General features: G+C 38.8%; 3 protein-coding genes across 3 annotated transcripts; 2 read left to right on the plus strand and 1 right to left on the minus strand.

The window, feature by feature from the left end:
- Positions 1 to 6,657: 6,657 nt before the first annotated feature.
- Positions 6,658 to 18,872, minus strand: LOC149848198 (small ribosomal subunit protein uS10c-like). Its single transcript, XM_089982708.1, has 3 exons — positions 18,577 to 18,872; positions 18,443 to 18,499; positions 6,658 to 7,104 (listed from the first exon to the last, which is right to left on the minus strand). The coding sequence occupies exons 1-3, from the start codon at positions 18,832 to 18,834 to the stop codon at positions 6,793 to 6,795; spliced, it is 627 nt and encodes a 208-aa protein (XP_089838834.1). The 5' UTR covers positions 18,835 to 18,872; the 3' UTR covers positions 6,658 to 6,792.
- A 1,145-nt stretch (positions 18,873 to 20,017) lies between these two features.
- Positions 20,018 to 47,748, plus strand: LOC149848199 (transcriptional adapter ADA2-like). The gene is made up of 13 exons (XM_089982808.1): positions 20,018 to 20,193; positions 22,385 to 22,440; positions 23,383 to 23,555; positions 24,267 to 24,332; positions 24,478 to 24,603; positions 30,150 to 30,225; positions 31,233 to 31,293; positions 31,394 to 31,446; positions 31,547 to 31,687; positions 32,914 to 33,133; positions 37,177 to 37,387; positions 45,288 to 45,626; positions 47,352 to 47,748. Exons 1-13 carry the CDS (start codon positions 20,141 to 20,143, stop codon positions 47,556 to 47,558), a joined length of 1,782 nt encoding a protein of 593 aa, XP_089838934.1. The 5' UTR covers positions 20,018 to 20,140; the 3' UTR covers positions 47,559 to 47,748.
- A 2,804-nt stretch (positions 47,749 to 50,552) lies between these two features.
- On the plus strand, positions 50,553 to 53,279 carry LOC149848200 (pectinesterase QRT1-like). Its single transcript, XM_090003606.1, has 5 exons — positions 50,553 to 50,701; positions 51,124 to 51,313; positions 51,413 to 51,619; positions 52,148 to 52,383; positions 53,132 to 53,279. Exons 1-5 carry the CDS (start codon positions 50,553 to 50,555, stop codon positions 53,277 to 53,279), a joined length of 930 nt encoding a protein of 309 aa, XP_089859732.1.
- Positions 53,280 to 72,089: the final 18,810 nt, after the last annotated feature.

Genomic DNA, 72,089 nt, shown 5'->3' on the forward strand with positions numbered 1-72,089 from the left:
CCGAGTATGGTGACTCGGGGCTAGAAGAGTGAATGCCTAGGTGTTGGTGATGAATGAGTCTGGGTGGTGCTCTTCGCTATGGTATTCAATCATCAACTGATCTTCAGACTGAGGGGCACAAGGTCTTATTCCTTTAATAGCAAAGTTTTATTGTAGCGTGCGTATGGAGTCACAATACACTCCATGACATGCAAGGTTAATACAAGTTTGTATCTTTTTCAGAAGTGATAGTTAGTATAGGACAACTATGCACAAAGTGACATAGATTAGATAGAATACGCATTTAGAGATGCACTTGATCAACTTTCACTAGGCAGCTACGCACGAGGTAGTGCACATAGTCAATGAAATGATTTAGCAAATGAAAAAGTGTTAGTGCGTGGCCTTTGGCAGTTACGTTGGTCAGACTGGGTAGTCTGGCATGTCACGAGTTTGTAAAAAATTCTATACCCGTGACAAATTGGTATCAGAGCAGAAAGATTTATAGAGACCTTATTGTTCATTGAATGCAACACTGAAGAGGACAATGATGGTTTATCCTGGTTACACAAATTTGTGCAGCTGAAGTATTGTTGACCAAATATAGAAGCATGATGTTGACAGAGTGATATGGGTTATCTTGTCGATTGTAAGCAAAAGTGTAAGGTTGTTATTCAGTTGGTTAAGGAAATGTGAATAAGTCAAAAATTCCTACCAGTTGTGCGTTAGGCTCGCAGGTGAAGCGTGACGTTCGCCTTGTGTATGCAGAGAATGCACGTTGGATTCGGTTGAATAGATTTGCACTTTTGGGTATAAGAGACTCAATTAAACTTCTATATTCTCTTCAAAGATTGTGGGTTAGCGGAGTGCTCATCCTGAACAGAATGCTCATTATTTTGGTCTTTTGAGTTGACAGTTCCTCTATAGATTGTTTGTGCAAAAAAAGTTATTATTCGTGGCTCATTGGTTTTGTTTCTATGGGAACGTTTGATGGCTTCGGATGAGAGTTGCAACACGATGACTCTGGATGAGAGTTGTAACGTGCAGGCTCTGGATGAGAGTTGCAGCGTTGGGTCGTGTTGCCTCTTGTGTGGGACGAGTGCCAAAAAAAACTCCTTGAAGGACCGCTTTGGAGTGATATGCAAGTAGGCATCCTCCACTTGAGGACTAGTTTAAACTATTGAAAAACTGTACGTTGGTGCCTTAAGGGAGTTGATATCTTTGCGACACACGTTGGTAGTCGTCTTTCTCTGTGAGAACCATGAAGGGTTTAGAATTGCCCTTGCTAGAGTCGAAAGGTAGCCCAACCATGAGCATGAAGAAGACAAGTTTGTTGTACGAGCGAGGATGAGCCGCTTGTGTATGAGAATGCACTGGGGTCTCGCCAACGAAGAATGCTCGATGTTGATGGAGGTCTAAGTGATTGAAGGCGCATTAAGGAATGTGACTTTGCCTGTTAAAGGTTGCGGCAATGGTTGATGAAAACCAGAACAAGTTGACTAGGATGAAAAAAAAAAGTATAGCAAAAATAAGTACAAAGGAAAAATGACATATCAGTTAAGACCGTGTTCTTACCTATACTGACATTGTCGAAGACGACAATGATTTGGGTGAGAGAGAATGTCCCAGACCGAGCATTCAAAATAGGACATGTGTAGTGCGAAGCTCTATTGAGTGCAAAATGCATCGAGTGTAGGAACCCACGATATATGTTGGCTTGATCGGTGACGTACGGTGATAGCACAACACACAATAGGCAACAATATCATCGTTAGTGCATCGCTGTGTAGCAGGACAAACATTGAACGTTGTTTGGTTAAGCAATGCAAGCGGATCAGAGGATGTTGCATTTAGAGATTTGGTTAAGGAGCTCTTGGCTTGCAGTAGTTTCTCACGTGTAGTGCTTAGACACACGGAAGTACATGTGGGTTAGGGTTAATTCTCTCAAGAATCACTTTAGGTGATTCCAATCGAGTATAGTGACGCGAGGCCAAGCGAGTGAATGCCTAAGCGACGGTGAATTGAGTATGGGTGGTACTCTTCGCTGCTATCCCTAATCATGAGCTAGCACATTTTCTAAAAAGATTTACTTTTTAAGTGTGTTTTAATATATATATATATATATATATATATATATATATATATGAGAACTGAACATATTAGGTCTTGTTTTCCGGTTTTGCTTCATTAGGCCCCATAGTTTGAAGTATTTTATGATATATCTGAATCATTAGATGTGTTTAGCATGTTCGATTTAGTGGGATTCAACTCTTGAATCATGTTTTTTTGATGAAAAAATATATTTTTATAAGCCAAAAAATTTGATGCCGTTATAGCCATTTATTTTGGATCACTGGAAAAACCAGGTCAGATTCCAGTGATCCAAAAAAGCAGGTTCCCACTAAACAAAACCTATAGATCACATCTATGGTGTTAGATTTGAGAAAACATAAGGAAAACTATGATTTTTTAATGTGCATAACAACAAAATGAGGCAAAACCAGCGTTTTACACTATATATATATATATATATATATATATATATATATATATATATATATATATATATATATATATAAAGCCAAGCTTGGCTCGGGCTTCCCTTATTTGTATTTGGTTCGGATACTTAAACAAGCAGGCTCGTGGCTCAGCCTGCTAAGCCTAATTTGCGAGTCGAGACTAGCTTTTCACGAACCGAATAACAAGCTACTTGTCTCATTTTCCAGCCTTAGTACCAACACTGTAAACCCTTACAAAAGCACCGTAATATATCATCTTTCATATAAGATAAGCAATGAGGCATGTTGCCAAAATGTTATCCATTTGGGAGTAAAATAGTTGTGCAGATAAGTATGGTAACACAGAAATTCAGCACTGTAACTAGCCAATTACTTGCCCCCAATGGCTCGGCATACTTGGCTACGTAAGTCTGCTTGAGAGGTGCATGTTAAGATTCTATATACAGGGACAGGGTGCACATTTATTTGCCGTGGTATCCCATGTAGTAAGCGGGGTCCTGTGCCAAGCTGAAGGCCCAGATTCGAATCCACATTGGGCTTAAGAGATATCTGGTAGGGTCTGCCTAACCCGGGCTTGCCTTTCAAAAAAAACATGGACCATATATATGAATGTGGCCAGATAGTGATTCTTGTTTTTTGCCTTTTGTAAGCAGAAAAATGTTAGAAAAAAAAAAAAGCAAGCAAGCAGGCCCGAAAGGAAAACTGGCAAGTTATTCATTCATTCCAAACAATAGAAAATTTTTAAAAAGAAAAAAAAATGTATCTTATTTTTTATAAAAAAAATTGAGAGCGTATCGGGTCAGACTCAGCTCTGAACGGTTCCTGTACCGGTTCATCTGCCATTCATGGATGAACAACAGAACGACAGCCTCTTAAACACGTACAGTCGTGGGATTATTTTCAGCCATTCATTTTGTATGCTCTGGATGTCCTTCATCTAGTGCACCAATGGTTATAAAATGAGATCCATCTAAGATAACAGGAGCACATTAACAGTATTTCAGAGGTCATGCATAATTCATCTTGTAGATGAACGGTACCAGAGAGAGCTCTGACCTGATATGCTCTCGAAAAAATTTCTTCAACTGAATTTTTTCTTATAAAAAAATTTTAGTTCTTGAGGGCAGCCCTCATCCTAATCAAAACACTCCAACATTTTCCGACCCGATTTTCTCATGTCATACAAAACGATCGAGAAAAATTTTCATGAAAAAAGTTTTCACATGAAAACTTTGATCTTCCTTTTGTTTCGCCTCAAACGAAGCACGTTTCTACTAAAGTGGATCTCTTGCCCATGGGGTGAAACGAAGCAATGGGTTCGCATGTTTTTCGTATAAACTTTACGGTTGCATGTGAAACTGCGTTTCACCTTCTTTCCCCCAAAAAGCATTTTCCTACGAGGAGGCATGTTTTGAGTGAAACCTACTTCCCACAAAGGGGCATGTGTAACAAATCGGGGAACTCTCCCTCTCTCTCAAATTTTCAAATTTGCACTGAACTGCCCATACCCGCTTCAACTTCAATAAGAGTTTTTGTGAGTACTAATATATATATATATATATATATATATATATATATATATATATATATATATATATATATATATATATATATATATATATATATATATATATATATATAAAGTGCATCACTTCACTTAGCGGCAAAATTGAAACAGTAAGTGAACATTGTAATGAAAGATTTCTTAATCACCTCTACTTTTTGTTAATCTCAAATACAAGAAAATATGAAACGATGGAGATCCATGTGTGTGTGCACGTATATGCACAAACATATGCATGTATTTTTAAATAACTTGTAAGATTCAAGGGAAAAGTTTGTTGCATTATGATATGAATAATGTGCAGAGTAGTCAAGAAAGAAAATTTGATTAGAGAAAATGTATTTTTGTAAAAAATGTACCCGCGTTTGTTGTATTATACTCTAGGGTCCTGGACATTGGAAAGTAGATCCAGCCACAGTAAAAGTTCAACCCCCCCTTTTTCCTCATATTTTAGGTACAATCCAAAGCCTAAATGGTGTATTGAGGAAAGTGCAAAGCTAGCACTATTTTTAGAGGTTTGGGTTTGGTCCAAACAGAGGATATACCCAACTCCCCTATAACAAAGGGAAATTTTTTCTTGTAATGAAAACCAATGGCAGATAAACTTTCCTCATCTTGGAAGTTGAACTATGCCGTGATTAAACCTCACATTTTTTACATTAGGAAGCCCCGCATGTGAAGATGCATATAAGATAGAGCTGCCAATAGAATATGGATCCAACTTGTAGCTCACTTCTCTCCATAATGCACCATTGAACCCTTGAGACGTGGTTATTATTATTCTTCAGTATCAAAATTGGAAGCTGATAAGGACTAGCTCTAAAAGCACTGAAAGTTTACTCAGTTTAAAAAAAGCATTCAAACTGTCCCTCACTTTGAGCATAACAGCAAACCATATTCAACCATGAAAAGGTCCAGTTTGAGCGCACACAAACACAAACACAAACACAACTTCATATGCTAAGAGAAACCGTTTCAATGAGAAGACCACAATATAAATGACCAGTGTTGTTTGCATTGCACCCTAGCAGCTTATCTTGCACTTAAATATTTATGATCATAACAAGGGTCTATAACCACGACCAAATTGTTATGAAATGATTAAGACGACAGGCACAAATGGTGATGTTCGTATTGCAGGTTGTGTATCAGAATTAAGCATTTAAAACTACCTCCTTATCAAGGCCCTAAAATGCTGCTCTTTTTCTGCACTGTTCGAGACCTTGTGCTCATCTCTCTCTCTGAAAGAACATTTATTTATCCCAAGACAAACTATTCAACGACGTTAAGCCCTCAATGAATGAGAAGAATGCATGATTTATAGAATGTGTCAGATGAGGATTGTAAATGGGCAATATGGCCTCGGTGCCATGTTTGTTCCATTCCTTATCAAGGACAGAAGTCTTTAGCATGTAGCACTTTCAGTTTTATATCCTTGACATTTTTGCCTTGCATAAATTCCCTTTCACATTGGGCTTGTGTATGTAAATTTCACAGAACACATTTGGGCGATATGTACTGTAGGCAGTCAACAACAGGGGGTCATGTGAATCCTGATCCAACTGCACCCTTGGGTTGAGCACACCTGGCTAGCAGGGAGTGTGAAAATCCTCAAGATGGAGGACACCGGATCAAACCCCATTGCTTCCAGGATGTACCCCACCATTTTCTCCATCAGTCATCGTTAAGCATGGGGGTTGGTGGCCCATGTCCCTAGGAAGGTTCCTCGTCATAAAAAAGAAAAAAAAATCCTGATCCAACTAGCATGTAGATCAACTGGATCCTAATCCAGCTCCAAGCCTGACTTATGCATAGAGACGATGAAAATCAGCTCAATTTAATCGCATGTTTTCAAAGGTAGTTTATACATAGAACTGAGTGGAAAATTAAGAGGGCACTTGTGTGCATCCATGGTTTTTAGCAATACTGCTGTTGAGCATGTAAGGTGCCTGGCCTTAGAGAAGAAGCGGAATGCCTCCACTGCATTGTATGCTGAATACCGCCAGAATGACAGGAAGAAACAATGATGCCTTAACATTTGGTGATGGCCATTAAAGAACTGAACTGATGTAGGGGAACTGTGATTCCTTAGTAGTAGACAGTATCTCATAATGAAAACCCAATTCAAAAAGTTAATGGGTCCATTGACTTTGCTCAAATAAGGAGCAACTGAAATTGAAATGATAGAAATGAAATACAGAAAGAAACAGCAGCGATATATCTTGCACTGACAGGCACATGCTTTGTTTCCTTTTCAAGTTCTTATGTAGAAAGATGCAAACCGATATCAGTGAAAGAGAAAAACAAAATGATGCAGGGCAATAGCCAGAAGTTTAAGGACCTTCACAAGCGAAGAATCCAGCAAATTTTTTCCCGAAGAGAAGTAAAGGTCTGAACTAGTCAAGCAGATATTGCACTGAAAGTCACAGTGTGAACGACATCTAATGATAAACCACATTATAAAAGTACTAATGTGTGTGTAAGAAACATATTATATATAATTATTATACATTATATAACTTGTAAAGCATAGATTAGTCAGGACCTGGCCAAATCACCAAGTTGACCTGTACAGGTCACAAGTCACCAGTCATTGGGCTTTAAAACACTGGAACAAGAAGGGGAGTAACAGGGTCTGACATGTCGCAAAATCAACCATGTCAAAATTGTACTACATAAAATTGAACAGAACCTATAACGGCATTGTTCACTGCAGTACAGAAAAGTCCATCAAATCTTAACCTCTACATCCACCCCAGCGGGGAGGTCCAGTTGCATCAAAGAATCAATGGTTTGGGCAGTTGGATAAAGGATGTCAATGAGACGCTGATGCGTCCGGATCTCAAAATGAAAACGTGCATCCTTGTTTACATGAGGAGATTTAAGCACACAGTGAATTCGCTTCTTGGTAGGCAGAGGCACAGGACCCACGGTCTTTGCATTAGTAGTCCTAGCAGCATCCATTATCTGTTTGCAGGAGTCCTCAATCAAGGGCACCCAATAAGATCTCAGCTTGATTCTTATCTTCTGCTTTGGCGCCATCTAACCACAAAATTGAAGCCCTTAAAAGTTAGCACAACAGATATGCTCATCAGAAGCCAACTGTAACTAGACTGGAACAGTAACTACAACTTATTGACAAATTCTGATTGTTGCATGACCATCTGCTGTCATCATATGCACCTGTAGAGTGATTTAGGTGTTTCCAAGCTGCATTTATGGTTGCAACCCACTAAAGTCGGTTTAATTGGATGGATAGAGAGATAGAAATCCCCCTCAAAGCAACTAATAGCTACCACAAAAACTAAGCCAAAAATGTGCCTTAACACGATATTTTCCTATGAACTTAAAGACACAAATAGAAACAAGGAGAAACTAACATACAGAGGAAGGCCAAAGACTTCATGAAAAATTCTACAATAAGAAACTTAAAGGAGAACTGGAAGAAATAAAATACATGAACAAACGGCTCTATGATGCGGCAGATAAAAAGTAGATACCCGTAACTTACATCAACCAATTTAACCAACCAATCTTGGAGTAAATGCTGTACCTCTATATTTAGCTTCCCTAGAAGAAAGAGAAATATGCACCATGCTTTCTTTTTCCTTAAGGCCAGAAGATAACTTTTTGCCTCTTACAATACCAAAAAATAAGTTTCCAAGAATATTCAAAAGCAAATAATTTGAATTTCTGAATCAGGGTCCTGACCAAGTAATATGAACCATAGTTACAGATATAGCAGATAAAATGAAAACATCAGCTATATAAATCTTTTCTTTTGAAAAAAATAATTTAAAAGTAAAGTATCATGATATTTTCAAAAATAATTTTTAGCGATATTAATTGCAATAATATCATGAAAATATTGTGACATTTTCAGTTACTTCTACTTTTTTTATTTCTTTTTTTATATCTTAAATATGTTTTTCTTCTTTATTTTATATTTTTATTTATTTCTTTTATTATATTTTATACATGTCTAATTTATAATTTAAACATATTATTTTCTTACTTATTTCCTCTATTTTATATATTTTTGAAAATTTTTAAGTGCTGGGATTTTTCCAAGACTTATCAACTAAACCTATATGATCACAAGATTTGCCTTGCAGAGATAAAACCAAGAACAGTATTTGTGACTATGATACGAACTAGTGCAAGACCTCATCTGTAGTTGGACTAAAATTTATACGGAGAGCTTCGGTAGCTGCAGTGGGTAACCAGACAAAAAAGAGGCCCAGCCAAAAGATACTAGTTCGTTCGGTCATCTATAGCTCCTATATTTTAAGAAAAGAACAGACCATATATCCTAAGGACGAGTCATCCTATTATAGTGAGAACAGGTTAGTGCACGACCACTTCCCCTTTTTGAGTCTGTGGTTTGAAAGTGCAGTGTCTTATAGGGTCAGTCATCTTACTTGGATGCAAGCACAAATGTGGTTTATAACTATCATGGAGACCATTAGAAGATACAAGTGGTTGGATCTTTTTATCGGTCTCTCTATTGTGAAAACCTGGTAGAGAAGGAAGGACTAGAGTGTGTTCCTCAAGAATACAATGCCCAAGATACTCCAGTTGTATCACAGATAATTCATCCTGGGTTTATATGATCAGATCTTATCTTGCTGGGCTCGTATGGCAGGAGAGAGGTTCCTCATTATTTTTGTTGTTATATTCAGTTTAAGTGTAGATTGGTTTTTTTAATTCCAGATTTTTTTATTACTCTCACTTATTGGAGAATATCCAATCTGGAAGAACAAACCTCCAAAATTTTATGCTTCTCTTCACTGTGCTTGATTGTTGCATTTGAAGATAACAAATCCTGGGACACAATCCCCAGCCTGCTTTTCGGTAGCTTAAGATAAATGCCATATCATGTGCAAAAGGGTAACTAACAGAAATCTAGCCATCCCTCTATATACACAATGGATGTTATACATCAGCCAAAGTGACACACTCCGAGACAGTGCCATGAAAAGTAAACTTGAAAAAAGTGCTATGAACAGAGAATAGTCTTTCCCTCAAAATTAAGCACTGAACTTTCTTAAGATGTCAAACTCTGGTTAATCAAGCAGCATACACACACTCGATCAAGAAGGAATAGGGATACTCCACAGACTGGCAAGAGAAGCTCACTTTCCAATTCCCCAACACAAACACTACCACAAATGGACCATGAATTGTAAATGCTTATAAATGTCAAACAATATGTCTTACTCTTGCAGCAGGCAATCCCCTCGAAAAATTTCCTCTTCATTCTTTCGACAGAGAACAAGGAAAGATTATTTTGCTCGAAACAATGACATAGAAACATGATGAATCCCTCACCTTCCCCAAGGACAACTTGAAAATTAAAAAATGAACCTCACAAAGATAAGAATAAAAGGAAATCATGCCCTCAAAGAAGTAGTCATGCTATTCACCAGCAACAAAAACCAAGTATCTGAAGACATGATCCAGGATATTGAGTCACTGGATGTTTGACACAAGCAAAAAAAAAAGGAATCTCAGCAGCTACTGACCCAAATTAGCAAACAGTTTACTTTAGCTGAGTTAGAAATTGTAATGATAGGCCTAAACAACTTAGCCACATATATACATGAAAAATAGTGATCCACCTTACAAGGAGACATGGCAAACCATTGACTCTATTTATTATTATGTTTAATCAGTGTATCAAGATGTCAATCCGAGATCTTATTTCAGTTTGATACGTTCACATATGAGACTATCCTTTGGCTTTCGTCTCGGTAGGTGCATTATTCTACAGTTTCCCAAAAGGACATTCATTCATTTCTTTCTTCCCCTGCTGTGGAGTAGATTCTTCCTTTTCAAGGGGTGCTCCTGGCAGAAATGCTGGGCAGCTCGAAAAGGGGGTAAACTCGATCAGATACAACCACAGCTACCAATGTGAGCCCAGTCTTGACTCTTCTTTGTGGTATTCACTCTCGTTCAGAAAATTCATAAATTCACAATTGATCCAGATATCTGTGCTTTATCTGGACAAAGATCTAACACGCCACAGACAAAGGTAATGATTGATAGAACAATGATTCACACGATCATCTCAATCAAGCACCAGCAATATTTAATAATTGTACCAAGATTTTAGAGGACTAGAAAATGTAGGTTTACCAAGACGAAGATGCCTATTGAACAACGCTGCATATAGATTATGGTTCAGTTACAGTGTAAGTTTACCAAGACTGTGAATTTCCTTTCAACGGTACAGTCAATCCCAATTGCAGATTGAAAGCCAAAACTAGGCAACATTTGGAAAGCATTTATGTGTAATGTCCACCACCATGCTTTTCATGAATCAGCTGTTTGGTCAAATACAAGATCAGGATGAACCCAGAGTTCAGAGGTGGCGGACTCTTTCCTAACGCATACGTGATTATATTCAAACAACGCCATTGAAGAAGCAAAAGATACATCCCTCAAAGTTTGTTCATGAAAGAAATAAAGCCTTCTACTTCATAAATCTTAGCTCAAGTTCCACATAAATGAAAAAGAAGTATTAAAAAAACGCGTCTTCTTAATCATCCACTCGTCCATTCCAACATATTAAACAAAATGTAGCGTAATTTACGTTTGTTATTCGAAACTTCACCAATTCATATGTTGAACACAAAAAAATGAGTGCAAATTACATGGCAATGCAGATCAAAGCAAGTATATGATGTTGGACATTTTGGGTTTTACGGGTCCAACCCGCAATCTGACCCGGTTTGACACAGCCATTAGTGGGTCAAGTAACTGGCCAAGTAATGGAGATAGTGGGTGGGAGTTACGTGAATGTGGAGAGACCACATTCACGTAACTGCCTAATCTCCCATTACAAATAAGGGGTTAGGGGCTACTGGGATGATGAGTGACTTGTAGCTGTTTCCCTGCCCAAATTCTGCTCCGCATTCGGACGCTGCGGAAAGGGTCCTGCTCACCGTCGACATAAGGCCTGGGCTCATTGTGGGCGTCGACCGGCTGAGGAGAACGCCGAATCACCTACACGATCAATGGCGAATCCAGGTACGCTCCCTGTCATGTTGTTTTTACAGGGGTATCGCCAACAATGGGTTATGGGCCCACACTACCACGCATTCCCGCTGCGCGTGGCCGTGTAAGCTGAAACGGCGTTTTGGCGTCGGTGGAGTCGCCGTGGAGCGACAACCACTGATTAGCCAAAGACTGTCGCTGTGAGGCGTCAGTCATCACCGGCAAAAGTCACCGGAAAAAGGCGACATTTTTTTTCCTGTTCTGGCAAACCTTAAAAAAAAAAATGTTTTATACCTGTGGCTGTTGGGCTGCAGGCCAATTTTGCCGTCGCCGGGCTGTCTGCCGCTGATTCCAGCCGGTGCCAGCAAATAGGGCGTCGCCGTTGGGCGCCGTCAGTCGCCGGTGTGCTTTCGCCGGAAGATGTCGTCGATCGATGGCAAAAAGGGGTTTAAAACCCCATTTTTGATCTGCCCTGCTCCTTCAGCCATCGGGCTGGGTTGATCGCCGTGGGGTGATTCTCCGTGGAGGGGCAGCCACTGGCCGGCGGCATCCTTGCTGATGTCGCCGGGGCTGCCGCCGGACTGGCAGGCGCTGCCATGCATTTCAGACATCGGACGGCAACGCCGTGGATCGTCGCCGTCGGGCGACGTCTTCTGTCGGGAGGGTTGTCGCCAGACCGGCATCACCGTGGGGTGACGCGGTCGCCGGCAACCGGCGTCAGTCGCCGTTACGGCGACGTGGGTCGCCGTGGAACCGAAAAAGGCGGAAACCCTTTTCGGTTTCCCTGAAATCTCAAACAGAAACCCATCGGGTTTCTGTTTAATTTCAATGTGGGGACCGGATCGGGTCCCGTGTGAAGACCCAATATCAGGCCCGATCCAAACCAAAAATGGATCGGGCCTGCTATTTTTTTGGATCTAACCCGGACCCATAATGGGACCGGGTCTGGGTCTGATCCGAAAAAAGGTCGGGTCTCCATTTAATATCGGGTCCGGTCTGGATCCATTCTGGAATGGGTCCGATCCGGACCCATAAAGAACCGGGTCAACCCAGGGTCCATAATGGACCGGGTCGAACCCGGAGTCCGTTATAGGACCGGGTCATACCCGGGTCCATGTTGGACAGGGTCGAACCCGGTATTTGGTTTGAACCGGGGCATACCCGGGTCCATGTTGGACCGGGTCGAACCCGGTATCCGGTTTGAACCGGGCCGTATCCGGGTCCATGATGGACCGGGTCGAACCCGGTATCCATTTTGGACCGGGTCTAACCCAATATCTGTTTTGGACCGGGTCCGACCCGGGCCTGTTTCGGACCGGGTCTAACCTGAGTTTTGGTTCGGGCCGGGTCCGACCCGTATTAAGTATGGGTTGGGTCAGACCCGGATCCCATTTGAAACTGGGTTGGATCCATAAAAACAGGATCCAAACACTATTGAGACTGAATCGGATCAGGAACCTGATCCGACCGCTTCCGGAACCGGTTCAGAGCCATTTTTGACTGGTTCTTTCCATTTTTGCATCGGTTCCGGGATGCTGAGACCCTGTTTTCATAAATATAAAGAAATATAAGGATTTTGGCATACGGTTATAGGGTTTTATGAACTTTTGTTCATATTAAGTATCGGTTTATAAGGTTCAGAACCGGTTCGGACCCTTAGATGACCGGTTCGGGGCGGTTTCAGACCGGTTCAGAGTGTTTTTAGACCGGTTCCTACATATGGACCCTGGGTTTTACCCATATGAGCATGCTTTTGTTATTTTTCATGCTTTATAAAGTATTTATTTTGAATAATGCATGACTTATGCATGTTAATTCATGTATTTAGCGTTGGTTAAGTTATACATGATAATTTTAAGCATGAATTATGACTAAATTTATGATAATTAGTTTATGCATTTTTGTTGTAGTATAAACTAATATTATGTTATGAATATACATGCATTAAAATGTGTGCATGGGTGTGCTCCATAATACGAATAAATTTTTCGGTAAAAGATTTTGATTAACCGATTCATGTAATCACCAAAGTGATCTGAGTCGTGTTAATTGAGGATTCTTTGAACCGTATTAAGATTCGTAATTATGATTGTGTGTGAATTTATGAAACATCGATTCTACCCAAAGGTAGGTCGTTGTGTTCCAAATTTACACAGGGTGTGATAGTAGATATGCATTCCAGCCCAAGAAGCATGTTCGTACCCAAATGTACAGTGCTGAATTGCCTCTGGATTCATGATCTACTAGTTTCACCAACTGAAGTCAATTCCTTGGGAATTGAAGAGACGGAGCAATCATGAGTATTATCGTTTTCACCAAAGTGAAACGATAATGGCTCAACTATGCTTGTCTCAGAAAAGGTGAAAATAAATGGTCTCACTTTTACCTTTTCAACACGAGTCTCGTTTGAGCAATAATAGTAACATCTTTCTGTTTTTCGTTCCTTTTATCAGGTTCCTTCCATATCGACGGTTCTAGTAGTATCCCTATCTTAGACGGATCAAATTTTTCTGATTGGAAAGAAATTGTGTTGTTCACTTTGGGCTATATGGATTTAGATCTGGCCCTTAGAATTGACGAACCTCCCACTCTTACAGAGTAGAGTACAGCTGATCAGAAAGCTGCCTCTGAGAAGTGGGAGCGCTTGAACAGACTTAGCCTGTTGCTTTTGCAATCTCGGGTGGCTAAGAACATTCGAGGTGCAATTCCTCACTGTAGGACTGTGAAGGAATTTCTAGGAGCCATTGAGGCTCAATTCGTCACTTCTAATAAGGCAAGGGCCAATACCCTTATGTCCAAATTAGTGTCTATGAAATATGCTGGTGACAGTCACATCCGACAGCACATTTTGGAAATGAGGAATATTGCGACTCAACTGAATGACATGAAGTTCGCCATCTCTGACTCATTTTTAGTCCATTTGATCTTAACCTCGTTACCTACTGAGTATGGACCCTTTAAAATCTCCTACAACACACATAATGATGAGTGGTCTTTTAATGACCTCTTGAGTAAGTGTGTTGAGGAAGAGGAGAGGTTGAAGGGTGAGAGGGTGCCAAGTGCACATATGGCCTCTCATAAGGATAAACAGAGGTCGAGGCCAAAGAAAAGCTCCTTCAAAAAGAAGAATCAGAAGAGAGCCACTGGGGAGAGTTCAAACTCTCAGGTGAAAGCCAAATCCCAGTTTGGTGGCCCTTCTATAAAGTGTTTCTTCTGCAAAAAGAAAGGGCATAAGAAGGTGGACTGTTTGAAGTTCAAGAAGTGGTTCGAAAATAAAGGTAATAAGTCATTCGTTTCTCATGAGTGCAATTTAATTCATGTTCCATTGCATAGTTGGTGGATTGATTCTGGTGCCACGGTGCACATTGCCAACTCTTTGCAGGCATTTCTGAACAAAAGGGAACCAACGGAGCATGAAAGAAGCATCTTCTCAGGAAATAAGATGCGTTAGCATGTCAAAAGCGTTGGGACCTGCAGAATTGTGTTGGAGTCGGGATTCATGTTGGATTTGGTCGATACATTTTATGTTCCATCTTATAGTCGGAGCCTAATTTCAATTTCAAAACTTGATAAGTTTGATTTTGTATTTAAATTTGAAAAATCTGAACTTATTATTATGAAAAATTCAATGAATATAGGTTCTGCATATATGTGTGATGGTTTGTATCGATTAAAAACCAAACTCCAAATTCAGGAATCTCACTCCATTGAGAACACAATGATTGGCAATAAACGTGGTCTAAAGGATGATCAATCCTATTTGCTTTGGCATCGGAGGTTAGGACATATCTCGAAAGAGAGAGTCCAAAGACTCGTAAAAGAGGGAATCCTTGAATCCCTTGTTTTTACGAATATAGAGCCATGTGTTAACTGCATAAAGGCTAAGCAGTCTAACACATATAAGAAAGATGCCAAACGCATCAATGAAAAGTTAGAAATAGTGCATACGGATGTCTGCGGCCCTTTTTCACCGTGTTATACGGGTGAAAAGTATTTTGTCACCTTTATAGACGATTACTCACGGTATATGTATCTCTACTTATTATCTGAAAAATCAGAAGTCTTTCAGGTTTTTAAGGACTTCAAGAAAGAAGTAGAGAAACAAACCAGTGAAGTTATTAAGGTTGTCAGGTCAGATAGAGGTGGCGAATATTATGGTCGTTTCACTGAGATGGGACAAAAGGAAGGTCCATTAGCGCGGTTTCTAAAAGAGAAAGGCATTGTACCTCAGTATACCATGCCTGGTAGTGCTTATCAGAATGGTGTAGCTGAGAGGAGAAACCGTACGCTTAAAGAAATGGTTCGAGCGATGTTGAATCACTCAAACCTTCCTTTAACCTTGTGGAGTGAAGCTCTTAGGACTGCAGTGCATATTTTGAATAAGGTTCCTACGAAAGCTGTTCAAAAGACTCCTTATGAGTTATGGATAGGTAGAAAACCTTCTTTGTCATATATGCACATATGGGGATGTCCAGCAGAAGCTAAATTGTATAACCCACATATAAAAGCTTTTGATCCTAGGACAACTAGTGGTTTCTTCATTGGTTATCCAGAAAGATCGAAAGGCTTTAGGTTTTATTGTCCATCTCATACACCACAGATAGTGGAAACAGATAAAGCAAGATTTCTTGAAAATGGTTCTGTTGGGATAGATGCATCTCAAAATATTAATTTTGAGGAAATGCAGGATTCAGGTTTCTCACCTGCTAAGGATAATGACCCGACTTTCTCTATCATTGTTCCTTCGAGTAATGTAAGAGAAAGTCCAGTCAATGAACATCAATCTCAACTAGATCCGGTTGTTGATGAGGATATATTACAACAACAGGATACAGAGGTTCATTTTGACCCACCTGTAGCACCTGTATGGAGGTCCACCAGAATTAGGAAATCTGCTATCCATCCGGACTATGTGGTGTATTTACAAGAGTCAAATGATTTCATAGACATTGATGAAGACCCCTTCACATTTGCAGAAACCATTGAAAGTGAAAGATCAACACATTAGATTAATGCCATGAAAGAAGAGCTTGACTCTATGGCAAAGAACCAAGTGTGGGATCTTGTACCTCGACCTGATGGAGTTAGACCTGTTGGTTGTAAATGGGTTTACAAAACCAAAACAAACTCTAAAGGTCATGTGGAGAGGTACAAGGCTAGGCTTGTTGCAAAAGGTTTCACACAGATAGAGGGCATTGATTATAATAAGACTTTTTCTCCTGTCTCAACTAAAGATTCATTAAGAATAATCATGGCCCTCGTAGCTCATTTTGATTTAGAGTTGCATCAGATGGATGTGAAAACCGCCTTCCTAAATGGGGATCTGGATGAGGAGGTATACATGCAACAACCTCCTGGTTTCAGTATAGATGACTCAAATAACTTAGTTTGCAAATTGAATAAGTCAATTTATGGACTTAAACAGGCCTCCCGCCAGTGCTATAAAAAGTTCAATCAGGTAATAATGAACTTTGGATTCACTGAAAACATTGTTGATCAGTGTATTTACATTAAGACTAGTGGGAGTAAGTTCATAATTTTGGTTTTATATGTTGACGATATTCTTCTTGCAACTGATGATTTGAGTCTTTTACATGAAACAAAAGATTTTCTTTCCTCTCATTTCGATATGAAAGACATGGGTGAGGCTACTTATGTCCTTGGAATTGAGATCCGTCGTAATAGAACTAAAGGTGTCTTTGGCCTATCTCAGAAATCCTATATCCTTAAGGTTCTTAAAAGATATGGGATGGAGAATTGTTCTCCTAGTTCGGCACCTATAGTGAAAGGGGATAAATTGAGCTTGAAGGACTGTCTTCAGGATGATATTGCGAAGGCTCAGATGGATGCTGTCCCATATGCTTCAGCAGTTGGGAGTTTACAGTATGCGCAGACCTGCACTCGACCTGATATAGCATTTGCTGTGGGAATGCTTGGTAGATATCAGTCAAATCCAGGCATTGCGCACTGGAAGGCAGCGAAGAAGGTCATGCGCTATTTACAAGGAACGAAAGACTATATGTTGATCTACAAGAAAGCTGACCACCTAGAGGTCGTTGGATACTCTGATGCGGACTTAGGAGGATGTATTGACAGTAGAAAATCCACTACTGGATACATTTTCCTTCTAGCAGGTGGTGCTGTCTCATGGAGAAGCGGAAAGCAGTCTACCACTGCTGCTCATACCATGGAGGCAGAATTTATTGCTCTATACGAGACTTCGTCACAGGCCATTTGGATAAGAAACTTCATTATGGGTCTTGGTATAGTGGACTATATTGAGAGACCACTAAAGATCTTTTGTGATAATGAAGCAGCCGTGTCTTTTTCAAATAACAACAAGAGCTCAACATCGTGTCGACACATGGAGTTAAAATATTTTGTTGTTAAGGAAAGGACTGAGAATCATTTGGTATGTATTGATACAATTGGGACGAAGGAAATGACTGCGGATCCCCTTACTAAAGGGCTAGCACCAGGATTGTATTCCCAACATGTAAAGGGGATGGGTCTTTTTGATTCCTTCTGATGTATGACAATACATTATGTAATCACATTTGTGTTTATGTTTTGATTCTCAAAGGTTTTGAATTATTGTTGATTTTGCATAAAGAATCTCTCATATGGGTTAGAGAGAATAGCAGAATAACAATATTAAAGGACCAATAGAATAGGTGAGAGACCAACCTATTCATAAAGGTAATTTCTTTACATGCCTAAGCACTGAAAGTGAATTGTAGTGTAGTACAAGAAAATATGACATTTCATAAAAGGGTGTTCATATCCTTGACTCATACGATTTATCCTTGTGATAAAGGGTGGCATGTGAACCCACATGAAGAATTAAATCGAGATAACGGTATACACCTCGATTTAGTACACTTTTGGTGTCAATGGGTCAAATGGGAGAATGTTGGACATTTTGGGTTTTACGGGTCCAACCCGCAGTCTGACCCGGTTTGACACAGCCATTAGTGGGTCAAGTAACTGGCCAAGTAATGAAGATAGTGGGTGGGAGTTACGTGAATGTGGAGAGACCACATTCACGTAACTGCCTAATCTCCCATTACAAATAAGGGGTTAGGGGCTACTGGAATGATGAGTGACTTGTAGCTGTTTCCCTGCCCAAATTCTGCTCCGCATTCGGACGCTGCGGAAAGGGACCTGCTCACCGTCGACATAAGGCCTGGGCTCATTGTGGGCGTCGACCGGCTGAGGAGAACGCCGAATCACCTACACGATCAATGGCGAATCCAGGTACGCTCCCTATCATGTTGTTTTTACAGGGGTATCGCCAACATATGATTCATAAATTTCTAAAAAACAACTTACCCACAAAAAATGGAAAAGAGAGGAAAGAAAAGAGGACAAAGAGAAATACCCTTTCAACATCTTCACTCAGTGCTAGTGGAGATACGCCAGGACCATTAGCCCCAACCTGTCAAAAAAACTCACCGGAAACAAAGATTAACAAGAAACCAACAAAGGGATGTCTCCAAACAAAGAAAAACCCACCTCCAAAACAGCGGATTCAGGTCCCATTTCCGCTTCTGGAAGAGCTTTTAGGGCATTTTCGTCTTCAACGAGGTCGGAAGCGGCACACACCCTATGAGAATGCCGCAAGGGGGGAGAAAGAAAGCGCAAAGAGAGGGTGGTGCCCTTGAATGGGTGTTTTGAAGATATGGGGAGGATGCAGATAGATTTGGGGTTGGTTAAATCGGAGGAACTGCAGAGAGGAAGGGAGGAAACGCCACCAAGAATGGAGGATGCCATCGGCGTTCTGTGTTTCTGGTGGGCACACCCTCAGAGACGAGCTATCCATAATTCAAGCTTTTATGTTATAGAGTTTGTGTGTAAAAGAATCGGATGCGATCCGGGTCAATCTAGATCCAAAACCCATATCCCAAAATCAGGTCCGAATTTGTTTCGGATCCGAATCATGTGAGAGGAGACGGTTGAAACCGGATCCGAATTTTATGTGGTAATACTGGATCAGGTAAAAAAAAGATTAAAAACAAACTTTTTACATGTAAAGATTGCAAGCAGATTGGGTTTTGATATTGAATTTGAATTAGGTTAAAGCTAAAAAAATGGTTTGGAATTCCGTTAGAAACCGAAAATAATATAAGCGAATCTGAATCTGATCCAAATGCACATTTGTGTTGTATTTTAAGGATTTAAACTGGGAATAACAAGTTTGATTCAGCTTCGAGTGAGGTCCATAACAAGTTTAATGGACCTCACTCGAATGAAGAAGCAAGATGATTAGATCTAACTATCATAACTGCGGGTAGGACTGTTACCCGACCCATTAGAGTATATCTGAACCCACCCAAATAACAAATCACTGGGTTCGGGTTTTGTTGGGTCACGAAAATGGAATCCCAAACCTAGACCAATAAAATTTTATTTTTTTTGATAAAAATTATATACAAGATACTAGGGTTGGGTTGGGTCAAGGTACTTGGCAAAAAGTTGAGTCGGGTACTTGACAAAAATCATGACCCAAACTCAGCCCTTATATTGCTCGGATCGAGTTCAGGTCGACTTGAATAATACTTGGGTCGGCATTTTTCATGCTCATACTTGAGAATTCCGGTTAGAGTAATCGATACAAACCCGATCCGTTGACATAGTCTATGACAATTTTTGTCGATTTGACCGTTCAGATGTGATCTATATATTTAATTAAATAAGAATTAATTTTTTAAATAACTTTTTTCTCACATGTATTTAGGGTTTTCTACCCATTGACAAATCAAAAAGTGGACTCAACTTCCAATGAGGGGATTCACAGCAGAAGTCACCAAGACACGGTTAAAGTGATACGGGACGCGCCATTTCTTTTAACATTAGGGTACAAGTAGACACGATTGCGGAGCAAAGTTGGAGTATCCCTGTGAGAGCGGAATTAGGACACGAGTGTATCTAATATTTTCTGTCTCCAAACTCACCTTTGGAGGGTTTTCCACTTTTCAGGGTTTCTGTGCCCTAGCGCGCGATTGTACGTCCCCAGATCGTTCCGACCCACCGGGAGAACGCAGATCGGACGTCGTCCAGATCCCAGGTTCTTCACTCCATGGGCCGATCGCGAAGGGTCCCCAATTCCGGCGACGAAGATCCGCACCAAAGGTGAGTTTTCCGTCGCCGCTGGCCCTTCTCGATCCGTCAATTGCGTGCAATCTGTGCTTGATTCTCTGTACGATATGTTCGTTCTCCGATTCTCATGAAGATTTTCAGGTTCATATGCACGAAATTGAGTTGAAGTGCGATTGTTTTTTTGATGTTTGGATGACCCATTTGTTTAATTTCTGTGTATGTGCTTGCTTGGTTGGTAGTGGTGTGGCAGCATTTCGTGATTGAATAGTATGTGAGAATCTTGACTTGTTTTTATGGAGTTTTTCAGTTACAAAATTATATATTTACATGTTTTGAATCATTCACGTACCAATGAGTAGGCGTCGTGCTCGCTTAGTGATATTGATGAATGGAGAATGTATTGGTTTTCGGATGAGATGTATTATTATTTTTAGTGTTTGGGAAGTAGTAGAAGATCAAACGAAGAATCAAAGAGAATTCATGCAGTTATTAGGCTTAAGAGTTAAGATCATGATTGGCCGTGTGCTGGCCGGGAGGGTAAGGTATTCACCCCATAATTTATGATCTTCATCTACAGTGGCGTCAATTGTGGTGTGTGTGTGTGTGTGTGGGTGGGGGTGCATGCCTGTGTGCGTGCGTGTATATGTGCCTGTTTGGTGTGTGTGTCTGCTGGGTATGCACATGCATCCATATGTGCACGTGCATTTGCATGTGTGCGTACGTGTGCATATATACATATATATATATATATATATATATATATATATATATATATATATATATATATATATATATATATATATATATATATATATATATATAGAGAGAGAGAGAGAGAGAGAGAGAGAGAGAGAGAGAGAGAGAGAGAGAGAGAGAGAGAGAGAGAGAGAGAATCTCTCTCTATCTCTCTCTATCTCTATATATATAGAGAGAGAGTATGAACAAAATTACGTGAACTGCATATGGAAAGTACACTTACAATGCCTTTTTTTACAAATCTGACCCCACAGATGTGTTTGACATGATCCATTTGCTAAAAATCTCACTTGGATCATGTTTTTTCAAAGAAAAGTGGGATTTTTTGAGCCTTGAATATTTACTAAAATTTTGGACTATTTTCAAACCCTATGAAAACCTGCCCGTGTGTCAGAATCGGACAATCCAAGTGTCAATTCCTATAAAATCAAGTGTGTGAATCTCATTTTGAAAAAAAAAAAAACAATGACGAAACCCCCAAAAATCTCCATTCACATGTAGTTTACACCTAATATATGAATATAAATATAAATATATAAATATATAAATATGAATATAAATATATAAATATTAATATAAATATATAGTTTGTAAGTATATACGTACTTATGTATGTGTGTGTAGTTTTGCAATGTCCCTGATAATGGACCAACCTTTGGTTGGAGCATCTCATGAATTGAATGTCTGGGTTGTTTGTATGTTATTGCATGAATTTAACATGGACAACAGAAAATTATTGTGCTGCAACTATATCTAGTTTTGTATGTGATTAACCTTGTATTAGCTGGCATACTCATAGCTTTGACAAGCAGATACAATCTGGACATATGTGAATGATTCTCACATATGAAAGTTTACTAAATTGAAGTTGAGCTTAATGTAGAAGATGGAGATGGAAATATAATGTTCACTTGTTTACTTGTAAGAACTCAAAATGAGGGACAAGGACATTTACGTGATTGAATATTGTTGATGTGAAATATTTTTTAAGAGATATTGGTATGATAAAAAAACAATGGAACTATGAAATGTTATAAGACATTTATGGAAAAGATGAATGTACAAGAGGAACAACAGATGACTTGCTTGAGCCAACATATGAGTGACTATTTGGCTTATGAATCTTCTGTTCTTTTTTACTGTTTTATAGATTTTGTCCTCAATATATTCTCCAAAATGAATTTCTGGGGATCTTGAAGAAGGGAAAAAATTTCATATTCATAAGATATTATGGTATTCATACAGGAAATATTTTTTTAGCATTAGATTGGGGTTTTGCATGATAACTTCACATGGTTTGCTTGTAAAATGGTGATGCGTATATATGTGCCTCTCTTAGCATATATGCTTTCTTAATCAATTCAGGGTTTATCAACCCAATGCGCTTAGTTTAAATTGTCTTTCTTTTCCTCCAATTTAAAAAATCTTCCTTATTTACTTCAATTTTTTGATGTTCTATGGTTTGCAGATCAAAGAGAAGAAGGGTCACTTCCAGTGGAGAGAACTTAGAGAATAATAATACAGGTACACACATCTTAAGCTTTGTTCCTTCTTACTTGGAGGTGTCTGTCAGAGCATTATTTGTGCACATCCTCTATCTTCTCAATATGTAAGACTAGAGTTTTTGGACATAGCTGATGAAAAGTAGATTTTGTAGTGCTGTGTATAGTATACAAGGTACAATTTGTCTGAAAAAGGTAATGGAAACTTGTGGAAATTTTTGCTGCAGAAAAAATGGGGATTATTTGATTGTTGTAAAATTTTGGGAGATTGTGCTGACATAACTGAAAATTGAGCTGGTTTGTGGTGTTGGTCTTCCGAATGGAAAGTTCTGATCAACTAATAGTACATTTTGTATTAGCATTGACAATCCTCAGGGGTCATAGATGCTCATTGCTGAAAAGCTTAGGATTACTAAATGGGATAAATAAATGAAGTAAAACTGATTTATAAAAATTGTACAACTTTGTGTTTTGTGTGAAAGCTTATTCTTCAAATCATATTAAGGCTATTCATACGAGTTGAATGAATAGGATGAAACTGAGAACCATCACAAACACATTTACGCACATGGATCTGAACTTCACTATGCAGCTGCTGGAACACATGGCAAATTGGCAATTTTGTTGTATCTCAATAAATAAAATTGTATTTAATCAGTTATGTTTTAATTTTTAAATATAGATCCTCTCAAGTAGCCAAATTACTATATGAAATTTTAGCATTCTGGATAATTATAAATTATAGAAAGTAATTTATGACATACAACTTGTTTCAACCCTTTTGTGCATGTATAAATTTTTTTGTTTGGGGGATCCTCTGTTAAGTTTAGCACTTGTTGAGTTTGTTGACTAATTCATGCTCTATAATCTGACTCTAAAGGTTTCAAGAAATTGATTTATTTTCTTATTGATCTTGGAAATTCCTTTTCATGTTCTCCTAATATATATATTTTTTATGTAATAGGAACAGCTGACGGAAAGCGTGCATTGTATCATTGCAACTATTGCAATAAAGACATATCAGTAAAGATTTGCATTAAATGCACAAAATGTCCTGATTTTGACCTGTGTGTGGAATGCTTCTCTGTAGGAGCTGAAGTTACACCTCACAAAAGCAATCACCCTTACAGGGTTATGGTTGGTACCATATATAATGAGTTACTGATTATTTCATCATTTCATTTATCCTTTGATGTTGTTCCAGGATCTTTTCCTGGATGGAAGTGTAATTTGTCCTTTTCATACTTTCAGAAGCGTTACATTACAATCTTGTTACTTTCTACTGCACTAGCATGTGAATACTGGGTCTAGCCAAGTTTTAAGTGGACATATTAGAGCCTGATGGCTGTGACGACTCAGGTTCAATCCCTGTCCAGCCTGCTTAACATCTGAAGATGAGTTTAATCAGAGTAGGGTTAAAACCTAACCCTCCAACTTGGCTAAACTATGAGTGGAATGCGTTTGCTTAGGAGCCCAAGCCAGAAGTCCATTTCGGGCTAAAATTATGAAAACAGAATCATATATTGAAAATAAAACACTGAGGACTATCTTCATCCTACCTTGAAATCCAAACCTTGGCCTTATTAACTATTAGGCTGGGTTTTTCCCAGTATAATCAGGCTTGGCCTAAATTTGAGGCTCAACTCTGGGCTGTGCCAGGCTGCCCACAAGTTTATGCAGCCTGATTTCTTGTAATAAAGCAAGATCTTTCCTTCTCTCCAATGTATGTATGTTCTCATCATGTGTGCATGCATATGTTTTCTTGTGAGGAAGTTGCTTGTAATTGATTCAGAAGGATTTTTTGGAGATGACCTAGCATTTATGCACTGCTTTGTTTTTCCTAAAAAGGATAATTTGTCTCTCCCATTAATCTATCCGGATTGGAATGCAGATGAAGAGATATTACTACTGGAGGTACATCCCAAATATTTCACTCAATGGTTGCTTTGCAAGCTGTTTCAGAATTGGTCTCTGTTTCTTTGACCTTATTATATCTTCTTGATTGTAGTTAACGGAAGGCTGCATTGGCTTGCAAACTTAATTCTTTGGTAACTAACAGGGAATTGAAATGTATGGATTGGGGAACTGGACAGAAGTTGCTGAACATGTTGGTACAAAGACCAAGGCACAGTGTATTGATCACTACAATACAGCATACATGAATTCTCCCTGTTTTCCTCTCCCGGTAATTTACCTTTTTAATATATTTTTCTGGTGATGCAGGATACTCAACCTCTTTCCTTTCATACACTTTTTACTAGGTTAAGTTTCTTCAAGTTAGCATCCACAAGAAGAAGATGAAAGGGGAATGCAAGAAACAATGAAGAAGAAACTTCATTACTAAGAAAACTGAGAATATTACAGCATATAGGGAAGACATCCCCTTTGCACTACATGACAAAATAAAAATTAGCCACTAGCACCCTGACAGGTTACAGATATACCCCTTACGAATAGAAATATGTACACCAATAAAATGGGCACAAAAGACTAGTAATACACATGCTACAATTATATTACACTATTCAACACTTCCCCTAAAACTTGAGATGATGCCAGAGGAATCATGCCACGTTTGGAGAGGAATAACTGAAAATGTAATGAGGGTAAACTCTTTGTAAACACATCTGGTACTTGCTCCTTTGTACCAACATGTTCTAGAGCTATGACTCTATCTTCATAAGCTCTTATGGTGAAATGATAGTCAATCTCAACGTGCTTGCTTCTCTCATGGAATTCTGGATTCTTGACATTATGAATAACACTCATATTGTCACAATATAGAGATGTTTTTCCAAAAACTGTCACTCCAAGTTCTTGTAAAAGCCATTTGATCAATATGATTTCAGCGGTGGTTTGAGCCATAGCACTATATTTTGCCTCTGCAGTAGATAGATAAACTCGTTGTTTCTTACTCTTCCAAGAAATCAAAGCGCTCCCAATAAACATATAAGTCAGTAGTAGACAGGTGATCTTTGGTCGATTCTCCAAAATCTAAGTCACAGAATGATCTAACCTTTGTACAGGATGAGGAAGAGAAGAACATCTCAAAGTGCATGGTTTCTCTCATATACCGAATAATCCTAAGCACTCTGCAAGATCCACATATATGGGTAAATTCATCAACCGACTAACAACATGCACTGCATATGTGATGTCTGATCTGGTGATGGTCAAATATATCAAGCTGCCTACTAATTGCCCGTATACTATAGGATCTTCAAGCTTCTCTCCATATGAACTTCTTAACTTGATATTTGTTTACATAATAGTATAAGCCTTCTTGAAGTCATCCACCAATCTTGCTTTGCTTACAAGATTTGTCGCATACTTATGCTGAGACAAAAAAATCCCTCTTAGAATAAGCAACTTTGAGGAAATATTTCAAATATCCTAGATCTTTCATCTTAGAGACACCATCTAGCCTTCTCTTAGTATCAACTATCTTTTGCACATTATCTCTTGTAATAATCATGTCATAAACATACAAGAGCAATATACACTTCTCTTAAACGGAGGATGCCACAAACAAGACCAGATCATGATGACTTTTCTCAAAAGTTCTTTCATCTTAAAAATACCAGCTAGCCTGCTCTTAGTATCAACTATCTTTTACACATTATCTCTTGTAATAATCATGTCATAAACATACAAGAGCAATATATACTTCTCTTAAACAGAGGATGCCACAAACAAGGCCAGATCATGATGACTTTTCTAAAAAATTCTTTCATCTTAAAAACACCAGCTAGCCTGCTCTTAGTATCAACTATCTTTTGCACATTATCTCTTGTAATAATCATGTCATAAACATACAAGAGCAATATACACTTCTCTTAAACAGAGGATGCCACAAACAAGGCCAGATCATGATGACTTTTCTCAAAATCAAGTGACTTCATAGTAGTGCTAAACTTATTAAATCAAGCACGAGGTGCCTATTTAAGTTCATATAGATCATGTCTCAATTTGCACACCCTGCCTTAGGGATCTGAATATCCAGATTGAAGTTCTATTTAGACCTCCTTATAGTCTCCATTCAAGAATGCATTTTTCACATCTAATTGCCAAACCTTATAGCAGTGACAACAAGTAATGTCCTTATGGTGGTCATGTGAGCAATCAAGGTAAAGGCCTCAAAAAATCAATACCAAATTGCTGACTATATCCTTTAGCCACCAATCTGGCCTTATATCTTTCTATCAAACCATATGCATTTGTTTTGATCTTGTAAACCCACTTGCATCGAACAACATTCTTTCCTAGTAGGATCTCTACAAGGTCCCATGCATGCATCCTTTTCGGTGCATTCAACTTCTCAGTCATAGCATGTTGCCATTCCTTTTTAGAAGAAGCCTTTGCATAGGAATTGGGCTCGACATAAGAGAAGATTAGAGCTAAATAGGCCCGATGTTGAGGAGAAAAAAAAATCATAGGACACAAAACGAGTTGAGGGAACAAATACTCTGGAGCTTCTACGTACCTAAGGAGGTGAGTAATCAAGAGATGACTCTGGGCTTGTGTGTTCTGGATCAGTTGGGAGATGATCCAAATTGACCTCTAAATTCCATGCCTCCATTTCCATCCAATCTAGAAAAAAAATTCTACTGCACCTTTTTGTCTAATAACATAGGTTTGTCCATATCTACTACTCCTTTTAAGAGCTCCCTATTTCTGAACTTCTACATTCTTATCAACTATCCTTTCTTCGGGAAATGGTACCAAGAAGGATTCCTTTTCCTTAAGCTCCCCTTACCAAAATAAGGTATGTTCTCTTGAAAAACATGTCTTAACACTCCTAGAGCCTGGGCAACTGAGGGGAACCGTGGCCTCTGAAGGATGGCACTCCTAACTACATCAAATTCTGGGTGCAAAGCCATGGGGAATTCAATCAGCCTGCAAACTTCCCTATGCTGATCAAATATATCAACACATGCTTGACATCTACTACACTTTTCACATTTTGCGCACTTGTAACATGGGAGCTCCGTCCGGGACCGATGCAAGTCTGGGTCGGTCTCGGATCTCATGCTAGGGTCAAAACTGTTGGGTTGGGCCGGATTCGGGATAAACCTCAAACCGGTCCCAACTGGGTAGGTTGGACGATGGGGTTCGAGGCTAGGACCCGATCCTTGGGACCTAAAGGGCAGTCCCCGGTCACCGGATCTGGGCCCCGCTATGCCTTGTTCAGGGTCGGACCCTATCGGGTCGGGACCGGTTCACATGGTTGCACTTCCCCCGACTCGCTGATTGGCTGCAAACGACCCTCCACGAGCGGGCTCTAGGGGGGGTGGAAACCCGGCGCCGTCACCCGCAGTCGAGATAGTGCTAGAGGCTTGATCCAATGTTTGGTTTGGTTCACGCAGGTCATTTCTGGCCTGCAAGATCTTGACCGCCGGTTGGGGCCATGATTGCACGCTCGGGCCGGCGACGGGAGACCCATCAACGGCCGTTCGCCCCGGTGGGTAGACACCACAGTTTTGATTGATCACTGTTAACGGGAAAGAAGGCAGAAATGGTACCGATTGCTGGAGGATCGTGCGGCCGACATCCCTATGCAGATTCGCTTCGATGAACTCTGGTTGCACGGCTGGCAGGTTGAGGTTCGCTTGGCATGGGTCGACCGCCACGACACTCGTGAGGCCAACAATGTCCTGCGATGGCAGGGACCTCGCTCGGGTGAAGGTCGTAGAAGCCGACTCAGGGTCGTCGCCCAATTCGGTGCTCCTCTTCAGGATGGCCGCGTCGTGCGCATCCACCGATGATTCGAGGACCACGATCCGGCCCTCTATTCCATCCAGTCGCTTGGACATACCCGCCATATCCTTACTTACGTGCAACATGTTCTCTTGGATCTTCGTCATCATCATTGGACCCTCGTTGTCTGTCTCTGATCCCTCTCGTTCCTTTCCGCTCGCAGGATCGTCCCTTGCTTCCTGCGTCATGTTACCGAACAAGGAGCAGGGTCTTGGCTCTGATACCGGTTTGATGTAGCGGAGATAGGAAGTCAGACGCTCCTTGGTGCCAACGTCAAAGATCACACCGAAAGGGGAGTTCCAACGTGAAGAAATACTAGAACAATGGAAAAAGGAATAAACTCTCTCTAGCAAAACGCAGACTGCGTTAAAAGTTTATTGAAGAGAAACACGGTAAAGGGAAAACATTAGAAAAAAAAAGAGTGCAGAACCAAAAGAGAAAAAAATGAAATAATCAATCTCAGCTAACCCTACGTAACCCTAGGATCCTTGTATTTATACACTGCAGGATGGATCCGGATCCTGGGTTCGGTACCAGAATCCAAAACTTTTAGAAATAAACTCATTAACGTGCTGGCTCGTATTCCTCAGACCCTCGCCCGTCTAGAGTAGGTATGCAGAGGCGCTTCCCTTTGTTGCGGTGCTGTGCTCGGTGTCGGATCCACCTGGGTCCGCCCATATATCCCGACCTGCACCGTTCCTGGGTCGTCCGGTAGAGCCCTGGTCTTCCTCTGTTCCTGCACTGCATCATTCTTCCTTCTCCATCTCACACCATAATCCCCAACCTACAATATGTATGCTGCACGCAACTACAAACACATCAAACAACAGCCAAAAATAACAGAAAACAGGACAAATATGCTGTAAGGAGCAGTCTCACAGCAAGCAAGTTGTTTGCCAAGATGCAAGAACTCAAAGCAAACAATAGGCTATACTGCCAATGTCCAAAATCCAAGGATGGAGACTAAAAAACAGAGAATATACTTCAGCTTTCACACAGTCAGAACTCGAAACATGCATTAAGCATGTTCAGCAGAGAATTGATACACAAAACTTCAAACCCAAACAACCCACTACACTACTGATACCCAAAATGCAATGGTCGGAACTCATAAACAGTGGATTCACTTCAGATTTCATGCATATAGCATCCAAAACACACATTAAACATATTCAACAAACTAAACTCGCATCAGCAATTTCCATTCTCAAATCTGATAAACATAAAGAATGGAAAACCCTTCTACCACCAACAGTAACCACTTCAAGAAATACTAAAACTGCCTCCAAAGCACAATATGCTTGACACAAAACATATCTACCAAGCTTCTAACATAAAAACAACCAGAATCAAGCATAACAAGCCCAACGAAAACCACGGATAAGATCAGTATGAACAGATTTCTCAAAACTGAACAAAAAACATACGTTTCCCAGAAAATATTTGCAAAGTTTCCCAAAAATCCAATACTTGGCCGATGATGCTGATTTTGTACTTGTAATTTCACTAAAATCAGAGGCTATCAGATTACACCTCTGAACCACAGAAATCTGAATGGCCATACGAGCGATGCTGACATTAGCACCTCGGTTTGCATGCAGTCTGGTAACAGCAAGGATCAAGGTTCCCTTCAGCACCAAGATTTTCCTTCCAATCTCCTCCTAAAGGCTCTAATACCATCTTCAAGTTAGCATCCACAAGAAGGAGAAGATGAAAGGGGAATGCAAGAAATGATGAAGAAGAAACTTCATTACTAAGAAAACTGAGAATATTACAGCATATAGAGGACGACATCCCCTTTGCACTACAAGACAAAATAAAGATACCCACTAACACCCTGACAGATTACAGATATACCCTTTACAAATAGAAATATGTACACACCAGTAAAGGGGGGCACAAAAGGCTAGTAATACGCATGCTACAATTATATTACACTATTCAACAAAGTTGACACCTTTGTTTATTATATAGGATATGTCACATGTTGTTGGAAAGAATAGGAAGGAGCTTCTTGCTATGGCTAAAGGACATGGTGATGACAAGAAAGGTTCGGTGCAGTCACCTCAATGATCCTTGTAATTGTTAAATTTCTCATTACTGTTCTTATTTAATACACAGTTTTGATAGTTAATTAAGCACATTTTATTAAAACCATTTTTTAATTTGGACATAAATTGAGCAGCCAGATCACCCAAGGTGTGGGTAGGATAAATTGTTCCATTTATTTAAAAAATTATTGTGCGCCATGATTCTTTTGACATAATTTTCATTTGGGAACATTAAAAGGAAACTGTATGCATCTTATTTTAACTGTTTTATTTGCTAGGATGCATATTAGCAGCGTTATTAATATTATAAGTATTCTTACTAATAATATAAGAGCTTATCAAGCTTTTAACGAACCACTTTTGTGCTTCAGCTTGGCTCATTTATTGGGTGAGCATGCTTGGCCCAAACCCAAGCCTCTTCTGGAAACTTGGCTTGTTGCTGGGGCTGTCAGCGGGTCAGATCAGGGCTGGGTCAGTGTCGACCCTGATCTGGACATATAAGTATTAATGGGGTTATGGTCCAGTTTGGGATAGTACTCAGATCTGACATTAAAGAAACCATATCTGAGCAAAGGTTCATGATCTTCAGAAAGATGCAGTAATGCACATAGTTTTCTGATTGCTTTATTTTTGTCTGTGAAAACAAGATTTACTCTGTCTTACTGATATGTCTGTTCAGTTCTTTAAGATTCCCTTTGAATTTTTCAAGGTTATAATGTATCATCAAGAAATTCCTATATTTGTTGACTTGAAAATGATATTATGTTTATTGTATTGTTACTTGGAAACATTTAAGATTGTTTGATTGTTTAATCTTCCAACCGTAATAGTACCCCTAGGCCTGGAGATGAGAAGCAAAGAGCTTCTCATAACACAACAAAATGCCTAATTCTTCTAACGAAAAGCTAGAAACCTAAAAGCCTAGACATTCATGAGCTACTTTCAACTCTATGCCCTATACTTTGATTTGGCTATCTTTGCTAATTTAAGTCACACACTGTTGCAGGATTTTCATTACCTGGAGAGATCACAACCAAGGAGTCTCCGTTCTCTCCACCAAGAGTCAAGTACCTTGTGCCTACATTACTGAATCATTTTATATTTATATGCATCGGTATCAATATTGGGATTTTCTACTTGCTGACTGTTATGAAATTGCCTGTCAAGGAGTGAAGATTCTGGTAAAGAAGCTCATTCTGGGCGTTTTCCATCTAGTCTAGGTATGTGGCAATTTATACTTATTGAAGAAAATGATTTTCTGAAGATATTTGGATTGTTCAACCCCCATGCTGATGCTATTCTCTTCTGTGTCAAATGTAGATCCTGTAGAGACCAAGATAACTGGTACTAGTTATAACAACACAAATGCAACAGCTGTTGGTGCTGGTAAGAAATCGTCAAGCATGTCTCAGGTGAAGGATGCTGATGGGATCAAAATTGAAGGCCTGATGTCATCTGAAGGTATGCTGGATTGCCTTTTTTAAAATGTAAATATTGAAGTTAAAGTGGATCTGCATCTTAATCTATGTAAGAATTAAGTTTTTGTCACCAGCTTGGAGTTGCATTCATGGGTTATAAATTTTGGTTGTCTGTAAATGCTTCTCACATTTCGCATGTTAAGACAAAAATCTTATTATTCTATTACTGTCTTCCCTTTAGCTTTTCTTGTTCTACTTTATATGTTTAATTGTTTGGACATCCAACCGATAGGGTGCACTGTGCACCTTAGTCTGTCTACAAAATAGGTAGCAACTAGCAAGGTTCAGATTCTGGGTTTGGGTTATCTGGTTGAAAAGAAAAGCCCAAACCTGACCTGTATATTCTAAAGAGTGCTCCATTTTCTTACTCAAGAATACCTGCAAAATACTTGGGTGAGGTCTGGTTAGAATATCCAACAAAAACCATAGCCCAAAACCAGACCCAAATATAATTTCAGTTGTGTTTGGGTTGACCTGAATAATATTTGGGTTGCATTTTTTGTGCATATACCCAGAAAATCAGGTTCGGAATCAGTGTGAGTTTCTGATACAGTTCCAACTCGTTGTCATCCCTAATTGATACATTTGCTTACAAAGAACAACATGCCACTCTTGACTAAAGATTCAGATATATGCTATATTCTTGTGCTATTTTAGCACAGATGTTCCTTGTACAGTAGGACACTGGTGATAATGTGCTTCTGAAAATTAGTCTTAATCTTGTGACAGTTATAACCCTTGGACAAGGAAAAAAGAAAAGAAAAGAAAAGCAGAAAAGAGAAAACAAAAAATGTGATATTTCTTCATGTCCAATGGCTGATCAAGCTAATCTTTTTTTCATCTCTGTTAGCTGAATTTGCAACCAAGCATCATAATTCAGGCTTAATTGGATTTTGAGGTCTCCACTAATTTGGAAATTTTCATAGTATAGAAGTCGAGAGGAGATGTAGAACTGTTAATGTCAAGATGTTTTATGATGAAGAAATGTTTTAATAGATATGAAGACATTGCATACTGTAAAGTTTTTATTGGTGCAATGTTGTTAAGGAAGCTCTTTTGCCTCTCCACTTTTTTTTTCCGAGTGTTTTAATTTTGTTAATTTTTTTGTTTAGTATTATTTTCACCTTATGAAAATTCTATATAAGCAGTTTTTGTCCAAGATATTTTCATTGTTAAGTTTCAAAAAGTTAAATCATTATTGCTTTGCAGACCATTCAAAGAGGAGTATTGGAGGGAAAAGACCTAAAGTTATAGGAGATGATGGACCCTCTCTGATTGAATTGAGTGGCTATAACCCTAAGAGGCAAGAATTTGACCCTGAGTATGACAATGATGCTGAACAACCTCTAGCAGAGATGGAATTCAAGGTCAATGATTCTGAAGTTGATCGTGAACTGAAAGTGCGGGTTTTGCATATTTATCTATCAAGGTATGTCCATCTTGTAAAATTAAATTGTATTACCAATAATTGGAGCAATTTCTTTTACTACCTAAAGAGGCTTACACCATATTTACTTGGCAAATGCTGATTTGATGAGGTGGAAGTTCATATTATATCATGTTCCATTTGTATTCTTGTTGGCACTTCTTTGGCTAGTTAGGGCTGCATTCTGAGTGTTAATTATGAGAGTTTGTGCTTCACCTGTCAACTGTGTGGGTTTGGGTCGGATATCAGAATGAACCATAATCTGTTTATTGGAATTCAATAAAGGAAGCACCATTTGATTAATAACCATACTTCGATTCTGTTTTAGTATTTTACATATGAATCATGATTCAACTCGAAATTTGACAAAATCTGACTCTGATTACATGTATATGTGTATCCAATTAGGGAATGACTAATCAGATTCGAATTCAGTGAATGCTTTCTCCATCCTAGGCATACTGAAAATACTCTATGCAACAATTTGGTAATTGCATGTCTGCATTTTCTTTTTGTTGACTATTCCATATGATAAACATGTGATCGGATCTCAACAAAACATGATCTTGGATCTGACGTCATGTTGCTGATGTTAGAAGGGTGGCGTAAGTCATGTGTCAGCTATATGGCTTCCTTTTTCTTCTGCTGGTAAATAAGATCAATCATATTTCATTATTAGTTTTTATTTAGATAAGTACTTTTTGTAGAAAGAAAGAAAATAGGGTGAACACACTGAACAGATAAGAAGAAAACTTTATGGAAGGTCCCAAAAAAAGGGGGATTTGGGAAAAGAAAATTGATTCAAGACGGAGAAATGAAATAGGGTTTTATGGTGAGAAAATGATGCAGGAAGAAAGAAAAATACAAATAAGATCTGATGGAGAAGGAACTTAAGAAAGAGGACACAGGAAAAAGATAAGGATTGTTGGAACCTTAACGGCTGTCTTGCTCTGATGTCAAAGTTTGTTTTTAACTTGCAAGAGATTTTATAATATGTTGATGCAGGGAAAGAAAGAGAAAGAAGAGGAAAACAGAGTAAAAGGAAAGGCAAACCCTATAGTTGAGAGAAAGGTCCCAATCAACTCATTAGGTCCCAACAAATATTGTTAGGTATGTCTTGTTACCCTATGTTATTAGGATCTGTTGGCCTCTAGAGGTAATTTACTGTTCTATCCTTAATGCAAGTAATAAATTACAACAATGTTGATACCTATGTCACATGGGTGCGGGTGCGGGTGCGACACGGGTGCGGCGCAATTCCAAAAAATTTGGACATGGGGACTCAGCTATATATATATATTAAAAAATATATATTATAAATATATATATTTTAAATATATATAATTATATATATAACAATAAATTAACACATAAAGATTGTAAATTTTAAAGCAAAAATAAAAAAGCAATTCTTAACAACACAAACTTACCAAAATATAACACATAAAGAAGCTTGTGAGTGTGATAAACAACAAAAGTTATCATAAATCTGCCTCATCGTCTGAATTAGAGGGAAGAACATGATCGAGGTAGTCCATGTTGAGAGTATGTAAATTATGTTCTCCCTCCAAGTCAAAATCTTCTGGATTTACATCCCAATTCTTGGATGGTCCACAACTGCATCAAAAAATGACTATATTAGTATCTAACTTAAAACTTTGAATACAAATATTTAAATGCAAACTTTGAATACAAAGAAAAAAAGTACCTATACTGAACCTTATCCGTGCCAGGGCAGGGCAAGCCCGTGTTGAACCTTATCCGTGCCAGGGGCTTCGCCCTTGCCAAAAAGCCAAAGGCAGCAGGGGAAACGAGGAGGGGATGAGCCTCTCCTCGTTTTCGTTTTGTTCGGCAGGGGTAAGAAGGAGTGGGGGAAGGAGGGGGCTCGGCTGACAGGCCGAGCTTTGCCACGCCGGACAGAAGGGAAACGAGGGGCCGAGCCCCTCTTCTGCGAATCGAAGGCAAAGGGAGGGGCCGAGCCCCTCTTCTGCGAGCAGAGGGTGCAGGGAGGGGGGGTGGGTGGGGGGCTGCCGGAGGGGCTCGGCCCTCGTTTCCCCTGTTGTTCGGCGGGGCAAGGATCGTGTCAGCCGAGCCCCCTCCTTCCCCCACTCCTACTTCTTACCCTGCGATAAAAGGGAAACGAGGAGGGGCTGAGCCCCTCCTCTATGAATCAGAGACACAGGTAGGGGCCGAGCCCCTCTTCTGCGAGCAGAGGGTGCAGGGAGGGGGGGCGAGCCCCTCTTCTGCGAGCAGAGGGTACGGTGGGAGGGGCCTGCCTGACATAAGCGAAACGAGGAGGGGCCAAGCCCCTCCTCTGTGAATAGGAGGCACAGAGAGGGGCCGAGCCCCTCTTCTGCGAGCAGAGGGTGCAAGGAGGGAGGCTGCGAGCAGAGGGAGGGTCGATCGACATACCTGTTGAGTGTTGACGGAGGGGGAGACGGTGGCTGCCTGTGCGTACCGTCGCCGGAGTCTGGATCGCCGACGTGGGTGTAGGAGAAAGCTGCAGGGGCTGAGGGGGAGAGGCAAAATCGAGAGGGTAAGCCCCTCCCCCTGTCGATAAACCCCTTTTAGGGTTCAGTTGCAAAAGAAATTTGGATCTGGGTCGGGTCCGGACCCGACCCAACCCGTATCCAAAATGTAATTTAAAAATCGAAATGGACATTTTTGGACTCGGTCAAAGTTGACCGAGTCCAAAATGTGGACGGACTCGGCCTAGACTCATTGACCGAGTACGACTCGGCGTTGACAGAGTCCAAAGTCGCACCCGAGTCCGCACCCGTGTCGGGGCGTGTCGACTCGGGTGCGGCACCTCCTTAGCCGAGTTCGTGTGACATAGGTTGATACATATGAAATCACAACCAAACATATAGATATATAAGATATCAGTAATATGCCATCACACATTCTTATTTCTATAACCTTAACTTCTGCAGTTAGGGCATGTTTGCCTATGATAAGCTTTGATATGATAACTTTTCTAAATGAAAAATTTTCACTTGTTTGTGTGGCATGAAAAAAATGGAATAGAAAATGTGAGAAAAATGAGAGAGTGAGAGAGGGGGTCGTTCAGTCCCTCTTAGAGAGATAGAGGGGTCATTGACCACACCCAAGAGCACGAGAGAGAGAGAGAGAGAGAGAGAGAGAGAGAGAGAGAGAGAGAGAGAGAGAGAGAGAGAGAGAGAGAGAGAAGGCTCTTCTTATAGCAGCCCATGGGATATGTGTTGTGGGTGAAGGGTTGCCCTAATCAAAAAGAATTTTTGATAGGAAAAATTCTTCCAGCACCCAAGGTAGAGGATTTTTTTTTATATAAAAAATCACACTTTTAGAAAAACTTTTCTTTCAAAAATTCTCTCGTTTGGAACGGTTGAAAAAATTGTCATTTTTTTCTTTCCTACTTGCATTTTTCCTACCATATTCTTGCTTCCAAACATGCCCTTAGTAACTTGAGATGAGTAGCAGCCATGAGCTGTCAATAATCTCCTGAACTAAGTCTTGTTGATTTATCAACCTTTGTTTAGGAACTTGTATAAGTTATGACATGTTTCTGAAATGGTTATCATCTCATCCCTAGCCACTAAACATCTATATGAAGCTCCATTTCTGAATTATGCATATAGGAGTTATTTGTACAGCTAAACATTGTGTTGGATACATGGAAAAGGAAAATCTTAAGACTCTGCTCTATTAAAATAAGTTCTGTCATATATTTTTCTATAATTAGTTAGTTACTCAGTTTTTGCAAGCTTGGTGCTTCCCTGGTACTTGAAATTGCGACGTGAATTTAATACATATTAAGGTCTTTGATGAAAAGCAAATGTCTTCTAGCTTCGTCAAATTTATAAATGAAAGCTGGGCCATTCTTTGCTGTGTAGGTCTTTGAACATGTACCAGTCAGTTGACAATATTTTGTATGACAAGACAAAGTTAAATTATTATAGGATTACAAATATGGAGCAAAATGTGATGTCCATGATTTTGTTATCCTTCTATTTTCTGCAAATTGTACTTTATAACAATGTTTTTATGTGCAAGTGTTCTCCTGGCAGACTTGAGGAGAGGAAAAGGAGAAAGGATTTTATATTGGAAAGGAACCTACTTTATCCTAATCCATTGGATAAGGAGCTCTCCAATGAAGATAAGGCACTTTACCAGCGTTGCAACGTCTTCATGCGTTTTCACTCACAACAAGAGCATGATGCATTCATTCAGGGTTTGATCCTTGAACGTAAAATTCGCCAAAGAATTCAAGAACTACAGGTCTGGCTTCTCTATTGAAATTCTAAATCATCACTGGGTATGTTAATAAGAGGCATCCAGATTGGGCTTTTTACAATGGCTTGAACTGTGTTGATTTTTTTTTTATGCATCATAAATTTTCCAGACTAAGTTAAAGGCATGGTAATGCTTCAGTGTAGGACAATTTTTCTCGCTTTTAATATGCTATGCTTGTGCTTTGTGGTTATGTTTTTTTCTTCCTTTTTGCTTCCACTTCAGAAGTCAGAACGTGTGAATCAGAAAAGATGTCCTGCTCTATTTTTTTTTTCACCTAACATGTGTTCTTTTTCCCCACTTTGTGCATCGAAAGATTAGCCAATTGTGTCAAAGTTCACAGGATTGAATCTATCATGTCTCATGTGCCCCCAATATTTCCCAATATTACTGTTGGCCATCTCTGAATCATATCTGTTTCCATTTTGGCCCCATCTCTGGATCAGACTTGGTGAAAATTTATACCCTTCTGGATCCTAATCTAGTTCAGATAAGCCTATGGAGGGTACTCCAGCCATATTTTGAATGGGTCAAAATTTATCCCTTCACCCAGTAAATTGGACATAGATCCGAGTCCACTTTTTGTCCAGACCATAGTTATCAAAACGCTCTTCAAGGCGCAAATAGCATGCCTCGCCTTGAGGCCCAGGTAAATAACGCAACAAAGAAAAAAAAGAAAGAAAAGAAAAGAAAGAAAGAAATAACGAAAGAAAAAAAAAGAAAGGAAAGAAAGAAAGAAAGGAAGGAAGAAAGAAATGGAAGGAAAGAAAAGGAAGGAAGAAAGAAAGAAAAAGAAAGAAAGGAAGAGCGGAAGAAAGAAAGAAATAAAAAAAGAAAAAGAAAGAAAAAAAGAAATAAAGAAAGAAAGAAAGAAAGAAAGAAAGAAAGTGAGAGATAGAGCGACAGAAAGAAAGAAAAAAATAAAGAAAACTATTTATATTTGCAATTTTCTGTAGAAGAAGAAAAAATGTTAATTTTGTTATTTATTTGCAATTTTCTGTTTCTTATTGATTGTTACTTTATAAATAAAGTATTTCTATTATTTATTTGTACTTTTAGTTATTTTTAAAGTTAAAGAAAAAAAATCTGAGGCTTACGCCTTACGCCTCGCTTCAGTTTTTGGTGGAAGGCTGTTAAAATGTAAAATTGTACATATATGTATATATAATAATATTATATTATTATATATATATATATAAATACATTTTTTATTTCTTTCTTTTCTGTAATTTTTTTCCTTTATTTTTATTTTTTGTCTTTATGTCATCTAGTTCAGTTTAAACTAGAATGACTGTTGCTAGGCAAGTCCTGTCCAGACTTGACTAGCAATAGAGCTGTTGGGCTGACACAGTCTAACAACTCTTAATAGAGCTGTTGGACTGACACATTCCAACAACTCTAAATAGAGCTGTTGGACTGTGCCAACCAGCTCTATTGAGTCCTCTTTCAGCTGTGTATATAAAGGGGTGCAGCCCCTCTTGTATTTTATTCCAATGCTTCTTAAGCAATTGGTTTTTCATATCAATAAAGAAACATTTTTATTTTTATTTTGTTTCCAGTTATACCCTTTTTAAGGGTTATGCTTTAGTGTCATTCTTGACACTTGCCCTTGTTAATCTAAGCTTGTGTTTCGAAGATCCCCATTTCATTTCATGGTATCAGAGCCGCGGAAGTACTAAATCTTGAGGAAAAGCTGCCTCGGTTTCCGTGCTCGTTTGCAAAAGTGTTCGCCACTTGAAGAGAAGTGTTTTATCACTTCATTGGAGAAGATTTCACATCTTGTTGTATTGTTTTTTTTTTCTTTTCTTTCTTTTTCATTTTCCTTCTTGTTTCTCTTCTATCCCTATTCTTTCTCTCCTTGTAATCGATGGATGACAATGATAAAGTCACCATCATGCCTATGAAACTAAGCGATACGAACTATGTAACATGGGCTTCAATAATGAAGCACCATATATGGGGAAAAGGCTTATGGGGGATTGTGGATGGTTCCGATTCGGAACCTAAGCTATCTCTTACTAAAAAGGAGGGAGATAAAAAGGTCCCTCTATCGGAAGAAGAGAAAATCAAGGCTATTGCCTCATACGAGAAGAAATGGAAAGAATGAAGAATATCTCATGCGAAGATAATGTCATGGCTTATCAATAGCGTTGACATTAAAAAATGCTCAAGTCTTGCCAAATTTGATCATGCCGATAAGGCATGGGAATACCTTAAGAATATGTATTCCCTTAAAGATATTGCACACGTGTGCAACCTCCAAGAAAAAGTTCGAATGATGACACAAGGAGACAAAACTATTCGTGAATATTACAATGGGTTGTCCGAACTTTGGGAAGAACTTTCCCTTTTAGAACCAAAGTGGCATTGTGTCGAAGACATCGAGCTTCGTCAGAAACAACACGATGCTGAACATTTTTACCAGTTTATCACTGGATTAAGGCCGGAATTTGAAACCACTAAATCGGCCCTACTTCACCGGGGAAAAATTCCTTCTATTGTTGAAACTATTGAAGAGTTAACAATGGAAGAAAATCGTCTCCGGAAAGGTTTTTTAAAAATTGAAGATGATTCCGTTTTAACCGTGTCTAGACAAGGGAATCATGTTCGATCATATAGGCCTCCTCACTTTAACCGACAAAATGGTGACTATGATAAGAAGAAAATTATTTGTCATCACTGTCATGAACCGGGACACTACATGCCACAATGTCCCAAACTTAAGGAGCTGAGAGAAAAAAGAGCTGCAATTGCTGGATCGGAGCCTAAAGATCAGGATGCACCAGTTTCCTTGGCCCAACTAATGGAGATTCTTCAGCCTCTCATCAAAGGTGCCTCTTCCTCATCTGAAGCTTCAACCGGCGCAGCAACCTCATCTTTTTCTGATCTAGGTAAAATTTCTTGGCTTCTTGACTCTGGTGCATCTTTTCATATGATCCCAAATAATCAAAGTCTATCCAAATGTGTTAAAAATAAAGCAAGTGTGTCAAAGGTCTTTACTGCTGATGGGACTTCTCTTGAAATAGAAGGAATAGGAAATTTTGAAAAAAATTATAAAACAAAAAAAAAATTTATTCTAGAAATTAGACATGTTCCCAAATTAAATTTAAATCTTTTATCTGTATCTCAAATTTCTGATTATGGGTGTAATATTTCTTTTTCTTCTCATGGTTGTTGGGTACAGGATCGCCAGTCAGGCAAGCTGATTGGGGAAGGCCATAGAGAAGGAGGACTCTATTACATGGATTTTTTGGAAATGTCGAAGAAAGTTTTTTGTTATAATATTCAAAAAATAGAGTTGGAACTGTGGCATACGAGACTTGGTCACCCACATATAGCCAAAATCCAACATTTTCCAAATCTAGGGAAATTTTGTAACTCTGAATCTTTTGATTGTAAAGATTGTATTTTCGGCAAAATGACAAGATTACCATTTCAGAACAGAACCTTTTTCTCTTCAAGACCACTTGAATTAATACACTCGGATGTTTGGGGTCCTGCACCAGTAATTTTTAAAGGAGGATTTGTTTACTATGTTATTTTTGTCGATGATTTCTCCCGACATACGTGGATGTACTTTCTCAAACATAAGTCTGAAGTATTTTCATACTTTCAAACTTTTCATAATATGGTTAAAAACAAGTTTCAAAATGATATTACTATTTCTCGCACAGATTCAGGGGGAGAGTTTTTATCCACAGATTTTCAAAATTATCTTAAATTGCATGGCATCACACATCAAAGATCTTGTCCTTATACACCTCAACAAAATGGATTGGCAGAACGAAATCATCGCCATATTATAGAAACCACTAGGACTTTATTAATAGCAAATCAAGTCCCGAAAGACTTTTGGGCAGAAGCTGCCTTAACTGCCACCTATCTCATTAATAGGATGCCATCTTCTTCGTTACAAAATATCACTCCCATTGAAAAACTTATGAACATTTCTCCAGACTACTCTAGACTAAGAATATTTGGGTGCAAATGTTTCATATTTACTGACAAAAATGATAAACTTTCCCCTCGTGCGATTCCCTGTGCCTTTTTAGGATATGCTGAAAACCAGAAAGGTTATAGATGTTTTGACTTCAAAAATAATAAACTATATGTGTCTAAAAATGTTTCCTTTCTTGAAAAGGAGAGCTTCTTTGATTTTAGAAAATTAAAAGACGTCACTGAGTACTCCTTTTTGCTAGATCTAACATCAACATCTGATGAATATGACCTTGACTGTAACTTTGATGATGATCAAAGAATTATTGATCTTAATGTTGAAAATGAAGAAGTTCATAGAGATACTAGTATTCAATATTCCAGGCGACAAGAGTCTAATCCTCCATGTGCACTTGAGAAATATTCTAACATTCCAACTAGACAATTATCCCGAATCTCGAGGCCTCTAGGAAAGTTTGTATCATACGAGTCTTTCTCACCCACATATAGGGCGGTTATTGCATTAATTCACTCATATGAAGAACCATCCACATATTTTCAAGCAAAAAATGATATTAAATGGATAGAAGCCATGAAAGCTGAATTAGATGCACTTGAAAAGGCTTCTACATGGAATATTTAAGATCTTCCTCCAGGGAAGAAAACTATAGGATGTCGATGGGTTTATAAAATTAAAACCAAGAGTGATGGTACTCTTGAAAGATATAAAGCCCGTTTAGTAGCCAAAGGTTATGCCCAAGAATATGAGATTGATTATGAAGAAACCTTTGCTCCGGTGGCTCGTATGACTACTGTCCGAACCTTAATTGCCTTAGCTTCTATCAAAAAATGGTCTATTTTTCAAATGGATGTCAAAAATGTTTTTTTAAATGGAAAGCTAGTTGAAGAAGTATATATGGAACCTCCTCCTGGTCTAAGTATTCCTAAGGGTAAAGTCCTTCGCTTAGAAAAAGCTCTTTATGGACTTAAACAAGCACCAAAAGCTTGGTATGATAGGTTTAGTCGTGTTATGATTGATATTGGTTTTCAATTCTGTTTAACTGACACTGCTTTGTTTATTAAGAATTCTAATGCAGGGATCATTGTGCTTCTTCTCTATGTGGATGATATGATCATCACCGGAAACGATAAACAGGGAGTTGAAACAATCAAAACACTTCTTAAATCTCATTTTGAAATGACTGATTTGGGCTTGTTGAGATATTTTTTAGGCATTGAAGTTGCTTATTCTCCTAGAGGATATTTATTATCTCAGACTAAATTTGCTTTTGATATTGTTTTCAGGTCTGGTATTACTGATGATAAGAAAGTTGACACTCCAGAAGTTGTTAATGTTAAAATGGAGATTGATGATTGGGAACTTCTTGCAGACCCTACTCCTTACGGACAGCTTGTCGGGGCACTTTCCTATCTATCCATTACCAGACCAGATATAGCACATGCTGTTCATACAGCAAGTCAATTTCAACATGCTCCTACTTCTGTTCATATGGGAGCAGTCATGCGTATTATCAGATACATCAAGTCCTCTCTTTCACGAGGACTTTTCTTATCTTCCTCCTCTTCTCTTGATTTAATTGCATATACTGATGCTGATTGGGGAGGTGATCCCAATAACAGACACTCAACCACTGGCTTTTGTGTCTTTCTAGGAGAATCATTAATCTCGTGGAGGTGTAAAAAGCAGCAGAAGGTATCTCTCTCATCCACCGAAGCTGAATACAAAGCCATGGCAACCACGACCATGGAAGTAGTTTGGCTCCGACGACTGCTTGCTGACATAGGAGCTGAAGCAACAAAGGCTTCACAAATGTGTTGTGACAACAAAAGTGCGATCTACATTGCCAGTAACAGAACATTCCACGAACGCACCAAACACATCGAAATGGATTGTCACTACGTCAGAGAGGAATATCTACACGGGATAATTGATCTGCCATATGTCACTTCAGAATATCAGTTAGCAGACTTCTTTACAAAGCCTCTCGCTGCTCCCCGATTTCACTTTCTCTTAGACAAACTTTCGCTCATTGTACCGTAAGTTTGAGGGGGAGTGTTAAAATGTAAAATTGTACATATATGTATATATAATAATATTATATTATTATATATATATAAATACATTTTTTATTTCTTTCTTTTCTGTAATTTTTTTCCTTTATTTTTATTTTTTGTCTTTATGTCATCTAGTTCAGTTTAAACTAGAATGACTGTTGCTAGTCAAGTCCTGTCCAGACTTGACTAGCAATAGAGCTGTTGGACTGACACATTCCAACAGCTCTAAATAGAGCTGTTGGACTGTGCCAACCAGCTCTATTGAGTCCTCTTTCAGCTGTGTATATAAAGGGGTGCAGCCCCTCTTGTATTTTATTCCAATGCTTCTTAAGCAATTAGTTTTTCATATCAATAAAGAAACATTTTTATTTTTATTTTGTTTCCAGTTATACCCTTTTTAAGGGTTATGCTTTAGTGTCATTCTTGACACTTGCCCTTGTTAATCTAAGCTTGTGTTTCGAAGATCCCCATTTCATTTCAAAGGCTACGCTACGCCACAACGCTTTTCACAACATTGGTCCAGACAGATCAAGTGGCCTAACTATATGAGCACAATATCCAGATATACATCATTTTTCTGAACAGTTCTCCAGTTCAAGCTTTCTTGCATTATAAAAATGTAGCAGTCATTAATGAACTTATGCACTTCTGACTAATTAAATATAGTTGGCTAGAATTCACCCGCTATATGTATCTGATTATTGATTTAAGTTGCTCATGGGACTTCTGAAAGTCACCAAGTTGACAGGACATCAAGAGTTCAAAACCCACCAGTGCATGTCTTTTGCCACAAGACCGAAGCTGGGTGTACCCCTTTATGGGCAAGGGGGACTTGGGGTTTTACGTGATGAAACTTGGTAAATGAGGTGGTTTTCCTCAGTTATCCCGTAAAAAAGATTTAAATCATGCTCAATGTGGATCCAAATCTCAGGAGAAGATTTATGGAGTTGTTGCTGGAGATATCTCAATATATTTGATTGTTTTAGTGGTCAAAATCTAGGCACATAGTCTTAGGCTGATCTGCATTTATGACTGGTTCACTAAAATGTTGTCTTATTCTCCTTTTTAAAACTAAGAGTAATTAAAAGTGAGTCTGCCTAGTTAGACTTTCTGTTCAAGATTATCGATTGAAACCCTTCTCTCTAACTGCATTATTCTATTAAATTGTGTTTCTCTTTCATAATAAAAATATGAAAACATAATAATACCGATACACATTACTGACTCATCTGCATTGATGCAAAGGAATTGGAAATCACTAGAAAGTTTGCTTCCATATTTCATGCTTCAAGTTCTTTCTTTTCCTGTTAGATCCTGTATGGCAGAATTCTTGATATGAAATCTTCAAGTCCCACATTTCCAGTAGTTTGTTGTTGACTGTGAGTTCTAATAATAGAATGGTACTGATGCCTAATTTTTGAAATCATTGACTGGGGGTATTTGCTCAACTTGAAGTTGCCTTGGAATTGCATGGCTAATTTTTACCTTTTGATCAATGACTCAGCTAAGTCAGTTGGGAATTATACAGTTTAACAACTGTGGCTTATGCCAACAGGAACTGTTGATGCCAACTGTAAGGAGGTAGCCTCTACTGATCTTGTGTAGGTCATGACACTCAAGTTAGATTGTGTTAGTTTAGTGGAGAAAGTCATCCCACCAGTCAGTTTTTGTTACAAACTTGTTACAATGATTGAAAATTTTACCTTTGGGGTGTGGATCTAATGTCTAATGATCAGTCTTGATAGCTGCTTAATTTTCTTTCATCATATTTTGATTTGACTAAAAATTTCAGTCTTCTTTTCTGAAAGAATGTATTAGTCAGGTGTTCATACTTTCTATGAAAATTGTTCATTATTGGATCTATTTTGTATTTCAGGAATACAGGGCTGCAGGATGCCATACGTTGGCTGAAGGAGAGCGGTTTGCTGCAGAGAAGAGAAAAAGAGAAGCTGAAGCAAGCATGCTGCTGAAAGCAAAAGAAAGCAGTCAGTCAGTTGCAGGTGGAAAAGTACTTCAACATGTGAATCCCACTATGAGCAAAGAAAAAAAAGAACCAGATGGAACCCCTGGCGTCGACAATCATAAAATTAAAAGTAGTGCATGGATTGAATCCGGAGGCACAGATGCATCTTCTACAGCAACAGGACAATTTGCTGGGTTACTAGATCAATGGGATATCACTGGGCTTCCTGGTGCAGATCTGTTATCTGTGGCTGTAAGTATAACCAGTATTCCATTCCAAGAAACATTGTTTGCCATTATCTTGTCTAAACAAAAGCAACTGGATGTCTTTTTCTTTAAAGTTGTAGTTCACTTCATTTTCATTCTAAGAGCTTAACCTTTTTCACCGACATATGCCTCACTGCATGACTATAAGATTTGTTCAAGTGAAGTAACCTTCGATTGCTTTTGGCATCGCTCCTCTGATGACTGTTTTCAAACAGCACACATACAGATTACCTGAGTTTAAAGTGATAATACACATTTGTCTTCTCTAGTAACATTCTTGTTGGATGCATTATCAGGAAAATAGTCTGCTCTTAGATATTAATTATCATAATGGCTATAAAAGATTTGTGCTTTTAAGATGTACTGTATTGACCACCACAGGGGTTGCCCGCGTGGTCAGCGGGGGGAAGGGTGTGTGTGTGGTTGTGAAGGTGTTGAGTTGAAGATCCCAGATCAAACCCCGCTGGCGCACGGGTGTGTCTGTACCTTTCAGAGGTGGGCCACATAAGGCAGGGTGGTAGTGGGGCCCCACCCGGGGTTTCCCCTTGTTTCAGCAAGGGTTCCTCATCATAAAAAAAGATGTGCTGTATTGATTTAGATTGTAGATTTTCAAAACACGTGTTTGTGCATGTGCATGTGTGCGTGTGCATGCATGTGTTGTGTGTGAAATGTACATCTATCTTGCTTGGTCCCAATTATGTAGAACTCCTTGTATACTGAGTGTCTTTGACTGTTTATGTTACATAGATCTTTTCTGTTAGCTGGAGACCCACTTGTCAAAATACCGTCTTTACTATTCCTGGTCTATATGTAAGCTTTCATTACTTTCAAAACTTAGGATTTATCTTCAATAATACTTTCTAATTTTTTGTATGTGTCCACTAACTTTGCAATTTGTTTAGTTTCCATTCTTTCCAAAACCTAGGATTTTTCTTCAATAATGTTTTCTAGCTTTCATGCGCCATTTTATTAACTGAATATCTTTGATTTCTAGCATTTTGCAAACCTCTGATTTGTATCAACCAGTTTTATGAGGCATACATGTACATACACATGCTGAGCTATCCTAAATCATGCACACTTTCTCATGTGGTCGTGCCTTTTGTGATATTTGTTTGTATCAAGGGGTGGCCTTCAAGGCATCATCACCTTGAAAACATTATCCAAGCATTGGAGTTGGTTTTTAAGTACCAAATGGACTACTGTTGCTAGGTAAAGGTGCCATACAAATACAAGTCTTCATTATGTTGTTTGGAGGGTTTATGTGACTTTCCATTCATTACCTGATAATACAATAAAATAATTGCTTCCTCAATTAACCCTTATGAGTATGAATAAGCCTTTTGCGCTTTGTTATGACAAATTCTATGTGATTGTCTCTTCTGAAAAGAAATTAAAACTTTTACGAGCTTCTGTTTCAACTGTTTTCTACAAATAGGCCACAAGTTGAGGGTTGTGCAGCTTTTGTTTCAACTGTTTCAATAGATTGGCTTCTTGCATGTATGCTAGTTAATATATGGCCTGCCTTTGGTCTTTCTTCAAACGATGTTACACGGTGTTTGTTTTCTAATTGGTTTTTATCGAGGGAGCAGTTCTTGAACATGTGTAAATCCTGATGCAATACATGTTGCATTGTTTTCTATCACATTCCGATCATATTTTCATTCCTGAACATGTGTAAATCCTGATGCCATACAATGTTTGTTTGAAGGAACAACTATGCTGTCAGAATAGACTGCTGCCGGTGCAATATCTTAAGATGAAAGAGGTGTTGATGCTGGAGGCTCTCAAGGGCTCTGTGGTGAAGAAATCTGATGCATATGGGTTCTTCAAGGTTGATCCCAGTAAAGTGGACAAGGTTTATGAGTTGGCCACTAAAATGGTCTGGGTTCAAGACGAGGAGGCTACCACTGGTTGATTTCTCATCACAAGCTAAGAATGTAAAATTGTTGTTTGTTGTACCATCTACTGTAACTTGCCAAGTCAACAATCTCTTTTCACACGAAAGTGGGGTGAACTGGATGGAGTAATTCTGTGTACAGATTAGATGTTTAGCTTTTGGATGATTTATGTACACCAGTTTGCCCTGAATAAAAGTCAGTTCCAATGAACATAATGCTTATCCTCTCTATCTATCTCTCATATCATGTTGGGTGCAGCGACAACGTTGAGCAAATTGGAGTGGGGCGCTTTTAGTTTAGCAACAAATCCACCAACCCAAAACACCCAAGCAAAGATGGTGCATGCACCCAAGAAATGACGTGATGAACATATTGAACAGGAAAGCTTTTCAATAATTCAATCCATTCACCAGCTTTCCACAGGACTTGTAAAACAAAAAGGCACAGGATGAATACAAAAAAAAAAAAAACCCTTAATGCCAAATAAGTGGGCGTTTGATGCTCAGGACAGGTCGTTCTGGATGAGTTTGTCGAGGACAAATTGTCGGCCCCTTTGAGAGCTAACCATTTTTTCCACCAAAATGGGTTGCAAGTAACACCTACGTCCCATTATTGCAGGAACACATAAGCCCTGTGTTTGACATAAGACTTTGGGTTCCATGCAAGTTGGGACGCGTCACGCGATGGTCGATTGCATTCTGCCATTCAAATGCTCCCTGAGGGTAGAAAGGTAGTTTTGCCTATTAGGGTTAGTTTGGTTGTAAGTTTGTTAATCCAGCTTATTTTAACGGAAAGTCCAGTTTTGGTTAACTTTCACAAAGTTAGGAATGCTTCTAAAATACTTTAAAAGCTTGGCGTGCATTTTAAAGCCAAACACTCGGGGACTTTTAAAATTTATCTAAAATCTAAAATAAACAGGAAAATCCCAGTTTCAAGGACATTCCACATTTAGACGTACCCGAAAAATGCTTGCACTATGACAGTTTTATTTGTTATTTGTTTTTTTTCTTTTTTCGCTAGATCTGTTATTGATCTCGATCTAGTTCAAGTTGGAATCCAAAGTAGAACCATTGAGCTGAAGTTTTAATTCCTAATGGCTACAATCTTGTTGGATCCAAACCAAAGTCTTTCAAATTAAGACCAGCTGACCTGTGTAGCAAATTCCATGATAAACTTCTCAAACCAGGCTTTCACCTGGTAGGGGCCATTTGTGTGTGAACGTCACCAAGTTGATGGGACGTCACAAGTTCAAAACCCACCAATAGTGTTTGTCCCTTGCCACAAGGTGGAAGCTGAGTGTACACGATGTGCAGGGGGACCTCAAGGGCTTTACAAGTTGTATTTCTGTTTTTGACAAAAAAATTCTTGTCTTTGGTATCTCTTTCGCAAACTTAGTTTTAGTGAGTTAATGTACTTTCATGCTTGCACTTAGGCAGACCTTCTAGTGCTTAGTCCGGTTAGAGCAGGACCATAGATTAGTCTTGACATCATTCACTTGTTTAAAAAAAAATTGTGTATTTTTTATGATGAATTTTGGGGTCATTATAGGTTTCCTTTCGTTGTCAAAAGAAAAACAATTCTTAGGATGGGGTTAAGTTGGACATGAGTCCCCTACCAAATTAAGACAGATCTAACATGATATTCAGCCCCAACAATCGCATGAGCAAAATTCATTAAAAGAATGAATAGATGGTTAAAAATATCTTACATTAAAAAATGTGGATGAAAAAAACAACATAAAAATGAGTAAAAAAACATAAGTTATAGAGGTTTAATTCAGTTTTATAAAAAAAGGTAAAAAAAACCAAAGGACATACACATTAGATTTTTCCTTGAAATCAAGTTAGTATATGGAAACTACGAGGTTCAAATTCATGTCTTAACGTGATTGGAACCTGAGATCTAATACAATTGGATTCCTATTTGAGGCTTTTAGAAATCATATTTTTTTAAATATAATTTTTCTTGTTGAAAACGTCTTTATCCGAAGTTTCTTTTTTTTTTTTGCTGATTTTTTGGAAAATTGAGGTTTCATTCTTTTAAGGTTTTTAAAATTTTATTGAAAAAGATCTATTTTAAATGGAAAATTGCTAAACATGTATGCAGTAAGCATGGACAAGCTCGGCTTTATCTGGATCTGGATCTATCCTGACCGTACTTTGCTTGAAAAGGTGCATATTTTAAACACATTGCTTTTTTTGAAAAAATCTTGATTTTAATATGATAAAAATGCTTTTTAATAAAATTTCAGCATTTTGTATTTTCTTTGCAATTTTATAATTATATACACTTTTCCAAATTTTTTTTTTCATGCTTTCTCGAGGACTTCCCATGAAAAATAAAAAAAATCAATTTATCATGAGATTTTTGCTTGTTGAGACTGGCCAAGTTTCCCTGAAGCGAGATTTGTGAGTTGTGACATCGAAAATACTCGCTTGAGTTTCTTAAAAGAAAAAGAAAAAGAAAATAATTGCTTGAGAAAGGAAGGAAAACACTGTCTTAACTCTCAGGCGATTCACATTCCTAAAAAAAAAAAAGAAAAAAAAGGAAGGAAAATCGATTATGAAATATGCAGAAACTTAACCGCTAACTACTCTCCAACCACCATGATGGAAAATCCACATCCACCTTGCAAATTTTCCTTTCTTTTCTGCGTTTCTTACACACTCACCATGACACTCCCCACTTCATAAAAACCATGGTATTCCCATGCGAACGTTGCACTCTAGGCACTAGCCTCCTCTTCTCACAACTACGCTCCCCTTATTTATTGCTTTCTCCCCTTCATGATCTTCTTATAAACCTCTTCTCTTCACATTCCACAAACACCAACCAAAAGAGAGAGAAGAAAACGATCTCTGCACATTCAGGAGCATATGGGCTCACATTGGTTTAGTCTTTTCTTGGTGTTTTGGTGGTTGGTTTTGAGTACCAACTTGGTTGGTAGTGAGATTTCTAGAGATTATATTGATTGGGATGACTTCAGTATCGAGGGGAGTAGTTTGGGGAAGATGGAGACGGGAAACACAGAGCAGAGCAAGGTCATAGTGGTGGCAAAAGATGGGAGAGGGGATTCTAGGACGGTTCAGGGTGCAGTTGATTTGGTTCCTGATGGTAATGAACAGAGAGTGAAGATTTTCATCCAGCCTGGGATTTATAGGTGAGTGAAGAATCAAGAGGGAGTGGGCAAAATTGCGCAGTTCTCTGTTCTTTCATGTTTCTAAATTTTTCTGTGTAAAGTTTTTTCTTTGTGGCTTTTGGGTTAACATGGTAGAATTCTGTTTCTCTGCTTTGAATTCTCTTTGTTTTAGTAGTGAGCAAATTTTCTGAAGTTTTCCTTGTTGTCTCTGGGATTCGATATATTCTTCTTTTGGTGGTTTTCTTGTGCGGTTTCTACTTAATAAATTCCATCCTACTCTCTCTCTCTCGTTAGACTCACTGATACAACTTCACCTCTACTATGCCTTGTTTGATAGTCTTCAAGGCTGGGTATAATTGCAGCTTCTCGTTCTCTTTATAGAAAGAAATGCTATTCACTTCAGCGGCGATTGAATTGTTTATTTTGTTTTGTTTTGGTTGCAGAGAAAAGGTGGTGATCCCCATAACCAAACCATACATTTCATTCATAGGCAACCAGAGTGAGCAAACAGTGATTACATGGAATTCCACAGCTTCAGAAAAAGGTTATGATGGCCAAGGCATTGGCACCTTCCTCTCTGCATCTGTTGCCATAGAATCTGATTATTTCTGTGCAACAGAGATTACTTTTGAGGTAATCATTGCCCCCCTTTTCCAAAAGCCACTGATTGATAACACTCAAAAGCTGTAACCTGGTTTATTTTCCTTGTCTTTCTTGTTGTGGGGTTTGTAGAACTCTGCCCCAAGTGCACTTCCTGGTGAAAAAGGAAAGCAAGCAGTGGCATTAAGAGTTTCAGGGGATAAAGCCATGTTCTTCGGATGCAAAGTCCTGGGCTCACAAGATACCCTGTTTGACCATATGGGCAGGCACTACTTTTATAAATGTGAAATTCAGGGTGCCATTGACTTCATATTTGGCAATGCAAGGTCTCTCTATGAGGTATAAATTAACACCATCTGAGCCTAACCTGTTTCTGTTCTTTCAAACCAATGGTGCCCACTGGCGTGCAAGAATGCACTGTCTTATTAGAGTTTAAGTACTTAGATTCAAGTTGGTGGATAATTGCACAGTGTTGTAATTTTTTCTTTTGGGAAGAAAAAGAAAAATTACCATGCTGTCATTTGAGACATGCCTGTATCTACTGGAATCCATGTCTAGCAGCTACTAAGTTTAGCAATTAAACTTTTTTTCCCCAGTTACTTATTAAACGGATTGATGACTTCTAGGAGTTTGAAGCCATTCCAGTCTTCAATAAACTCAATTGAATCAGTTAATCATCTTACTACGAGATCTTGAGATGAACAGGCTTGACTGACCATAAAGTCAGGTTAAACCGAACCCTTAATCTATGGCCTTCACAATGATAGAAATTGAGGATTTCATTTACCTTGATTGTAATTTGACATGAGGTTATGAATGCATATATGTTTGCATATTTTCATAATCCTAATTGCTTGCATGAAACAGGGTTGTGTTCTACATGCAACTGCTGCTAGTTATGGAGCAATAGCAGCATCGCAGAGGAACTCGCCATATGAGAACTCTGGTTTCTCATTTCTTGACTGCAAACTTGATGGGTCAGGCATGCTGTACCTAGGGAGGGCATGGGGAAGATATGCACGGGTGGTTTATTCCTTGTGTGATTTGGGTGATATCATAATCCCACAGGGATGGTATGACTGGGGTGACCCATCAAGGAGAGGGTGAGTTTCCAATTCTTTTCTCATTCTTCATGATTATTGTGCTAGTAATAGAATACTGGTGTTCTTTTCGTCGTTTACAACTACAACATTTTATTTTCTATTTTTGGTGACAAATAATGGCCTAAAATGCCCTTTCCTAAATATGGTATGGAAGAAAAGTGTCACAATTTATAAATTCCAGAGTGGATCAGTATACTCTGAAAGTGGAACTCAACCGTTTACAAGCACTGATTGACTCAGCTCAGTCAAGTTGGGCTTAAGTTTCTTGACCAATCCCTTAACTAGTAGAACTTGAACTCTTGAGTCTGCCTGCACATTTTTAACTAGTCAGACCCAAGTCTGGGGCCAAGCAGTTGTTGCAGTCAAAAGGCCATCTTTACAAGTCAAAATTTCATATTAACTCAATAAGCTTTTGCAAGACTTGCTAGTCTCAGTCCAATCTAGAGATTCACCTTAACTTTATAGGACTTGATGCGTCTGCAACCTAGTTCTAGTTGTATGAACTAGATTCCACTTGGCTTTAACGGCTCTCATGTGGTCTTTGCATACATTCAATTATCCATAAAACTGGGATAAGTTGGGATAATGCAAGCTAGCATACACATCCAATTTCCCAGTTTTCTGGATAAGGAAGTGCATCAAAACACTTGGTGAACATGATTAGCTGAGCAAAGACTGGGAATGAAGTATACATCTAGAAAGAAACACTACGGCCAAAGGCCTAATGTCCATTTTCTGTCATTTTCAGGACAGTCTGGTTTGCAGAGTACAGTTGCAGAGGAGGAGGGGCAGACTCTAGAGGGAGAGTTCCATGGTCAAGAACCCTGACCTATGAGGAAGCAAAGCCTTTCTTGACAAGTGATTATATTGATGGGAAACAATGGCTTAGATTGTAAATATTCCTGTCATACACATTCCTCCCCGCCCCACCCTTTTTGTGATATCTCAAATCACCAAAGTCCCCATACTTTCTCTTTGTGGAGGACATCAGGAGCAAAGAAAAGAAAAGAAAAGAAAAGAAAAGAAAATTTAAATAATTTTGGTAGCCGGGGAAAATCAGAGGATATTATGATTGTGATATTTCTGCCTTCAACAGATTAGTGCAATCAGTTTCTTGGTTATCTGTGAGTCACAGTGGAGCCTGCCTTCTTGGCAGTTACGTTCGGAGCCGTTTCTTGTCGGTGGATGTTTGAAACCATTGGTCCACGTGGCCACGAACATCATATATAGCCGTTTATGATGGTGCCGATCCGGTATCTCCTTGTCCCACGTTTGGTAAGGTATAGAGATGCTTGTTATCATCGCATTTTCTCAATTATTTAGCTGCCAGCCCACTGGTGTCAACGGCTCGGATCTGGTTCGGATCCAGGTGAGACCGAACCCCAGATCTGTTTTTATGATGCTGGTACCGGGTCCCAACCCGGGTCCTATCCAGTTCGTTCTAAGAAAAACTCGTAAGGATTACATGAACCAGACTCGGACTATACCTGGTAAAATAATATCTTTTTTAAAATCTCTTTTCTGTTGAAAAATCACAGGTTTTTTTAATAGGAACTCAGGTTGGACCGGGGTTTGGCATATAATTTCACAAACCATACCCGACTCCGTAAACTAATGGGACCCTTGGGTCTAACCGGTTTCTAATCGGACCACCTCTTTTTTTTGTTTTTTATCACCAAATTAACCTTTACCCTTTGGGATTTGGTATGGGTCGTCTTCGGGTCAAACCCGACCCATTGACACCTACCATATGGCCAGGCATCAAATCAAAGTTTTGGTTATGACAATCGAATGAACTAAGTCATAGATATTATACATAGATTTAAAAAAAGTTATATATTTTTTTATTATAAATGCTACTGACTGATAAAAAAAATAAATGCATTTTTATCCACCTCTATTCCATGAAAAACTGTAAATAAAGGTTTATTATGTATCTTGGTCAAAGAATAGGAACATAACTGCCAATCATGGTTTGTCACCTGACATGCTAACTAAGGGGTGCACAATGAGCCGAGCTAGCTTGGGCCTGGCTCGAGCTTGACTGGTTTAAGATCGGCTCGAACTCGTTCGGGTAGATATATAGACAAGCCATGCTTGATCAGACAATCGGCTCAAACTCGTTTATGACAGAAACCCGTTTAAGCCAAACCCGAACCCGGCTAAGAAGCGGGTTGGTGGGTCGTGTCAGATTTTTCCACCCCTGGTTATATATAACATAATATACTATATAAAATGTACATTATATTTTTTATATAATATAATATATATTATATAACTCCGCCTGTGTAGTTATACACTGCCGGTCCCAAGCCCGGATAAAGGAGGAGGGTTGCGGTAGGCCTGTGACAGCCAGCATAAAAACTGTCATATCCTATGAAAATGAACCAATATGAGAATTTCGTTGGGGCGTTCCCTACTGAGCGACGCGCTGTACTCTCTAGGCCCGGAGGCAGTGATAAATGTGCAAGGGTTGCTAGGTCGTCGCCCAGAAGCGACGCGTCACACCGGCGCCCGGGTGTGGTGTCAAATAGGCAAGGGTTCTCTCACTTTGTTGGATGGGTGGGGGTAAAGAAGTTAGTCCAAGACCATAAAATTAGGTTAGCCACTTGGAACATAGGGTCTTTAACTGGTAAGTTGGTAGAGTTAGTAGATGTTATGTGTAGGAGAAAGATTGATATTTTATGTCTTCAAGAGACCAAATGGGTAGGTGAGAAAGCTAAAGTGATAGAACCTTGGGGATATAAGATTTGGTATACAGGAATAAATAGGAATAGGAATGGAGTAGGGATTGTTATGAGTCGTCAGTTTATAGATAATGTAGTTGAGGTCCGTAGGAAGGGTGATAGAATTTTACTTATTAAATTAGTATTAGGTACGGATATTATTAATATTATTAGTGTTTATGCACCTCAAGTAGGTTTAGATGATTCCATTAAGCATCAATTTTGGGAAGATTTAGATGGAGTAGTACAAGAGACATCTTATGGAGAAAAGCTTTTCATCGGCGGTGACCTTAATGGACATGTAGGCATTAGTAGGGATGGATTTGAGAATATCCATGGAGGCTATGGTATAGGAGAAAGAAATGAAAGTGGAGAAAGGATTTTAGATTTTTGTTTGTCCTATGATATGATCTTAGCAAACACTTGGTTTAGGAAGAGGGAGTCTCACCTAGTAACATTTAAAAGTGGGGTTAATACGAGTCAGATAGATTTTTTCCTACTTAGAAAGAGAGATAGGGGTTGTTGCATCGATTGTAAGGTTATACCAGGAGAAAGTGTAGCTACACAACATAGAGTCTTAATTTTAGATCTTAGAATTAGACAATGCCGCAAAAGGGATAGACATAGGATAGATCCTAGAATTAAGTGGTGGGCACTGAAAGGAGCTAAACAAGGAATGTTTGTAGAGCAGGTAGTTAAGGAAGTTGATTGGTGTCTCGAGGAGGATTCAGAATCAATGTGGAATAAGATAGCAGGTGGTATGAGAAAAGTAGCTAAGGAGGTATTGGGTGAGTCTAAAGGCGGTGCACCACTAGGTAAGGATACATCATGGTGGAACGAGGATGTCAAATTAGCTATTAAGGTTAAAAGAGAGTGTTATAGAAATCTAAGTAAGAGTCGTGATAATGAGAATTTGGAGAAGTATATGATAGCAAAGAAGGAAGCTAAAAAAGTTGTTCGAAACGCGAGGGCTAAGGTATATAAGGAGGTTTATGACAAGTTGGATACCAAAGAAGGCGAGAAAGATATTTATAGGCTTGCAAAGATGAGAGATAGGAAATCGAAGGATTTGGGTATGGTTAGATGTATCAAAGATGAAACGCAAAGGGTTTTAGTCAAAGATGAGGAGATTAAGGAGAGATGGAAAGATTATTTTGATAAGCTATTTAATGATAGTCATGCTCAAGATCTTGGAGACTTCTCCATTCCTTTTCATGAGATAAATCGTGACTTCATGCGCAAGATTCAAAAGAAAGAAATTGCAGAGGCTTTGAAGAAAATGAAATCAAGAAGGGCAGTTGGCCCAGATGGTATACCTATCGAGGCTTGGAAATGCTTGGGAGAGAAAGGTTTAGAATGGTTGACAAATCTTTTTAACTTGATTTGGCGAACAAATAAGATGCCTAATGAGTGGAGGAAGAGTACTTTGGTGCCTTTATATAAGAATAAGGGTGATATACAAGATTGCACAAACTATCGTGGTATAAAACTCATGAGTCATACTATGAAACTTTGGGAGAGGGTGATTGAGTCTAGGTTGAGGAAGGTTGTCATGATATCGGAGAATCAATTTGGTTTTATGCCTGGAAGATCAACTATGGAAGCTATACATCTTCTTAGACAACTTATTGAAAGATATAGAGAGAGGAACAAAGATTTGCATATGGTTTTTATTGATTTAGAGAAGGCATACGATAGAGTACCTAGGGACGTTCTCTGGTGGACAATGATGAAGAAAGGTGTTTCTCTCAAGTACATTAGTATAATTAAAGATATGTATGAAGGAGTAGTAACCAATGTCCGCACTTGTGGAGGGGTGACAACCAATTTTCCGATAACGGTTGGGTTACATCAAGGATCTGCTTTAAGCCCTTTCCTATTTGCGATAGTGATGGATGAGCTTACGAGATCAATTCAAGAAAATGTACCGTGGTGTATGTTGTTTGCTGATGATATTGTTTTGATTGATGAGTCTAGAGGTGGGGTTAATGCTAAGTTAGAATTATGGAGACAGACATTGGAAGCTAGAGGTTTTAAGTTGAGTAAGAGTAAGACTGAATATATGGAATGTCGGTTTAGTAAGCAACGAAGTAGTGATGGGAGTGTAGTGAAGCTTGGTGAGCAAGATATACCGGTGAATGATTATTTCAAATATTTGGGATCCATCATTCAAAAGTATGGAGAAATTGATGGAGATGTAAATCATAGGATAAAGGTTGGGTGGATGAAATGGAAAAGTGCTACTGGAGTGCTGTGCGATCGTAGAATGCCATTGCGGTTGAAGGGAAAGTTTTATAGGACGACTATTAGACCCGCTTTACTATATGGTACGGAATGTTGGGCTGCCAAGAGACATCATATTCAAAAAATGAGTGTAGCTGAGATGCGGATGCTTAGATGGATGTGTGGAAATACAATAAAAGATAAGATTCAGAACGAAGAGATACGTAAGAAGGTAGGTGTTGCACCCATTGAAAATAAGATGCGAGAGAATCGTTTACGGTGGTTTGGACATATTCGGCGAAGGCCTAATGATGCTCCAGTTAGAAGGTTGGAGAAATGGGAAAATATATTAGTTAAAAGAGGTCGGGGTAGGCCTAGGAAGACTTGGATGGAGATGATAGGAAAGGATATGAATGCTTTGAACCTCACCGAGGACATGGCGTTGGATAGAAATGATTGGAGGAAAAGGATTCATGTGGAAGACCCAAAATGAATTTCTTTTTTGGTTCATATCGCTGACCCCAATTGTTTTGGGATGAAGGCGTAGTTGTTGTTGTATAATATATATTATATAATAGGCCCAGCCCGATTAGGCTCATGGGCCTAACGGGCGTGTTGTTGGCAGGGGGTTTCCCAAAGACCGGAACCGGGCCTTTGGCCTGGCCCATCATTGACGGGCTGGGCAGTTGACCGGCCCGGCCCGGCCCGATGCCTAACAACTTCCAAATCATAATGATAATGGAAAAATAAATCTAAAATTCAGTAAAATATCTGTTGAACTGTAATGCTATCATGAAAAAAATTCTAAAGCCAGTAGTATCCTGCTTCTATATCCTGTATTATGAATTTATGATTAGTAATACTGCCAATGCTATGGTTATTTGTTGTTACTGTTATCATCGTTAGGATAGCAGTTGCTCTCGTTGTTGGGGTATGAAGTTAGGATGCCAGCCGAACGGAAATGACCCAGTTCCTACCTGGATCAGATCTTGTAGGACCCAAGTTTTGCTTTTGATCGTGTGTGTAGTATATATATATATACCATCCAACCAATGAAGGATTTAAAATCTACAACCAATAATGATTGAGAAGCTCTCCTCCTCAAATGTTTGAGAAGTTGACTAATGGGACCTTATATATTTGTTCATTATAATTTATTTAGTAAGAAATAGCTCACATAAAGTTTTTTTAAACATTGTATTTAAAATTTTACAATAAAAAATCTTGGAGGCTCTCGATTTTTAGTGCTTTAAAATACACATTTAAATATAAACAATTTATTATGTAAAATGTGTTGCAAACTAGATAAATTATAAAAAGGCTAATATGTAGCCTCCGATCCAAGGGCAGAGCCTGGAATCTAATTTAGGGTGGGCACAAGTAGCTAGGGGTGTCAATAAGTTGGGTTTGACGGGGACCCGACTTGTACCAAACCATATAGAGTCAGGGTCTGGTGACAAAGAAAAAGGATCTGATTAGTAATATAGAGTCGGTTATAGTTTTATGAAATTTCACACCAAACCCAGATCGGACACAAGTTTCAGTTAAGATCAGTGGTTTTTCAATGTAAAAAAGATGAACAGTATTATTTTACCGCTTCATATAAACCTTATAGGACCTAGTGTGGCTTTGATTATAGTGTATTCATCGGACTCGGTTCCAACTCGGTACCAGTTGTTTTTCTTTTATAATAATAGGTGTTTTTTTCTGCTTGAGAGGTGGGCACACTTTCGGGCCAGGGTGGGCATTGGCCACCCAGGCCTAAACCTTCCTGTTGGAGTTTTTTTCAGGTCAAAGGTGGGCACATGCTCACCTTAGCCCTAGCCTGCCTCTGCCCCTAGTATGAAAAAACTCAATCGTCAAAGAAGGATTGTTGTGTAATCATCGTGGATTATATGTTCTGGACCTTCTTTGGTTGAATGATTTCGAATTTCCTAATCTCTCTCTCTCTCTCTCTCTCTCTCTCTCTCTCTCTCTCTCTCTCTCTATATATATATATATATATATATATATATATATATATATATATATATATATATATATAGCACAGTGATCCGCCAAATCACTTTGGAGAAGTGATATGAGATCTCCACCCTCCGATGTTCTCATCCCATGATTCCATGTGCAAGTTTTGATATGCAAGTTGGCACAAAATCGAAACTTTGCAAGCCTGAATAGGTTAATTTTTAATAAAATATCAAAAATTAATTTGTAAACATTATTTTAGTAGTTTTAACATAAATTATTATTATTTTTGGGCCGATACGGAACGACTCACTTGAGTATCGGTATGGCCAATACAGCTGAATCGTAAACGAATCTAACGACGACAACATTGGTGGGGCCCACCAAAAAGTTCTTGATTGTGTCATCCACAGTCATAAAGATGACCATTGATCACCTTAATGAATGGTGGGGATCTCATATCACTTTTCCAAAGTGACATGACAGGTAATCTGATCGGCTCTTTCATTTACTTCTTATATGAGAAAGAGATCCCCACCGTTCATTATGGTGATCAACCCACAACTTACATAACGGATGGTGGGGATCTCAAATCACTTTTCCAAAATGATCCTGATCTTCTCTCTCTCTCTCTCTCTTTACAGACCCAAATTTTGACAAATTTGGATCCAAAAAGTTGGTAATAGGGGCTATTCCCATGTCACGTCAAATGTCAAAAAATGTGGGAGTGTAGACTCGGATGATAAACTGGGTTTGCTATCTGCCGTTGGGTGCACCCATGAACGAGAAAGTGGGTTTGCTATGTGGGATTGAGTCCACTTTCAGATGGTAAAGCAAGTTCCCCGTCCCACTCGATGAGCATCGAATGAAAGTTGCATGCATTACATGTAGACCTATCAACACAGTCGGGTATGACCAATCCCGGTTCTTTCAAGTAGGACCCAGACTAGTACTCATGGAATATCTCCAAGTAGTTCTCTGGTTGAACCCACAGTCCCAACTAGTATATGGACCTGGGAATGGCTCATGAAATTTCATACACGACCAAGTCCCATCCAAGTTCCACTAAAGTCCACATTTTTTCAATATAAAAATGTGTTATCCAAATCTGAATAGAGTATGGCTATGCATTTGTTAGCTCCAGTCAGAACCAGACCTGGTACCAGCACTTCAGACTCAGATTTAGGTTCAGACCCACCGGGTCTGGTATGGGTCCAACTCATCGTCAGCCCTGATTGTAGGTGATCCAACTCAACCAGTAGCTCAAACTATGAAAATTCACATGAATAGGTAAACCTTATCTTGATCTTGTGTTGACCCCACCTGCCATTGCAAATCCAGTCTACGGGATAAGGCACTTTCCGTGGATACTTTGGCGTTTACCATAGACTTGACTCCAGGTCAAGTCCTCCCTCCTTTGGCAACCAAGTTGCTTAAGGAATTATTCTTTTCTTGTATTTAATGCAATTTGAATAAGTCTACAAGATTCTTTTAGGGCAGAGCTGGGACCAATACCTGAAGGGTTTGCTTATGAGTGTGCCCTTAAATTCTTAGTCTATCTTGACCCAATCCTCTGGTCTGTCTTTAACATGCAATAAAAAACTTTAGTACTTGACTGCAAGTTCTTCCAAAGGAAAGAGTAAAATCATATAGAATTTTTTGGTTCTAAATGCTATTTGAATAAGACTACAATATCTTATTCAAATTAATTTTTGAGCTCGTCCTCTCCCTTAATTTCAACTTGGACCATTCTTCAAAATTCTATATTGTCTTTAATCGGATTCTATCTTATGCTCTTTAGTCTCCTTGGTATCCTTAACAAGCTCCCAGCCTTGTGGGATCGCTCAGTTGATTAGGGTGAGAGCCTAAATGCCTGGAGGTCTTGGCGATCACGAGTTTGATTTCCCCTTAGATCGAACCTCCAACAGGTATGCAGCAGCATGCATTGTGGGGCCGGTCCACTATCCCGAGGTTTAACACCAAGGTGAGGCCAATCAGGTGGATCCTAATGGGTTTCACCACGTCGTCAAACCAAAAAAGAAAAAACTTAACAATCTCCTGCTTGCAGTGGGGTTGCATGAGTTTTTCCACTACACCCCAAAGTTTGATTGATTTAGCTTCTTTTCCACACTTAGGGCCCATTTGTTTTAGGCCACTTTCATGGGAAAGTTCCACGCTCCGACACTTTTCCCACCACACAAACACCCAAAAGTTTGGTGGGAAAAGTCTACATTGGCATGTTGCGGGCCACAGCTTTTCTTACCTTCGCACCTCACTTTTTCACGTGTAAAGTCATTCATACCTCCTCTCTGTTATTTATAGTCGGCTTGAATATGCCCCTCAAGCAAAAAACCCGAGCCATGGCTATTGTGACATGCATGCCATCGTTGCTTTTGGTATTTTTTCTTGCTACTGCTGCTTCTACCACCAGCACCAACGAGCCTACCAATCATGCCCGCTTCTTAAATCTCACTGATGAGGCAGCCTTGCTCTCCTTCAAATCCTTCGTTTCATATGACCCCAACAACGCCTTGTCCAGTTGGAACACCAACACCTCCTTCTGCAACTGGTATGGAGTCTCATGCAGTCCTCCCAGGCACAGAGTTACTTCCTTGAATCTGCTAAACTTGGCTTTACAGGGCACCATCTCTCCACATATCACCAATCTCACCTTCCTTCACACTCTTGACCTCTCTTAACAACTCTTTGAGAGGACATCTGCCCCAAGAACTCGGCCGCTTAAGACGCCTAAAGGTGTTGACACTAGAGAGAAACCAAATAGAAGGAGTGCTTCCTCCAAGCTTGGGTAATTGCCACCAACTTCAAGATGTAGCTCTAGCTGGCAATAAGATAATTGGAAACATACCAAGTGAGTTCGGGAGCTTGTCAAATCTAAGGTTCCTGGGTCTTGGTGATAATCAGCTGGTAGGTACCATCCCACCCACTCTAGGAAACCAATCACAACTGGAAGAGATTGATCTAGGAAACAATGGGCTACATGGTGATATCCCCTACACATTGGGCCATCTTCTCAACTTGAAAAGCTTTAGGTTGGCGTATAACAACCTAACAGGCAGGTTAATTCCTTTCAATACATCTTCTCTTCAAACTATTGATCTTGCTGGCAATAGACTGATGGGGCCAATTCCAAGGGATATAGGCCACAGATTACCCAGTCTCCGAATTCTTATCCTCGCACTCAATCAGTTTAGTGGACCCATACCGGTTTCTCTAGCAAATGCTTCTAACTTGGCAGAACTTGAGTTATCCTCCAATGGTTTCAGTGGACCAATACCACTGGAGTTGGCTGGACTGTCACTCCTCCAAGTTCTTCATCTTACAAGAAACCAACTAGAAAATATACCTAACTCTAACGAGCTTGTGCTGATTACATCCTTAACAAATTGTAGCCTTCTTCGGTACTTGGATCTATCAATGAATCCATTGAAGGGAACCCTTCCTGCTTCAGTGGGTAAGCTGTCAACAAGTCTTGAAAGGCTTGAAATAAGAGAGACTGGAATTTGGGGTTACATTCCAGATGAAATTGGCAACCTGACCGGTCTTTATTATCTATTATTGCATGACAATTCCTTAACCGGTGCAATTCCATCAACAATAGGAGGTCTAAGTCAGCTTCAAAAGTTATATCTGGACTCTAACAGTTTAAATGGGTCCATTCCAAGAGAGCTCTTTGGTCTGCAGTTCGTTGGTGAGCTTTCCCTGGGGACAAATATGATTTCTGGTTCGATACCAGACTCGATCGGAAACATGACTAATTTACAGAAAATAGATTTATCTTTTAATCGAATATCGTCGACAGTACCTTCAAGCTTTTGGGGGATTAAGAATTTGCTAGGAGTCTATATTTCCAACAACATGCTCACTGGATCTCTTTCAAGTGCAATAGGGAGCTCAAATTCACTAAATGATTTAGACCTCTCTGAAAATCAGTTATTAGGTAGCATACCAAACTGGGACCTCCAATTGCTTCAGAATCTTAATTTGTCAGGAAATTCATTAGATGGTCCTATTCCCGAGTCATTTGGTAAGATGGTAAGCCTTGAGCTGTTAGATCTTTCATCTAATGCGTTGGTTAGTACCGTTCCAAAGGCCTTGGAGACACTTCCAAACCTTGTCTTTTTAAACCTTTCATTTAATGAGTTAGAGGGAGAGATACCCAACGATGGAGTTTTCAAAAATCTCACAGCATATTCTTTCCTAGGGAATCATGAATTATGTGGAGCAAAGAGGTTTGGAGTGTCTCTTTGTCCAACTCCTACCATGGAAAAAAGAAAGAAAAGATTCCCATCTTCTAAATTTATCAGTTTGATCATCATACTACCTCTGTTTTTCACTTCATGTCTGTTCTTAATGGTATTGTACTGCAAGAAGAGGTCAGGAAGGCACACTTCTGATGATCAAACACCGAAACAAGGGCACATAATGATTTCATATCTAGAGCTTGTTCGTGCAACAGGTAACTTTAATGAATCCAACTTACTTGGCAGAGGCAGTTTTGGATCAGTTTACAGAGGAAACCTGCTTGATGGAACACCTGTAGCAGTAAAGGTCTTGAATTTAATGTTTGAAGGAGCAGCCAAGAGTTTTGAGACGGAGTGTGAAATAATACGCAAGATACGACACAGAAATCTTGTCAAGATCATTACCACTTGCTCCAACCTCGACTTCAGAGCTTTGGTTTTACAGTTCATGCCCAATGGAAGCCTAGATAAGTGGCTGTATTCTCATGACAACTTCCTTAGTCTCCTTCAAAGACTTGATATAATGATTGATGTTGGCTGTGCCATGGAGTATCTTCATCACGATTACTCAGAGCCTATTGTTCATTGTGATCTGAAGCCCAGCAACATACTTTTGGATGATGATATGACTGCACATGTTGGTGACTTTGGTCTTGCAAAATTAATAACTGAAGACAAGACTTCAACTCGCACTGGCACTATAGGCACCGTTGGTTATGTTGCACCAGGTACGATTTCTTCTTCTTCTCTCTCTCTCTCTCTCTCTCAAAAGAATAATGAGATCTTTGGTGAAGACGAACACACAAAAAAAAGTAAAAAACCATCTCTCTCTCTCTCTCTTTCTTTTAAGAAGCGAATCTTTGGAGAAGATAGAAACAAAAAACTAGAATACAAATACATGGAATCCCTCTCTCTCTCTCTCTAAGATAGACGCCACAAACCAAATGAAGAGAAATATCAATACATGGTAGTTTTAAATTTGGAATTACAATTTGGTGAGCTGGTTGTCTATTGTTCTTTAAAACCACTAGCAGTTTGTTAAATTTTATTTTCGTGCACTATGATATTTGACTGCTGCAAATCTGGAACAGAGTATGGTTCATTTGGAAAGGTATCAATCAAGAGTGATGTTTATAGTTATGGAATTCTATTGTTGGAGATGCTTACAAGGAAAAACCCCACAAACCCAATGTTCTCTGAAGACTTCAACTTGCACAAGTGGGTGAAACAAGCATTCCCAGATATGATCACCAATGTTCTGGATGAGCATCTTCTTGACGAACAAGGCATTAATAAGACAGGGTATCAAAGAGAAAGGTGTGAACCAAGTTTGAATATCCAGCTTCAATTGATCATTGAAATAGGTCTTACTTGCTCAAGGGAACCTCCAGAAGAGAGAATGAATATGAGAGAAGTTGTGGCAAAATTAAAGATCAGAAGTGTTTTGTTGTCTAATACTGTTAATGTGATGTGAGAAGATGTTTAGGTAGTATTTGGATAGATTTATTTTGTCCTTTTAATGGAATGTTTATGCATGAGTAGACAGAAAAGTGTCAGATAGGCCTGAAAATAGAGGCCCATCAGTTTTTCATAGTTTGAGCATAACTTTAAAATAAACTTTTCAACAGTGCAAAAATAACAGCCTTTTCATGAGCAAGTGGAAAGTATAATCTGCTAAAGTTAGGCACGTCGATTTGCTCCTCAAACAAAAAAGATTCATCCAAAATGGCTCCGGTGATTCATGGTTTCCACTTGGATAAATTTTAATCAAGGAAATCATGTTAGGAGTTATTTCTTAGTCCGTCATCTCTCTCTCTCTCTCTCTCTCATGCACCCACACACACACAGAGTTAACTCTTGAGAAAAATGTATAACAGAAAGCAAGCATTGCTATTCTTATTGAGAAAATGTCAAGATAAGTTAGGATATTGGCCAAAACGCTGGGTGAATTGATGCAACTAAAATGTTTGCCTTGACTATCACACATTTGTTGGAGTCAGTGAAGCAATATTATGAATTTTCTAGGTTAGCTGCAGAGCCTATTAGCTAATGTACATGGTTGTGGTTGTTGGTGTAAGATTCAGCTTCGACTTAGGATGGTGTCAATAGGTTCAAGACTAAGCTTCGACTTAGGATGATTAACTTAACCCAAACAATGGTCTTTTATAACTCAGATCATATTTGCCCTGACTTTGTGAGACATTAACTGAATATATATACTGGCTTGAAAATCTTTTTTTGTTGGATGTTCAAGGGCATTTTTCATTACCAATGGTCTGCATTGCAGTAGATGAGTACATGGGGGAATTTCTTTTCTTATTTTTTTATGCGCAAGCTGGGGATAGAACATGAGACCTGTCAGTTATGATAGTGAAACTTAACCATCCAGTTGTCTCATCCAGCCCCTTGTCATCATCTTTTCTTCTCATATGCAAGCAGGGCAATAATCACCCTGGGATTTGAACCTGAGAGCCCTTGGTTATGATAATGTGAACTTATCATCCAGCTATCTCATTCGACCCCTTGTCATCATCTTTTCTTCACCTACAGTTATTCTAATAGAAATATTACACATGCTTGCTCAATAAGATTGCCCAATTGGTTTTATTTCAACATCAATCCATCCTTATCTGACTAGAGGCAAATTGAGATAATAGGTCCAGTAAAATTCAGTGGTGGGGCAGGATATGAAGCCAAGCCTAGATAGCCCAAGTAGGTAAAGCAAAATTAACACCCAAGTTGGATCTTGATCGTGGTGTCTCAGCTATTTACTATGGCCTACATCCAGTACTTGCCAATATGATCTGAAATTCTTATTATAGCTTCGGATAAATTAACGGATGATCCCGTGTTAACTTATGTAGTAGATCTATGCAGAATTGCTTGCTAGCTCCTGCAGAACTAACATTGATTGGCACATCTTTGAGACGAAATCTCAAGTATCAAGTAGTAGGGATGTGAATCTTTAGTTTCAGTCTATGTCACAGGGATTTGGCCAACCAGGTGCCGCAGCGGGTGCGGCACTCGGTGCGGTCAACACACCCAGGGTCATAAATGTTCAAATTATATATATATATATATATATATATATATATATATATATATATATATATATATATATATATATATATATATATACCGTACCCCTGCACCCAAGTTTTTTTAAAATGCCGCATCGCCGCACCCACACCCACACCCATGACATAGGTTTCAGTCCATATAAAACAGATTAAGGTCTAGACTTGACCTCACAATTTCTGGCTGACTTGCTAGGCTATATCCATCCCTGCTTTTTTCTTGTATGGATTTTTACGTAGAATAACCTAATTGAATTTCAACCTCTTTCCAACCAGATTTTATCAGATTTAGATTGAAAGGATGATAGAAATTCCAACCATCAATCTATCTGCTTAAAAAGAATGATTAGATAAACTTGATTTAACTAGATATCCAGCTTATGCCATGCAATAATCTTCCATAAAAAGGTGGCATATAATGTTTTATAACTCTTCCAAAAGTTTAGTTTCTTCTTTTATCATGTACTCATGTCACTTCTTTAAATTTGTAAACATAAAAGCTATCACTAACTAATGTTCATTCTAATGAACCCAATTAATTACTTACCAAATTCTACCTTGAAATGTTTTCAAATCATAGAGCAATCAGACGAACTTTGGAGCAGGAAGAACAATATTGAACTTCACAACCATATGTTTACCAAAGACAATTGCATAATTTGGTTCTGCAGGATGTATCCCACAAACCCTGTTCTATGGACAATCATTATTGCTCATAAATACGGATCATAACTGCAACACTAAACTACTTAATTTATCATGTCCATATTTGTAGCGCTTCACTGTAAAATGCTTACCCAAAATCCATTCTAGTGAATGTGGTGTTTATCATCATAGTCATTGAAACATTTCTAACTTTAGGAGAAAAAGAATTTGCGAATGAGTAAGGCAATACTCATTTAAAAAGAAGTAAAAGAAGCTGAATGTACATTTTTAGTTTCCATAGTCATAAGAAAAATCAGATATACCAACCATTGCACTAAGTACCTGGTATACAAGGTAACCAGATTATTGAAGTAAAAGGAAAACTGTAAGACAGAATTTAACGTGGTTCGGCTATGGAAGCCTACATCCACGAGACAACCTGCACACCCTTAGTTTTTCATATATTCATCTCAGACGGTTACACCATATATACATGATGGCATGTCAAAGAGATAATAACAAACTGTAATCAAAATACGAGAACTTGCCAGAATCAAAGAGATCAGATACAACTGAAAAGTAAAGTTGGTAAGATACCAATAGATATGGATCGTCAAGATCTTTAATAGAAAAAAAGATAAACACTGAAATAAAAATATGCGGGTGCCAATATCCATAGGTACTATACTCAACACTCCCCCTCAAGTGGGGTGTAGATATTAAGGCAACCCCACTTGTCGAGAGTATTTCTCATTTGAGCACTAGTTATTCCTTTCGTGAGAGCATCTGCCAACTGATCGGTGCTTCTTATGAAAGGCAAAATAATATCTCCTTTTTGAACCTTCTCTTTGATGTAATGGCAATCAATCTCAATGTGCTTGGTCTTCTCGTGAAAAACAAGATTTGAGGCAATGTGAATGGCAGATTTATTGTCGCAATTCATCTTCATAGGCTTGTCCACTGTCATGCCTAATTCATCAAGGATGGACTTTATCCAGATCATTTCACAGGCTGTAGCGGCTATGGCCCTATATTCTGCTTCAACGCTGGACCTAGATATAGTGTTTTGCTTCTTGCTTTTCCATGAAACCAAATTACCTTCAACAAAAACACAATAACCAGTGGTTGATTTCCTGTCTTTTCTGCCAGCCCAATCTGCCTCAGAATATCCCTCAACACTAATGTGTTCATTTTTCGTATAAACCAATCCTTGCCCTAGATTTTTCTTTATATATCTTAGAATGCATTCAACAACCCTTACATGACACGGTTTTGGGGAGTGCATATGCTGACTTATAGAACTGACTGCATAAGAGATATCGGGTCTGGTAACAGTGAGATATATAAGGCATCCAACTAACCTTTGGTATTTCTCGACATCTCTAGGAGAGATGACTTCTTCGTTAGAATCAAATTTGTTATATGCTTCTATGGGCGTGTCCACCAGTTTGACTCCAAGTTTGTCTGAATCCTTAAGAAGGTCTAAACCATATTTTTTCTGGCTTAGAAAAATTCCCTTTTTTGAGTGAGCAACTTCAATTCTCGAAAAATACCGAAGTTGACCAAGATCCTTGATATCAAACCTTTTATGTAGATGAGTTATGATCATAGATATTTCAAGAGCATCATTTCCAGTAATGATTATGTCATCTACATAAATTAAGATGATAGTAATTTTTTCATGGGAACGAAGAACAAATAATGAGTTATCAGCAATGCATTTCTTAAATCCTCTTTCTTCTAAGGATTAACTGAGTTTTAAGTACCATGCTCCAGGTGATTGTTTTAAACCATAGAGAGGCTTCTTGAGTCGACATACTAAATTAGGATTACCTTCTGGAGGATGGCCGGGAGGCAAGTGCATGTAGACTTCTTCTTCAAGGTCTCTTTAAAGAAATACATTTTTTACGTCCAGCTGATATAATCCCCAGTTGAAATTGCTAGCAAGAGAGAGAATAATTTTAACTGCATTCATCTTGGCCACGAGAGCAAACATTTCTTCATCGTCTATCCCGTACGTTTGAGTGAACCCTTTGGCTACGAGGCGAGCTTTGAATCTCTCAAGAGTACCATCACTTTTATATTTTACATTATAGATCCAACAACACCCAACAACCTTTTTTACTTTGGAAAGTAGGCAAATCTCCCATGTTTTGTTCTTATGAAGGGCATCCAGTTCTTCATTCATAGCTTGAACCCAAGTAGATTGATTTTTGGCCTCTTTATACGATGCATGTTTCTTGTACTTGTCAATGGCATTGAGACAAATCAAATATCCTTTGGACAAGCAGTTGTATCCAATATAATTTTCTATAGGATGAACGATGGAAATGAAAGTAACAAAATCGTTAAGATGGCTGGGAGGTCGCGACAGTCTCCCTAACCTTCTTACTTGAATATTCCCGTGAGGTGGAGAAGTCCTTTCTTCTGCATCTGGCCTTATGGGTTCTTCTGTAGTATTTTCCTCATTGAGATTTTGTTGTTGTTGATCAGGTAAAATAATATCTCTTGACCAGTCAATGCAGGGAAGAACAATTTGATTCTCCTCCTGAAAGTCATCATTACGCAACTCAACAATATTAGAAAAATAAGGTAGACTTTCATTGAAATCCACATCACGAGAAATATGCAAACGTTTATTCTGAACATCATAGCACTTGTACCCTTTCTTAGAGCTGGAGTAACCAAGAAACAAACACTTAATGGAATAAGGACTAAGCTTGTCATTCTTAGTAGAAACAAACACAGTACAATCGAAGGTTCTTAGGTGAGAAAATCCCATTTTCCTTCCCTTCAAAATTTCCAGAGGAGATTTATTATTCAAGCCTTTGCTAGAAAGTCTATTAATGAGATAGCATGCAATGAGGATGTCATCACTCCAAAAAATTTTGGGTACGTTCATCTGGAAAAGTAAAGCTCTGGTCATTTCTAACAAATGTCTATTTTTTCGTTCGGCTACACCATTCTGCTGAGGTGTACCAACACACGTGAACTGATGATCAAGGCCGGTCCTTTTTCCAAACTCTTCAAAAATCTGATTTTTGTATTTTGAATCATTGTTAGTTCTAAGAGCGTTTATTTTGGATTCATATTGAGTTTCAATCATCATGTAAAACTCTATAAAAATCTTTCAGACTTCATCTTTAGATTTAAGAAGATATATCCAACAATATTTGGAGTAATCATCAATGAAAGAAACATAATATCTATAACCAGAATAAGAATCAATAGGAGCAGGTTCTCACACATCAGAATGAATTAATTCAAATATATGAGTTGTCATGCTTTCTGACTGAGGAAAAGGAGCACGAGCTAACTTAGCAAATTTGCAAGTATCACAGTTACTACAATCAAACTGAGTATCTGGAAATAAAATTCTAAGAGCATAATTTGAAGGATGCCCTAATCTTTAGTGCCATGAACGACTGTGTTCTTTTCTTTCTGCCACTGATGCATAGCTGCCAAGGTCAATTTTGTAAAGTCCCCCTAATTTTTTAGCGTCACCAATCGTATTCCTCGTTTTTTGATCCTGAAATATGACATTAGTGGGAGAAAAAATAACATTACAGTTAATGTTTTCTGTGATTTGACTCACAGATAAGAGGTTAGATGCAAGATTCAGATTATACAAGTCTTTAGAAATGTGTTCTTTGAAAGAGAATTCACCAATTCCATGGACCTGAATCAAATTTCCATTCGCAATGGCAACCGACCCTTTGTTATGTAACATGCTCAAATTATTTAAAAAAGTATGAGATCGTGTCATGTGATCTGAAGCTCCACTATCAACTATCCAAACTGAATTAGAGTGGGTGATAGGTTTACCTGAATCGGTAGTGTTTGGCATACTGTTGGCAATTGTAGCAAATGCCATCCCCGCCTTGCTATATGTATTAAAAATTTCGGCCAACTTTTCCATGGTGATCGGTGTCCCCACACAATCTGGTTGGTGGACGGCATTAGCCGAATCCTTAGAGGCATGTGTCGACTCTTTAGATTTGTATTCCTTGATTTTATTTGGTTTGCCATGAAGAATCCAACATCCTTCATGAGCGTGACCTTTTTTTCGACAATAAGTGCACTAAGGTCTTCTTCCTTTATTTTTCCCAAGAATAGAATCAACTCCATCGTTCTTGGTGTTAACTTAAAGAGCCACATGATCAAGAATCTCGGTGCTAGTAAAGGTCGGGTCTGATGGATTCATGACTCGTCTTCTGGCTTCTTCCCTCAATATTGTGGAGCAAACACTATTTAGAGGAGGTAGTTCTTGTGCCATCAAAATCTGACTTTGAAGGTTCTCAAAGTTTGGACCAAGACTGACCAGAAATTGGAACATTTTTTCTTGCTCTCTAAGCTTTTGAAGAGTCACTTGATCGGCCACCGTGGGTTTGTATGAATCAAGTTCATCCCACATACCACGTATTTTTTTGAGATACTCGGTTACCAACTAGTTTTGTTTTTTGAGATTCCCGATCTCTTTAGATAGCTAATACATGTAAGCAACATTGTATTGTTGTCCATATAGCTCCGGTCTGGTTCTCCAAATTTCTTCGACCGCGTTAAAAAAAAGGAAGCATTCAGCGATCTTTGGCTTCATAGAGTTCAAGAGCCAAGACATCACAAGATCATTGCTGGATTGCCATTCATCAAACTTGGCATCAGTGACTTCAGGTTGCGGCAGTTTTCCAGTGATAAATCCAAAATTTTCCTTGCCACTTAAAAACAATGTGGCTGATTTTGACCAGGACAAATAATTTTGCCCATTTAGAAGAATAAAAGTAATTTTTTGATTAGGACTTGCCTGATCT

Source organism: Nuphar pumila, chromosome 1 (assembly GCF_984573655.1).
Source record: "Nuphar pumila chromosome 1, dmNupPumi1.hap1.1, whole genome shotgun sequence".
In the NCBI taxonomy this organism is placed as follows: Eukaryota; Viridiplantae; Streptophyta; class Magnoliopsida; order Nymphaeales; family Nymphaeaceae; genus Nuphar; species Nuphar pumila.

Bases quoted from the DNA above. Each gene is read 5' to 3' on its own strand.
- LOC149848198 (XM_089982708.1), bottom strand. From the start codon at position 18,834: ATGGCATCCTCCATTCTTGGTGGCGTTTCCTCCCTTCCTCTCTGCAGT. The intron at 18,500-18,576 runs GTGGGTTTTTCT...TTTTTTTGACAG, and splicing joins CTGAATCCGCTGTTTTGGAG to GTTGGGGCTAATGGTCCTGG. The intron at 7,105-18,442 runs GTATTTCTCTTT...TTTTGTGGTTAG, and splicing joins TGAGTGAAGATGTTGAAAGG to ATGGCGCCAAAGCAGAAGAT.
- LOC149848199 (XM_089982808.1), top strand. From the start codon at position 20,141: ATGGGCCGATCGCGAAGGGTCCCCAATTCCGGCGACGAAGATCCGCAC. The intron at 20,194-22,384 runs GTGAGTTTTCCG...TATGGTTTGCAG, and splicing joins GACGAAGATCCGCACCAAAG to ATCAAAGAGAAGAAGGGTCA. The intron at 30,226-31,232 runs GTTCGGTGCAGT...ACACTGTTGCAG, and splicing joins ACATGGTGATGACAAGAAAG to GATTTTCATTACCTGGAGAG.
- LOC149848200 (XM_090003606.1), top strand. From the start codon at position 50,553: ATGGAGACGGGAAACACAGAGCAGAGCAAGGTCATAGTGGTGGCAAAA. The intron at 51,314-51,412 runs GTAATCATTGCC...TGGGGTTTGTAG, and splicing joins CAACAGAGATTACTTTTGAG to AACTCTGCCCCAAGTGCACT. The intron at 51,620-52,147 runs GTATAAATTAAC...TGCATGAAACAG, and splicing joins ATGCAAGGTCTCTCTATGAG to GGTTGTGTTCTACATGCAAC.